General features: G+C 35.3%; 1 pseudogene; it reads left to right on the top strand.

The window, feature by feature from the left end:
* The first annotated feature begins 23,614 nt into the window (after positions 1-23,614).
* LOC106822697 (annexin A11 pseudogene) lies at positions 23,615-54,438 on the top strand (annotated as a pseudogene).
* The last annotated feature ends 17,651 nt before the right edge of the window (positions 54,439-72,089 follow it).

The raw sequence follows: 72,089 nt of genomic DNA, 5'->3' as shown, positions 1-72,089 counted from the left end.
GAGGTAAATACTATGAAAGTAGCCAATATGACTATATAGAGAAAAAATATGTAGTTTACATATTCTAAATGAGGACCTTTAATGTATATCTCACGAGGGGCTGGCCCAGTGGCATAGCAGTTAAGTTTGCATGTTCCACTTCGGTGGCCCGGGGTTCGTCAGTTCAGACCCTGGGTGCAGACCTATGTACCATTTGTCAAACCATGTTGTGGCAGGTGTCAGACTTAAAAAGTAGAGGAAGCTGGGCACAGATATTAGCTCAGGGCCAGTCTTCCTCTGCAAAAAAGAGGAGGATTGGTGGCAGATGTTAGCTCATGGCTAATCTTCCTTAAAAAAATATATATATATGTGTATATATATATATATATATATATATATATATATATATCTCACGAAGTCCTTCCTCTTTGAGAAATTTTCTAATAGCATTAGAACCTCAGAGGTCTCTTGTTGCACCAACACTCTCTCCACCTTGATGTTAAACCTAGGGCAAAGTCTTGATTTAGTTTCCAGTGCTCCTTATTTAAAAATGCATTTGTTGTGACATTTCTCCTATTCTCTAATAAATAAACATTCTCTAGTTGGGACATAATAAATCATGTCTCCAACCCAGGTAAGAATTAATGCAACAGATTATAGTGTACAAATATTGAGGAAGCAGAAACTAAAAGGGATTTTTAGCACAACTGGAAGCTATCTTGTAGAATGTGTCTAATTTTGTTGGATCAAAATGACCTTGGAAGAGTTTAAATACTATCAATGCCTAGAGCAGGGGATTCATAGGTGGAGCTGAAACTAGAGCATGAATTTGAGAGGAAGAAAACCAAAGAAAGAGGGAGGGGAAAGTGGTGGTTTTTTTCTCAGCAACCGTTAGCAGGATCAAGCAACGTGGTGAGACAGGGTCTACAGTTAGTGATAGATTTGGTACACGGTACTCATTCTCGACAAAAGACCTGAGAACTCAGCTTCTTATAAGACAAAATAGAATACTAACCTGGAGAAAGGCATATTTTAACCATATAGGACTGGCCCAGACGTGGTAGTCTATGGGAGTTTTTTGCTAGCTCACTCATGCCTCTGAATCCTTCACTGACTTCTGGAAGCCTAGGTTTCTTCCTGTTATACTCTGCAGTGATGTTGATTAAATGCCCAAAGACAAGCTATGATTTTATCAAGATTGTCATGCACTTAGACGCTTACATTGCAACATAACGTGAGTGCGAGTGATATGCTGAGTTTTTATACATGTGTGTTGTCCTACATTAATATAATTTAGTTTTCTCAATGTATCGCTTATTTACAGATAAGGGTCAGGTTTTAAATATGCGTTATAATGCACTAGGAAAACTAAATCCATATTACGTCCTAATAAATGGACTAATTCTCATTGGAAGAAGGATTCCTACAATGATACCATGCTGTGTCCTTGTAAGTAAGACGTTATAATATTGCCAAAAGACATGGCATATTAAATTAATATATTTAATCAATGTAGATAATTCAAGTAAGAATAACTTTTCTCAGTGGAATTTTTAAAAATACACTACAAACTTTACCCACTAGGCTTTTACACTTAACCACTTGCTGAACCAGTCAATAAGCCCCGTTCCCTCTGTAAATCATATTGATTGATGCCTCCAGTACAACAAATGCCTATAGCAGGTCAGCTCCCCTCTGGATGGCCATTAACTTCTACTTCCACCACTTGCATGTTACACTTCTGAAGAATGGAATATCTTTTTCTCAAAGCTCGTTATGCTACTTGCACTTAAAACTGTACCAATGTCACTTAAATGTTATGAAAGTTAAAATACATTTGAAATAGAAGTGACTTATTATTTTGGTACAAACTATTTTGTAAGGCAATAAAAATAATGTAAGGGAAAAATACATGTGGGCCAGATAACTATGAAAGATTGGAGATGTAAAAAGAGAATAGGTTTTTACATAGATTGTTTTGCAAGGGTTTTCAAATTCTCTTTGCAGAGTGCAAAAACTCAGAAATGATGAATGGTATATAATGGGTATGTTTTATGCAATAACGATAATACCACGTATTCGGACAATCTATATTTATAAAATGTCTTCCTCATAAAAAAAGTTTGTTCTGTTGTGTAATAAATTATGTAATACATATCTATAGATGTATGCCTGTGCACACACATGCTCACACGTACTCTGTGTGTGCATAGAAATTTACATATAATTTTCAGTATTTATTTTTGAACTTATTGCAAGAAACTAAACAAACAAATAAGAGTTTTACTCTAATTGATCCAAATACTTGATTCTATTTCACTGAGTCTTTGTACACATAAAAAGAGAAGGAAAAAACCCTATCTTTACCTACCAATTTCATTTTTAGGATGGCAAGTTTGCAGTTGTCAAGCTGATACCTCAGGTAAAAGATTTACTGGTGGTTTTTAAAGATTGAGAATTGAAATGTGTCCTCTGTTTTATATCTCTTATCACTAATATTATACTGAAAAGTGAAACACAAAATTGTAGCTTAAAGAACAATAGTTCTTTATTCACTATGCCATGAAATATCGTACATTTTGAGGTAGTTTCTTTTTTTCTTCACTAGACATGGATACTCTATCACAATAAACATAAAAGCACTTAGAAAGAAGAATTCAGAATTTCTTGAGAATTCAGGGAAGACTGTGTTCTAACATCAGCCAGTTTTTAACAGAATAGTTTCCCTTTATTCACCCTTAATATAAATCGCCCCTGTGTTATACACAACTCTTTACTTTAATGATGTCAGAGCAAAAAATTGCACCAGACAACGTTAAACAGGCAAGGAAGAGTTAATTTGAGGTGAGAGAGGCCAGAACTGTCTGAACTCAACTCCACTCAGATAAAGAGCAGGAGGATTTTAAGAGCTGAACTGAGAGGGACATCATGGACAATCTGTGGTTACTGATGGGTTTTATGCAAAGGAAAAGTAAACTTTCTCATGTCTTTAACATAGGAGTGAGGTGCCCACCAAAGTTAGGCTCCTGCATTCCCCCAAACACTGGAAAATAGGGTTGCTATCTTCTTTGACACCGGATGACTCTCGAATCCTTGAGAAAGATATCCTTGAGTTGTAAAACTGGCAAAAGGGTATTAAACAGATTTGCATACATCTCAAAGGGGCAGAGAAAGAATTTACAACAGCAAGTGCTTAAAAATAAAATGCTCTAAGAAAAGGGAGTTCAGAGCTAGAGTCAGGAAGCAGCCTGTCTAAAGTTTAGACAAGCTGAGTGGAACAGTAAGACCACCTTGGTCACTGAAGACATACTTTCTCTTCATTGGGCATTACGGTATCCACCAGCCACACGTGGCTACTGAGCACTTGCGATGTGCCTATTATGACTGAGTTATTGAATACTTAATTGTATTTCAGTTTAGTTACGGTAAATTTAAATTTAATTAGCCACATGTGGCTAGTGACTACAGTACTGGGCAGCACCAATATAAATTAATGCATAATAAATCATGAATATCTTGAATAAAAATAAAATCTCAGTAAAAATTAAAAACAATTGACCATATATGAAGCATCTGCATTTCTGTTTAGGATTTTTTTTTTTTTGCTTGAGGAAGATTAGCCCTGAGCTAATATCTATGCCAGTCTTCCTCTATTTTGTATGTGAGTTGTCACCACAGCATGACTGATGAGTGGTGTAGGTCCATGCCTAGGATGTGAATCCACAAACCCTGACCACCAGAGTACAGCATATCGCACTTAACCACAATGCCATGGGACCGGCCCCTAGGGTATTTTAGGTACTCCTTTTGGTTACTGTTTTCTATTATTTTTGGTGGTTGTTATTATGTTCTTTCATTTATGATGAATCATCAAAAAAGTCACCAAGTAAACACTCACTGACTTACTCATTTTCAAACATATGAGCTCAATTATTATTTATTTGCCAAATATAGGAAAGGTATCACAGCATAATGGACTTTTTTGAGGGAGAAAAGTAAACTTCCAAATTTTGCATTTCTGCTTTGGTTACAATTTTGTTACATATTCAGTGCTTGAGATACACAACATTGTATTTCAAAACCAGAATCTCTCTTAACCTTTCTCTCAAATTGCCATCTGTTGTTTATCTCACCTTTTTTTCCTAATGACTGAAGTAGTTAAACGCCCAGGTCCACAATTAAATGATTTCCCACTGCTTATTCTGGTTTTGTTGCAGGAGATAGAAATTTTCAGCATAAATTTCTCAACATCCTCATTCCTTCTTTTCTTTCCTTTGTTTTTGAAAGGTGTACATCTTTTTCCCAAGGTCAACTTTTGTCCTCCTATCTCTTTCCCTAGGTGTCTCTCTAGTAGCTAAATTAGTCATCAATTCCTCTTCTCCTTGTAAAGTCAGTCCCTCTTCTACTGATTCCTTCTCCCGACCTGAGGCTAAAACCAAATTAAAATTTTTCCCAACCAGGAATTAAAGAACCCAGGAGCAGCCACAATGACAACAAACCCCCCCACACACACCCTTGGTGAAGTTATGATCACTTTCTCCAATTCTTAATATGTTGCAAGATATGTAAGACTGAAGACAGTCTATGCTCTCGGAATCTTCTTTTAACAATCTAGAAAAACAAACAAGTAAACAAAAACTAAGCCAATCTTACAGATATAGATGTAAAAATTATTTTAAAAAGAGAAGGAAGGTGAAAGAAAGAAAGAAACTATGAATCCAACATAATGTCAAAAGCTTAATACACTATACCCAAGTAGAATTTATAGCAAAAATGAGTGTTTCATCACTTGGTTATATGTTAATATAACACATATTTTCATTAACTCGAGGAAAATATGTGAGAGGTTGGATAGAGCTCCAACTTAAAAGACAGTACAATTTAGGGAAGAAAAGCTCAAAGTAGAGAGTCAGCTAATCCAGGGTTAAGACCTGTCTTTGCCACATCCTTAATGTGTTACCTTGACCAATCCATGCAACTTCTTGGTGCCTATTTCCTTATCTGTAAAATTGAAATAACAATAAAAATTGGAATAATCTGCTTCATAAGGTTGTTTAGAGGATAAAAAATGCTAGTGTATTTAAAGCATTTTACTGAGTGTCCAGCACATGATAAACCCTCCATACATATTAGAAATTATTAATATTTATTATTATATTATATTGTATTGTATTATTTTTTTGCTTTCCACTTCATTATCAGTTTTCTCCAGGGTCCTTCATTACTTTTTCCTGCACTTCCCTTCTGGCCGACCTCATTCATTACCAAAAGATTGCTTTTCAGATTTGACTGACAAATCGTTACAACTCTGATCTCCATAAAGTTCCAGCCTCATCTGCTTCCCAGCTACCTATTATACATCACAACTAGCTAGTCCTTGGAAAGATCACTGCATCAAATCTAACATAACTACCACCACACTCCTTCTCTCCACCTTCACCCTATGTCGGCTTCTTCCCTGGGCATTCTCTATATTGATTAAAGCAACACTGAGTCTCTGTCTCTCAAAAGGCTACTGTTAATATTGTATAAGTGGAATGGAGAAACAATCATCTTGGAAATTTTTGGCACATGGCAAGTGTTCATTCCATGATAATGACTGAAAGAGTAAAATAGGTCACCAATAAGATGTGCAGTTATTCATATGTGTTCTGTATCTGTCACCTTTTCATTTAATTTCCTCTCCCACTATTTGAATTCGACTTTCATCTGTTCTTTTCCAGGCTATAGAATTTGCCTCTGATTTTTCAGCTTCCCAATTAATCTTTCACTGCTTCAACATATCCAGTGAGCTTCATTTAATATAGCTTGTACTTTAAAATCTATTAGTAGGTTTGAGGCCCTTCACAATAATTACTTACCATGCTTCTGTGACTACGGGCCCACTAGGACCAATTCAAAGGATGCCATCTTATCAACAAAGTAATTGAGAGTTGTTTTCCAGGTTCTGTGAGTCCCTCTTTGTCCAATTCAGGCCACCAACCAATCAACTGGGCCTGCATAAGTGCCAGATAAGTGACCCTTTTGATGTCAACACCACCCTCAGATCCTATTAACACCACCATTTTGTGAATATGCATCCAATGAAGAGCCATGAAGCTTGACTATGCTTGCACAGGTCATCAATTACCTCCCTTCTCCTTACCTCCAGTCATCCCTCTCCACACTTTCAAACCCCCTGCTCTTCATTCCATAAATTTTGCCCAAGCCCTGAGTCAGGGAGACAGATCTGAGAGCTTAGGCTTCTTGTATCCTTGCAGATTGATCTAGGAATAAAGCCTTTTCTTTTCGCAAAAGCCAGTGCCGTAATAACTGGCTGTTTATGTACATCAGTCAGAAGAACCCCATCTTTGTGCAGTAACACATTTTCATTCTTGTAACTCTTCACTTTCAAGTACTCATGTTAGTTTCTGGCCACTCCCGTAACTGCTATATTTCCTAACAACCCAGGATTTTTCTCATATTTTTGGGTTTATACACACTGATCTCCCTTGCTTGCATCACTTTCTCCCTTTCCCGTCTGGAAAAATACTGATTTAATCTTCTTTAAGACTCAACTAAACTATCTCCTCTATGAAAATCTGTCTCCTCCCCAAACCTTTGCATTATAATTACTTTCTCCCACTATACTTAGAAACCATAGTTGCGATGTCTTATCAAATCATGTTATAAATATTTTCATGCTTTTATTCTTTTTCCTAGTAGAGTGTGAGCTTTCAACAATTAGGTATTTTTTTATTAATATCTCTACATCACATAATTAATAACTTGCCTCAGTTGACTTTACATACATAACAAATATTTTGAAATATGTGTATCATTCAGGAGAATACCTTACTAAAGTTTGTTACTTAGTTTTGGTAACATGTGGTCTCTGTTAGAAAGTGTCTTTTAAAAATGTACCTTACCTCCAATTGTTAAAATGAGATACAAATTGTAATAACTAAATATCAAGATATCTGTTTAATAATTAAAATTTAATTCAATATATAATGAGCTGTTTTGAATAGATTAATTTGAGATATGAAGTAATTTGTATTGGATTATTTCAACTTTTCAGACACATCTTTTTAAGCATTGAATTTTCACACTTGTTTCAAATCTTTCGAATAGGCCCTAGTATTTTAGAGGACAGCTCGCCATCTGGTGGAAATTTGAAGTCTCAACTAAAAGATCTAAGATGATTTTGTATAGCTTGCTTGTTTATGTTGTTGTTATGGACATGTTAATAAGCCTTCTGGTTGCACAGCAGAAAATATATTAAATTACTGAGTTGAAATCTAATGTAAAATAAAATCAAATAAGTTTTGAAATTAAACAAGTGAGTTTCTGCTTGCCCTAACCATCCATTTATATCACAATTAATTTAACATTGTGAATATTAAGAATGCTGTACAAACTCAACAAATGGAGAAACAATCAACTGGTGACTGTTTGACTTAAATTAAGCATTTTTAACCTGACTTGGAAAACAAGATTTACTTTTGCTGATATCATGCAGTTTAAAAAAAACTCTAAATTTCTATTACTTTTGTTTTAGTAAGGCTCATACACCAACATTTCAAAACTGGTCATACTCATTTCTAAAGAGGTAAATTACTGAGAATAACTCTAGTGGTTGCTAGAGCTTCTTTCTCAGATTCTGGAGTGCTGATCCTATCCTTAGTATAATTTTTGATGTCACCTAGAAAGGCAGTGCATTTTCATCTAATGAGGGTGATGTTCTTGCTAGATACTTTTTATTTCCAAAAAATTAAAATTTAATATCACCATAATGGAATGTTTGCCTAGACATGCTAGGCTTGACAGAGATGATTTATGGTTCTGAAAATATAACTAAATTGCACAGAACCCTTGAGGAACCTAAAAGCAGAATGTGTTAGGAGAATCAGGGCTACATTATGAAGTAGGAAAGCTCAGGAGTAGTTCCGGTTCAGTTATTAATTAACGGTGTGGTCTTAATAATAATAATAACAATGATCATCAGAATAATATAAATATTAATAAGACCTAATGCAAAGCAGTTTTCATATTATGTATTATTAAACTCTCACAGTAATCATATGATCCAGGTTCACTGGGTTGTATGAATGACAAAATAAGTTCAGAGATACAAAATAACTTTCCCAAGTTTAAGGAGCTGCCACATGCCACATGCCACATGCCACAGCTGGAAAATTCAGCCAGACTACCTGAGGTTCTGTTTGCCCATTGAAAAAATAATAATCTCTAAATTTTTCCCAAGATTTTACTTTCCTATGCACTTGAATCATAGTTACTAGGTTTGTTTTATTGCAGGACCAATTAATGTTTTAAAATTACTTTGTGCATATTTGTTTTGTTAGGATTCTATCATACATAGACAGTGATTTTTTTTTATGGTTAGCACTCCAAAAGCCCCCAGCTTTTTATGCATAATGATAGTAGCCTTCTGCCACTGACCTGAATGTAAGCCTTATCTTAAAATTTGTGGTAAGGCTGTCTTTAATCTTCTTGAAAATTATATCAGTCATGTATCCACATCTACACATAATTTAGTTTTGCCTATTTTCCTTATTTAATCACACTGTCTGTTATTTGATATCTTGTTTGCTTTAGTCAATAATAAGTTTGTGAAAAATAACTGTCATTGTGTAGATATTCAGTTTATTTTCATGGCTTTTGGTAATTCATTGTATTGATTTGAAATAATTTAACTGTTTACCTTAATATTGATGGGTTAGGGTTTTTTTCTAACCTATTTCTTAGACCTGTTAGGAAGCAATGCAGTGGCATTTCTGTGCCATAGTTATGCACATTTTCAATATTGCTCTAAAATTTCAATGTAATTTTCAAAGTGCTTGTACAATTTTACTCTCCCACCCACAAAATAATTTTTTTTAAATTTTTTGACACTCTGGTGGTTGTTTTAATTTGCTTTTTTTCGTGTGAGGAAGATTGGCCCTGACCTAACATCTATTGCCAATCTTCCTCTTTTTGCTTGAGCAAGATTGTTGCTGAGCTAACATCTGTGCCAGTCTTCCTCCATTTTATGTGGGATGCTGCACAGTGTGGCTTGACAAGAGGTGCTGGGTCCTCACCTGGGATCCAAACCTGTGAAGCCCAGGCCGCCGAAGAGGAGCACATGAAGTTGACCACTACACTACTGGGCTGACCCCTAATTTGCTGAGTTTTGATACTACAAGGTTAAACCCTTTTCTATAGGATTATAAGCTATTTGTATATCCACTTTGATGCTCATTTTTCTATTTTGCTATCTATTTTTTATTATCCATTCATAGGGCTTCTAAATGTATTTGGAATAAAACTCCTTTCCAGATAAAGTAGGGTGCTCTGGGAAAATAAAACCTAATAGAGAGGCCAGGCAGCTGAGGGACAATGAAACAGAGGATGGAGATTGGAAAGATGGTAATTCATTGTAAGATGATCACCACGGCAGTGACAAAAATTTGGTATAACGCTCAAAAAAAAATGCTATTTCAAGAAGTAGCCGTAAAGGAATGGGTTGGAAACAGATTGTATTCTATTTCATTTCTGATTACCCCGTGGCGCATTTGTTTCTGAATTAATCTCTTCTTGTAATGCCTTGCTTAATGCAGAATACCTTGCTGGATGCTGAACTTAGTGAAGTATTGAATAAGAGATTAGCAAAGAAACAAACGTGCCACTGGATAATTGGAAATGAAATAGAGTGGGGCAAAAAGGTTTAGAGACTTAAGGGGCTTTTCAACCACAAAAAAATGTTTAAATAATGTTAAGAAATACTTTCATAACTAGGGATGATTAAACTCTACCTTTCTACAAGGATCAAATCAAGGATATTAACAATCATCTTATTGCTAATACCTTAGAATAAGTTATGGTCAATTAATTCATCCAGTTGGGAAAAAAGTGATTCAGGGAAGATATTAAAGGTGTACCATGTCCTCCAAAGTCTGGTAGACTCAAGATCTCTGCAAGTTGAGAAGGAAAGAGACATGCGAACAAAAGCAGCAGAGGAAGTAAAACTAAGATATTTGTCTAGAAAAGAACTATGAGTGTTTTTTGGCGTGTAGACCCAAGTAGAATAGAATAAAACGCGTACCATATTTATAAGAAAGGTGAACTACTATTAAAACCAGGAGTCTGAATATAGTTTGTCTATGTATCTCCATATCTATAACAACACTTGAGCCTAAGGGTCTACCAGTAGGAAGTAGATGACTGAAACTTCTCAGCTCCTACAGAGGCCATACTGTCCACTTCAGATGTGACACAGTCAAAAGTGGAAAAATAAGACCCCATCAGAGTGTAGAAGTAAGGACCAGAGAAAACAGTGGACTTAGGAATCTCTCCCAGAGAGGTCTGGACCTCAAACAAAGAAAATACCCCAAACAGCACCATGGGATAGAGTAACTTTATAAATTCCCATTAGAATTACAGAGTTGCTATGGACCACAAACTCTCTTACTCTCCCATTTTTCCTCTTTCCAAATAGGAGCATTTATTTCCATTTTATTAACCTAACTCCTCCACTTCTTGTTGGTGTATAAGGAGATAATAACTTTCCTTTTTCCATGTATAGGTCTTTGGGTCCAAGCTGTGCTCCCATCACTGGATGAAACATTTAGATCATGTCCCTTGGGAAGGGGGGTGAGTGTATTTTGTTTGGGTTAGGAACAGTGAGCTGAATATCTGGTGAACAAACAGGTCAACTGTGATAAGCCTCGATATTGTTCACCAAATCTTTCCAGTTTTTTTCTTTGCAACAACACAGTACAATCACACATCCTTACTGATTTTTTGAAATTTTCTGCGGCAATGTAACTTCCTTTGGCCAATGGGATATGACCAGGAGTGATGTATGTCACTTAGGGACACAAAGAGCCAGTGTGTAATTTACCACATTCACTTCCCACTGCTATGGGATGCATGTGTCAAGATCAAGCCTCTGTTATCTTGTATCCCTGAGTGACACCATGAGCAGATTCATCTAACGATCTATGTAGGATACACAATGAATGTGAAATGTAAACTTTTTGTTTATTAAGAAAGTAAAATTTTGGAGTTGTGTATTACTTGCTCTGTTGTGATTGTTCCTATAACAATACAGTCATGTGCCACATAACAATGTTTTGGTCAAGAACGGAGCACGTATATAAAGGTGGTCCCATAAGATTATTACCATATACCCCAGGTGTGTAGTAGGCTATACCATCTATGTTTGTGTAAGTACTGTAGGGGAGGAAAACATTTTTCTCTATCCTTATAGGTGCTTCTGGTTGGTCTAATAATTAAATTGACATCAGATAGCTTAACAGGAGAAAAACAAAAGTTTAATAATGTGTATACATGGGAGAAACCCAGGAAAACTGAGTCACTCATCAAAATAGCTGAAGCCCTCACTTTAAATACTACCCTTAGCTAAAGACAAAAGAAGATGTTGGGGGTAATGGTTTGGGACTTTAACAGAGAGGAAGGCAATTCACAGGTAAGTGAAAAGGAGTAAATCTTTGGTAAACAAGTGTTTGGCCACACAGAAACAGAAGAACATAGAGGGGAGCCCAACAAATAGGCTTTTCTAGGTTCTTCCCTGTCTACCACCAAGTTCATGTTATGCTGAAGTGATAGCTCCCTTCCTGAGACAGATATTTTAATCTGAATTCTTTTAGGCCATTAAGGGGGAGGTAACAGGAAAACCTTTCTGAGTCCATGGTTTCTTGAAATAATAAGCCTAAAATAATCCACATGTTAAAGAGACACATTTGGGGATAGCAAATTTTGTTCCCCTTCTGTACACTCTACGACGTTTGCACAATGATGAAATCGCTTAATGACACATTTCTCAGAGTGTATCCGTGTCATTAAGCAAGGCATGACTGTGTGTATTTATCAATTTCTACAACAATCTTGCTACTGTACCTAATCTTCTCCAAATAAAAGTATCTGTAAACACCAGGCCTCCTTTATCCTATTTCCCACTGCTATACATTGCTTCTGTATTTTTAGGTCTCTCTATTTTAAATACACTGTATGTTTTAAATAGTTAAGACTTGTTAAGACTTATCCGTATGTGTACCACTATTAGCATTCTTTATTCATTAACTGCCTCAAAATTTTCATCTGGAATTTCTTTCCTCCTACTTGAAGTACAGGCTTTTTTTGAGTGACAGATTTTGATGTGGATGTGGTAGGTATGGCTTAAATTAGACATTCTTAATTTGAAAAGAAATTATGGCTACACAAATCTATCAAAATACCTTCACACGACTTCTATCGAATATCAAAAATAATGATTTGATTCTGTCATTTAAGAGAAAAGAAAATGTGTCAAAATCTTTTGTCTTGCCTCCAATAAACAAATAATTTGTTGGTTTACTTATTCTTTATAAAATTTGTTTTAGGAAAAGATTGACATTGGAAAGTTTACAGGAAAGATTTGAAAGGATTGAAGAGTAATTTTCACAAGGAATGTAAGACCACTTTGAATTAAGTAGGAAGATATCAAATGCATTCTGAAGGGTAGGCCAATCATGTTAAGAATTTTTAATTTATGAATTAAAGATGGCTGATCTGGATCAAAGATTTAAAGTACTGTTTCTTTTGCCTTATTGTCAGTAAAAATGACCTGGAAGTTTTCCAGGGATAATTAATTACCATGTATTATGAGGAAGTAAATGAAGTTGCAGCTTAATGGTCTTTGTCCTCCAGTAGTCAGCTGTGCTGTGGGTCATCTACCTACTCAACATTAACAACAAGCTTACTGATAGTTACAAATGAACATGTTTATTTCTTGTGTATGTATTTTAAGTGAAAGGAATACAATCCAATGATCTGAGTGAAATCTGTAGCCAGTAGTTAACAGACACACACACGTACGTACAGAGAGTTACACCTGGAATGCAAATGAACTCTAAGGTCCACTTATTTCCCTAAGAATTTATTGTAAGGAAGATTATCCTAGTGGCTGAGGCAAGGTTTAGTGTATTAATGAGTTATTTTTTTATTTGTTCTTACTTTTTCTTCTTATTTTTTCTCTAGAAGTAACATTGTATCTTCATAATTTTTCAAATTTATCTGGTTTGTGTTCTTGGGATAAGCCCTGAGTCTTTTTTTCTAACATTATTTTTAAACTTTCCATTACGTTTTAAAGTCCATCAATTCCAGAGTGGAAATGACTTATTACACTTCCACTTAAAACTTGTAGGCCACGCCCAACTGACAGAGGTCAAGAGGTCTAGCCTTCAATATGAGCCAGAAAGAGGGGAGGACTGGTTGTTGATAAGCAGCCCTCCAGACTCTCACAGTCGTACTAAGCTCTTAATTGGAGATTCTGAGATCAAGAGGGCACAGTCGATGCCCTCAAAACCTGATAAAGGAAACTGAAAAAAAAGAAGAAAAGGATGGTGATTGATTTATTACAGGTATTCTGAAATTACCACGGAGATTGAGAGAGAACTGCTATAAACTTACATAAGAGAGTGTTCAAAGCACTCCCTGATTTAAGGAACATTAAATAACAATAGGTCCTAGATCAAGATTTTCATCCCCGGCCACGGCTGAAGTTGAAGTGAAATGAAGGTATCCATGGACTCTTTAATAAATATGAAGATGAATAAGAATAAAGGAGTTAATGAATTTGAGGTTTATACTGATGAAAATGGGAAATCAATTAAATTCAAAGTAGAAAATAGGCACGGTTTCTCTGAGGAAAAGATTGTTTCAATAGCACTGTGAAGATAAATTAGAGGGGATACAGCAGAAGGAAAAATATTGAAGAGATTGCTAGAATTATTCTGGTAAGAAATGATAACGACCTTAAATAAGCTGATGGTAGAATTAATTGAGAGAGAACTAATAGTCGAGAGCAACTTAGAAGGCAAAATGGACAAGATCAAAGTATTAGGAAGAGAAAAGTATATGATGGTGGGTGTTCATCTTTTTTTATTGTTGTTCTTCTAGTTGCCAGAAATTATTCCCAGGAATAAAGACTTAAGATCACTTTCCCTCATTTTCACCCTTCAGATGCAAACTTCCAGAAACAATTGCCTTCTTATGCTCTTAACTGTCTTTTTGCCCAATTCTCCCATGGCCTTCAATTTGACCTCTACTAGTTTATACCACTCCATAACATGTTTTGATAAACTCATCGAGGCTTAAATTGTTGGACACTTTCTAGCCTAACTCTACTTGAGCACTCATTAACATTCACCCAAGTTGCCACTTCTACCTTCTTCACATGCTCCTTTCCATTTCTTCATCTGTTTTCAGCTTTATTTGTTTTCATACTAATTTACTGGGCTTTAGGATTTCAGTTTGCTATGGGAACATTTCCATTATCAGTATTTTCATAAAACAAATACTGCAAGATTTTTTTCTTTCCTTATTCTACTCTATACCATCTCCCTAGTTAATCCAATCTAGTCTCATTATTTTTCAAGCACTCTATCCATAACTCATTGTACAATTAATTTCCAGTGAAGACTTTCCTTCTGATTCCCAGAATTAGCAAAAAAAATCTATGATGATATTTAAGATATATTTCAATTTGAAATTGAGCAAATTTGTATTCACATTTTATGTTGTTCAAATTCTCTGGTGTTCCTGAGCTCAGTAAATGGTATGACCGTCCACCTAATTTATCATGCCATTAGTTTGGCACCATAACCCTTACATTTCCCTCCAGTGGTGTATCTAATCATTCAACATTCTTGCCTATATGACATGTTAAATATTCCTCGAATCCATCCGCTTCTCTTCATCAATACAGCTACTTCCTTCACCAAGACAACATCAGATCTTACCTGCCCAACTGTACTATCTTCCTAGATAGGCTTTCCATGTTTATTCTACCTCTAAACCAATTGAATTTCTACACAGATCCATAGTGTTCTTCAAAGTTACCCAGATCATGTCGCTTCCAAACTTAAAGCCTTGTAGCAATTTCCTATATTTTTAGAGTCAGGTTCAAGATCATTAACCTGGTCTATAAGGCCCTAACTCACTCATGTCTACTTCAGTTTTTCTGTTCCATTCATAGGATTCTGGAAAAGACTGCTCTCACTCTGGCATATTTTTATTCCCTCAAATGCACTAGCTCTTTTCTTTCTGTTTAGCGGCTTCACGAATGCCCTTCTTTTTGCCAGGGACACTGCACACTAATTCAGAGTCCAGTTCAAATACTACTTTCTCTGTTTCAACCAATATATCCTTAGTACATTTCCACAGCACTGTTTACTTCTGTTTTAGAGAAAATGTCAGAATTGTATTATCTAAATAATTTTATATATTGTCAATCTCCCTGATTAGACTGTAGGGTCATAAAAGTAGGAGTCATTTCTTACTTGTTTATGACACTAATACCTGGTAGAGTACTTTGCAAAAAGTTGACTTAAAACTCATACTTCATTGAGTGAATGAATTTGTGAATAATTAAAATCATGAATGTAAGGCAGATGGTGAGATGTGTTCAACTTTTAAATACTTAGTATTCACTCTAAGAATAGTATTAATAACATTAATGTTAATAATAACATGTAACATTCTTTGTACAGTCCTTAAGAATCAGGCAATCTTCAGATAACTTTACATTTTAAAATAATTGAATATAAGGACAACTTTCTAGCTCAATTCTCTGAATTTCATCACGTTTTCACCATTTTTGCTCAAATTATATCTTCATTTTCCTCTTACCTCTATGAGACATTACTTGTTATTTTTCTCAGTAAATGTCATCCAACACAAGTCCGTAAATATAATGTGTTAAAGCTCCCTTTTCTGTGTCACACAAAAATGTATGATGGATATTTCTTTAGTTAATATCTGGATCCAAGTGGCTTTTATGAAGTCGTAATGCAGTGGATGCTCAATAAACTTTGGACAGGTGGAAATAATGAAAAGATATGCCTTATGAAAATGACTAGAATTCAATCAGTGTGGTTTAACATCCTCAGCAATTTGTATCTTTGAAAGTTTAAATAAGAATATCTAAAAAAACAGCATAACTCTGATTACAAAAACCAAACATATTATTTTAGTTACATGCATTATTCATTTGTGAGTAGTTTAGTTTGATATCAGAGATGAAAGAAGGTTACTGAACAGAAGATGTGGCTCAGATTATTACAGTGAAAAATCTTGATATATAAAACGATGTATGATGTGGGGAAGGCTTCTATTTTGAGGCATATGGGAATGATTTTACCAAACCTGAAAGTGAGAGTAAAGGGACATTTTGAAAAGATTGAAGAAATTACGCATAGTTGGGAAACTGTACATTCTGAGAAGATTCTGTGAAGAACTGAAAGCTGGAATGAAGACTTGGAACCTGCTCTCAGTGCCACATCTCAGGAAATCTCTGACAAATTTAATGATAACAATCCTGATTATGCAGCAAGCCAAAGTTTGGCATGACTAAAGAATGCTTTAATGAAGCTATGCTAGTGTGTCAAGTGTGAAGAAGTTCAATACTCCAGCTGCCTTTTGTATAATAGAATGTACAACATAATTCCAAATGCATTGTTCCCAGACTTAATTACATAATACTACTCAGATCAGAGAAACAGGTAACATTCTTGGAAATATGAGCTAGGTTATGACTCAGTAAATAGTTTAGATGATTATACTCTGTGTTGCATGAATGAAGTCATAAAAATTCAACTCTAAATGTAATTAGGATAAAAATCATTTTGTTAATGTACTCTAGTTGACTGCCTGATGAATTACATTTATTTTAGACCAAAATACATGCTAAGCATAGGAATGTGCTCTAACTGCAGAATGACTTCTTTTTTCTGACTAAAAGAACTCAGACATGAGCAATGAAAAAACTGCACAGTTATTGACATAAAGATGGACAGAATTACAGTACGTAGTCTTATGCTATGTACATTTGGAAGTGTTTTGAAGAATTAGCAAGTTGGTTGTTTTTTATGTTTCATGTTTCCCTAGATGATCTATTTCAGATTAGTGGAAGTCTAACCTTTAAAGATTCTTAAAAATATCCCATATTTGAATGAAAGTAAATTCCAAATGTTTATTTTATACCATATTCATAAGTAAATAATCTTTTCAATATGTGTACTTATCAATGTGGGAAAAGTAAAAACACATATGATTACTTAACTTATATATTTCCAATACGATTTATTTCATTAAATTGTTGTATATCTTGTATAGTGGACAATAAACAAATTTGCATGCACAGGTTGGCTTAAAAATGATCAAATTTAAAATAATAATGATTTTTGTTTTTAACATTCAGGCACCTGATTTAGATACAAACAACACTAACAAAATCTATTTGTGTCATGTAAGGTGGCTATAAAAAAGGTCATGCCATTTAGAGGATGGCCGTCAGTCTCTCCAATGCTCTGGATATTCAAATTGGGAAACTTAAAATTTTCTTGGGTTCAAATGAGATGTGTTTGTTTGCTATTGCTCCATAACAAATTGCCACAAATTTAGTGGCTTAAATAAGTGTTGTAGGTTAGACCTCTTGGCAGGCTCAGGTGGGTTCTCTGTTGGGGTCTCACAAGGCTGGAATCAGGGCTTTGGTCCGGTTAAGCTCTTATCATCATCATGTGCTGGGGAAGAACCAGCTTTCAAGCTCATTAGTTTCTTGCGGTTAAAAGACCAAGGCCCTCATTTGCACTGGTCATCTCTCTCAGCTCCTAGATAATTACTCTGTGGTTAGTGTGCACTATAAAAGAAAAATTTCACCTGATCAGTTAAATATGCATAGAAAATTTTTTTCAAGACAATGGCAGTAGGAGAAAGAGATAGTTCCAAAACAGGAGAGAGAGGAACTAAACTCTTCTTTAACAAAAGGCATAGCGTTTTAAACAGGTTAGTGAGCTAGTGGAAAAGTCCTGGATGACGTTTGGCAGTGTGATTAAGCCATCTGTATTTGCAATTGCTGCTTTTTGAAGTTAGGCTCCTACCCTCCTGCAGAAACTGGGAGGTAGAGGCGCTCTCTTCCTTCCTGATTACAGTTTAAAGGGATGACTCCCAGGTCCTTGGGAAATACATTTCTGGGTGGTGGAAGATTTACGTCTCAAAAGGGGCATAGAAAGAATTTAAAATTACAAGTTTTCTAAAATAAGCATTCTAATAAAAGGGAGGTCAGGGGCCTATAGTTGGGAAGAAATGTGTCTAAAATTTAGTCAGGCTGAGGGAAACACTGTTGCTGCCATCTCGGTCAATGTGGTCCCCTTTATCTTCAAAGTCAACAGTGTTGCCTTGAATCATTCTCATGCTCTTTGACTCCTGCCACCATCTGGAGAATGCTCTCTGCTTATAAAGAGCTCATATGATTAGATCATGTCCACCCAGATGGTCTCTCTTTGCCACATAATGTGCCTTAATCACAGGCACGATATTCATCATATTCACAGGTTTCACCCGCAATCAAAGAGGTTGGGAATTATACAAAGGTGAAGGTCACTGAAAGTCATTCTTAGAATTCCGTCTACTAAATGAGGTGTGCAGTTTCTTCTTACGTTATAATTTCTGGAAACCAAGTTTAATTACTATCCAGGGCTGCAGATTTTGAAGAAGAAAGTGAAAGAAGGGCTCCACTGTACACACTTCAGTTGTTTCTTTATGAGTAGAGAAATACAGGTGCCCAGCGTGTGCACAGCAGTGGTAATTGTAAAGATGTCACAGCTAGTTTCTTTTTTTCCCCCTTTTCATCTACCTATTTTCAGATCCACATGTTCTTCAAAAGAGTAGGTGAAGAATTGTTTATTTTTGCAATCCTGAGTTCTAAATTGTGCTACTCCAAGAGTAACTTCTTCAGCAACTTCTTCAGTAAGTAATGCAACACTTCTTTTTGATACCTGAAATTATCAAAGACCTCACCCCCATCTGCATAAGTTCACAGAGATCCCTTCTCTGGTAGTTTTGATAGTCTATCTCTGATTTAGGAGGCAGTGAATTGAGCAGGATAAGTGTATGTGACTGAGCCTGTCCCTTTTAGAGTATGTGGTATCAAAACAAAAAGAATGCATATTCAGAATACATAATTTATTCAACTTATATATTGATAGGTTTCAGAATTTTCAGTGGTTTGCCAAATGAGTTGCCATTGAAAGCATCATTTGTTTTAAAGTCAAAGTGTCTGATATGCACATGAGCGCATTTCTGAGTAATAGTGTAAGGAACACTTTGATCAGTATTCTTAGTTGTAAGTGAAACATCTGGCAGGGCTGTTACTGCAATGATGCACTTCGGGCAGAAGGCTGCAGTATTAGATCATACTGAATGTCTCCAGAGGTTGCATTTATCTCCACTGAATCAGCAACTAGCTGCACATTGGAGTATTCTTACTTATTTCAAACATCTCATTGTTGATTTTGCTTTTTTTTCCCTTAAATCAGAGATTCTTTTGAGACCAATATGTTCCAACATGAAAAGCAGTGAGAGCAATAGCTTAGGCAGTTCAGAGCAGAGGAGAACAAATAGAAAACGTTTTGTTCAAATTACATATTATCCCTATATCAGGAGTTGGTACGTGCTCGATGGTGCGATTAAACAATATTTCACATGTATCATTGCGAAAAATTAATTTTAGAAAAATTAATTACCTGAAAGGTTAACAGATTTATAAGAAAGGATAATAAACAAGCATTTTATATAGAGGATGTGGCATGTATTAATTAGTATAATCACTTTTGAATCGTACGCATACGTTTTCAAAGAAAAAAGTAGTTTTGAGTAGAAATTTCACAATTTGGTCTTGAAGTTGTCAGAATCATTTTATTAGGTTACACTATAGTTTTTTAAAAGATAAAGAGACTGATAATAATCTCATATTTATACAGCATTTTTCTCAACATTAGAAAAAAATCTTGCCTTTGTTCCCTCAACAAATCTGTGATCTTTACAATTTCAGAGAATCAGTGAATTACTCATTACAGACTTAGAACTTGAGTCTTCTTTCTTTCTTTTTTAATTTAATTAATTAATTAATTTATTTATTTATTTAGAGGAAGATTAGCCCTGAGTTAACATCTGCAGCCAATCCTTCTCTTTTTGCTGAGGAAGACTGGCCCTGAGCTAACATCTGTGCCCATCTTCCTCTACTTTTTTAATATGTGGGACGCCTACCATGGCATGGCCAACAAGCAGTTCATAAGCCCACACTCAAGTTCTGAACTGGCAAACCCCAGGCCACCGAAGTGGAGAGTGGGAACTTAACCCCAGCACCACCAGGTCGGTCCCCTCTTTCTTTTTTTTTCCGTTTTAATATGTTTCTCATTAAAATGTAAGCTGACAAATTTTAGCTAAAGAGATACTCCAGAAAAAAAGGTGTAATATTGATTCAACATATTCTTAGGTTTTACATAACATAAATTTTAGATGATTTCATGTTTTATAAACTTCTCTAGGTAGAAGGTAAACTAATTTAGGTAGAAGGTATGATAATATCTATGTTAAATACTTTATCCCAGAAATCTAGTGTCACATATATTGCTATTTCAGATAGCACTAGAGAGAAGTATGAGCCAGAGGAATTAGGGAGGAAGGAGTAGCTACAAGTGTGTATCAAGTGGAGATGCTTCTAGACTCTTAAAAAATGGTTTAACAATTAGTGTCGTGACCAAAGAAGGGACAGGTTGCACTGACCTCAGGATGCTTCCATTCTTCCACCCCAAGTGTTGCCTCTGGTTCTTGGTCCTGGAGCAATTCTATTCTCACACCCAGGTTCCCATTCTGTTGGGTGGGGTTGGTGATATATACCGTGGTAGTGATTCTTTCTGGATCATGACTTACTGCACTGAGGTTTCCTACTTCACTTGCCTATTCAAGTAAAAACACGGTGGCCAAGCAAAGTTTTAAATTTTCATTTGAAAATTTGACCACAATCTCCCTGTCTTCCCTTTGCGTCGGTCAAGACTCAGTTTCAAGTGACAAAATGTTAAACTCAAACTGGCTTATGGAGAAACACAAACTCATGGGTTCGCAGAAAAAAAGGAAATCAAAGGAAAAGTCAAGCTTTAGTAAGGCTGCTTCCAAATGCTTGAAAACGATCAGCAGGAATCTCTTTTTCTCCAACTGTAATGTCACATTTTGTCCTGAGTTTGCTTCATTTTCAGGCAGTCCTTTTCCAATTGAGGCAAAAGTGTCCATCAGCAGGTTCAGTTTTTGTTCCGTCACTGATAGTAGAATGAGTATTTCTGTTTCTCAATACTTTCATTACAAATTTCAAGACTGTCTAATAGACCAGGTTAGGACATGGACCCATTTTGAATCAATCATTTTTGGAAGAAGGAGGAAAGGCTATGAGTATTTCAATTTGGATTACGCCTATCCAGAACAAAAGGATGCCTGATCTGAAATTTGTGGACATGGAGTGGGCAGAAATAGTTCCCCACAGGGAGCTTGGTGTATTTTTAATAAAATAACGGAAAATAGAAGCTGGCAGGCACATTAGGTGATGATCTCAATACTCCCTTGTTCCAGGGAGCACATCCTGTGTCCAAAAATTGAGGTGGCTCATCACTGCTGAGGATAATTGCTTTGTCTGCTCAGCATAGTTCCCTTTTTCTGTGAACCACACTGTGTGTTTACCGGGTGCAGGAATCACACTTATGGTCATAAAATAAGCCAGTTAAAACCATCCTTGGGAATTGTTTTCAGAATGAGGAGGTAAGCTGTTTGGGTTTCTTGGGTGAGAAACCTGGCATCTATCTGTGAGCATGTCAATGTATATGACATAGAGTTTCTGAAAGCTAACTAATATAGAAAAACAGAGATGAAAATTAGTAAGGAGTTCTAAAGTCATTTGAGACACTTTCTTCCAGTTTCTGCTGAAGCCCTTATTCTATAGAAATTTGATTATACACTCCTTTCTTTTTTTGTTGTCCTAATAAGTCTGTTGTATGCTTCTTAAATTGAAACTAAATGTGTTATAAAAAATGCCATGCTCTCCACAGATGCTGTTAAAAAAAGTTCCACTTCTCACATGGCTGTGGCATCTGAAATAGGGAATTATTTCTCAGAGTCCAATTACTTTTAAAACAGCCTAAAGCAATTGGGAACTTAACTCTTATTAGTTCAAACTATATCTTTCTTATTAAAGCAAAGTTTACTAACATATGAAATTAAAACATTCCTGAAGACAGCAGTTGCTGACAAGCCCACAGATGGTACCCTCACATGTCTGTCTCAGTGATCCACAGTAACTGTGGATAGCCAGTACCAATCTCCATATAAAAAAACGCATTTGGTGTAATTGATGATATTAGCGGTAGGCAATACTGGTAAGACAGAATTAAAGGATATAAATATTATATAGTCAATTCTCTCTTTTAGACTCCCTTAGATGTCTCCAGACCAACTACTTCTACCTTTATACTTTTGCTTTCTGTCCCTTGAAATTTGTCATTGTGTTAGTAATGCTGGAACAAACACCACCAATATCTTGTCAGAGCACACAAAACATTTATTTCTCACAACATAAACTTCAGTGCGAGTTGTTGGAACTATGCATTTCTGCTCACGTAGCCCTCCTTTGACTGATGTCCCCATTCCATTGTTGATGTCCCCATTTTTACCACACTGTTTTCAATTTAGCCATACAATGGGAAGAAATAATAAGGCATCATCTCTTAAAAAATTTAAAAGCCAAACCTGAAAAGGAGAGCATATCCCTTTCTAACATAGTTCAATGGCCAAAATTCAGATGCCTGGCCCCAAACTAACATTTTTAAATTAAGATTTTATTTTAAGAGTAGTTTCAGGCTCTCAGTAAAAGTGACAGAAAGGTGCAGATATTTCTATTAAACCCTCTCTCCAACACATGCACAGCCTTTCTCAGTATCAGCATCTATCAGCAGAGTGGTATGTTTGTTACAATTGATGAACCTGCGCTGACACATCATAATCATCCAAAGTCCATTGTTTACATTAGAGTTTATTCTTCATGTTGTACATTCCACAGATATGGACAAATATATAATGGCATGTATCAATCATTATGGAATCATTCAGAGGATATTCACTGCCCTAAAATTTCTCTGTGTTCTGCCTCTTCATCTCTTTCTCTCTTTCTCCTCCATGTGAAGACACAAGGAGAAAATGCCCATCTGCAAACCAGGAAGAGGGCCCTCACCAAGAACAAATCTGCAAGCACCTTGACCTTGGATTTCCCAGCCTCCAGAACAGTGAAAAACAATTGTTCATTATTTAAGCGCCCATTCTATGCTAACTTTTTATAGCATCCTGAGCTAAGATAGTATGTTTCTATAAGATGAAATTAAAAGGCAAAAGAAACCGAACAGACACTCTGGAAATAAAGAAGAAAGTCCTTCCTGATTCAAAAAATGTGTTACCAAGGATTTGGAACTGCTTTAAAACTTAACGATTTTAATTAAACCACCTGTTAAGGAACAAAGCAAAACAAATAAACAAACAAATGAAACACAAGCCAGACCAAGCAAAGCAAGACAAAGAAAATAGTACAGGAAATGTATTTCAGGAGGCATAAAGCTAATAAGACAAAATGTTAACAATTGATGAATCTTGCTGAAAAGCATAAAAAATATTAATTGCACTATTTTTGAAACTTTTGTGAAGGTTTTTAGTTGGGGAAATTTATTTTAATTAACTAATTCATTAGAAGGAAAGCTGAAGTAGAAATGGACAAAAGACGATGTCAGAGAATGCTGCAATTCGAGATGACATGCTGAAGGCACTGCTCAGTGTTAGTGAGGACCTGTATGCCCTACTAATTTCTGAAGAGATTTGGGCTCATAATAAGCGGGTCACATAAAGGGCAGGAGTGAGAAACATCCGTGTAAACAGGGGCATTACTAGAGATGTACATACAAAAAATAAAAGATGCAATTCAGTCCATATTCTTGTTCCTCCAACCTTAGTCAGAGCACAGATAAAAAGTGCATTTCATTGAAAATACAATGTATTCTCCTTAAATAAAATGAGTTAGAAATTTGGGTGAAAATTAAGGCTTCTTTTGAGGAAGCGGATATATGGGGGAAAATGTTGTAACTTTGGTGTTATGTTTTCAGTCTGGCAACCAGCTTTCTATAAACCTGATTCACACAGAGTTTTCAAGAAGAATTTCTTACTCAGAGAAAGGTCTGGAAGTAAAGACCTAATAAGAAAGCCAACTAAGGGCCCGGCCCGTGGCCAAGTGGTTAAATTTGCATGCTCTGCTTCAGCACCCAGGGGGTCACCAGTTCAGATCCTGGGCACAGACCTACACATGGCTCATCAGGCTATACTGTGGTGGCATCCCACATAGAAGAACTAGAATGACCCACAACTATGCACTGGGGCTTTGGGGAGGAAAAAAAAGAAAGCCAACTGATTCTTGAAACCATAAGGGCCAATCATAACTCATAGGCAACCAAAAGTCCAAGTGCACCAAATGGACAAGTACCATGACATATAGTTGAGCAAATGTCTACAAAATTCTGAGTCATAGAAATAGACCAAAAACGTTATAGACAGTCAGATTCCCTTCTATTGTAAAGTCTATTTAGATGGAAATGTTAAGCATTCAAGAATACAAAAAATGGAGACTGAGGGATCTCTGACTGGGAAAAAGGACTATTAGAAAATAAGACTATCACCAAAACTATGAATTAAAATAAGGAAAAGTTGGAATCAGTGAAACTATTTTTTTATTATTTTGTAATGGTGGATAGATGTTATTCTATATTTGTCAATACCCACAGCAAAGAGTGAACCCAAATGTGAACTTTTGTTAATAATAATAATGTATTAACATTGGCTCATTAATTGTAACAAACGTACCACACTAATGCAAGATGTTAATGTTAAGAGAAACTGGGGCAGAGGGAGCAGGTGAGAGCACACATGAGTGCTCTCTGTATTTCCCACTCAATTTTTTTATAAACCCAAAACTTCTCAAAAAATAATTTCCACTAATTAAAAAAACAAAACAAAACAAACACAATATGAGGTATCAATACATGCTTATTATAATAACTAAAAAAAAGTTGACAATAACAAATGCTGACAAGAATGCGGAAAAACTGACTCTTATTTATTGCTAGGAGAAGTGAAAAATGGCATAGCCACTTTAAAAGAGTTTGACAATTTCTTACAAAGCTTAACAAAGTCCTAGCATAAGATCCAGCAATTGAGAAACCAGGTTTTGCCCAATGAATTGAAAACTATGTACACATAAAAACCTGTACACAAATAGAAGCTTTATTCATAATTACCAAAACTGGAAACAACCAAGACATTCTTCAATAAGGATATGGATAAACACACTATGTTAGAGCCATATATTAGAATATTTTTCAACGATAAAAAATTAATCCATTAAGCCATAAAAAGACATGGGGGAACCTTAAATGCATATTGGCAAGTGAAAGAAGCCATACTGAAAAGGACATACTGTATGATTCCAATTATGCGTCATTCTGGAAAAGGCAAAACTGTAGAGATAATGAAAAGATTAGTGGTTGCCAGGAATTTGGGATTGTGGTAGGAGGTCCTAACAGGTGAGGCACAGGGGTTTTTGTTTCTGATGGTGAAATTATCCCTTATGATGTTATAATGGTGAATAGATGACATTACGCATTTTTCAAATCCCACAGAACTTTACAGCTTTTAAAGTTACAAAATAGAGCTTTACTGTATGTAAATTTTAAAATATATTTATGTGGTCAGGGGACCCCAGGATGGACTGCAGGTTTTGACATGAGCATATAAGTCTATTATAAATATATGAACCAATCACACTGAAGGTGCTGTAGGGAAAAGTTGCTGAACTTTAGAAACAATAAGAGTCTGCAAGAGTAAAAGCAAAAAGGAACTGCACAAAAGAACTGTCCTTTCACTGATAACATTGTTTCACACTAGAGTATGTGATCACAATCGACAGTGCTATACATGTACGCTGGAACTGAACAATTGGGAGAAAAAAAAATTGACAGATTGTGGAAGCCAGGCTTCTCACTTTTGGAGTAGGGATTTCTAGATAAGCAAGAAAGGAAGCTAGAATGATTTACGTGGTAACAGATAAAGATGGAGACAGGAAGAAAGCAAGATTAGTGTAATATAAATATATATGTTTGCCTACAGAAATATTTATTGATCTGTGTGTGTATGTATATGGTATACACATATATTTCTTTACTCTGCCAACTAAACGGGCTTAAAAGAAATGACATTCTAGTAGCAGGGAGCACATTTAGTACCCAGATCTTCCTTTCTAATACCATTTCAGCAAAAGGAGCCAGACCTCTTTGGAAAAATGATTGATGCTTGGACATGAGCAGGAAAGATGAACCTGAGCAACTTGTACTGACAGAAAACAAGAAAGTGCTAAAACACACACAGACACACACACACACACACATGTAAATTTAGGAAGTCATGTTAAGGGATTCTGCTGTAGATTGAATGTTGTGCTCCACAAAGACATGTTCAAGTTGTAACTCTCAGTATCTGTAAATATGACCTCATTTAGAAATAGGTTACTTGCAGATATAATCAAGTTAAGTTGAAGTCATACATGTAGAGTGGGCCCTGATCCAGTGCCTGGCGTCCTTATAATATGAAGGAAAGTTTGACACACAGGTATACACAGAGGGAAGACAGCCATGTGAAAAAAACAGAATTACAGGGGAGAATGAAATATGAGGACAGAGGTGGAAATTGGAGTGATGTATCTACAAACGCAGTAATGCCGAGGCTTGCTGACAACCAGCAGAAGCCAGGAGGGAAGCATGGGAGGGATTTTTCCCTCAGAGTCTCAAGTAGCAACCGACCTGCAGATACTTTGATTTCAGACTTCTAGCTTTCAGGACTGTGAGAGGGTAAATTCCTGCTGCTCTAAGCCACCAAGTGTGTGGTATTGATATGACAGTCCTGGGAAATGAATAAAGGTTTTGGTACCAGGAAGCGAGGTGCTGCTGTAACAAATACCTAGAAATGTCAAAGTGGCTTTGGAATTGGGTAATGTATAGAGACCGGAAGAATTTTGAAGCACTTGATAGAAAAAAACTTAGATTTCCTCTAAGAGACAGTTGGTTATTAATATAGATTTTCAGGGCAATTATGGTGAGTGTACAGATGAAACTGAGGAACATGGTAGAAAAAGCTTCTGTCATCTTATGTGTATAATCATGGACAAAAGATTCGTAGAAATATGAATGTTAAAGGTGCTTCTAGCGAGGTCTCAGGCACAAATGAGGAACATGTTACTGGACACTGGAAGGAAGTAGCCCTTGTTATAAAGTAGTAGAGAAATTGACTGAATGATGTTCTACTGTTGGGTGGAAGGTAAAAATTGTAAGCAATGAACCTGTATATTTAGCTGAAAAGATTTCCAAACTGGTTGTTCCTTGCTGCTTACAGTAAAATGTGAGAGGAAAGAGAGAAAATGAGGAAAATATTGTTAAGCAAAAAGGAAACAACACTTGATGATTATCAAGTCTATCCAGGTAGCAACAAAAGATGAGAAAGCATGCTCTGGAAAGAACATTAAAGATGTGGCTGTAAAACGATTTGCTAAATTTACAAAAGAGATTAAGCATGTGATTTATGGATTGAATCAATATCTCAGCAAAAGCCTGAAATAAAGATGAAGTTATCTGGGAAGGATCTATGGGGAACCCTTTATGTCTAGCGGCTCGGATTCCCATGAATTGTACAGAAGACCAACAAGAGTTATGAGAATTTTATGCCAGCAAGAACACTGCCAGCAGAACTGATAGGGACGGAGATGGGATACAGCAAAGGAAAAATGACTTCAAAGACAAAGCCATGGAAACAGAGGCCAGGGAGAGCAGAACGGTGGGTCCAGAGGCTGAGCAGTCAAACGGGGCCAGCCTGTCCAGAGAGAGTAGGGCCACCAGTCTGGGGGCCCCAAGGGTGGAATATAGGGCCACAGAGAATTATTCTCAGGCCTTAGAATCTATCTAATTTGCCCTACTGAGTTTCAGACTTCTTTGGGACCAAGACCCCTATTAAGCTCCCAATTTCTCCTTTCTGGAATGAGATTGTCTACCCTCTACCTACCCTACCACACCATAAATTTTAAAAAATTTGAGTCATACAACATACGTCATCTCAGTACAATGGAACAAAGTTATAAATCAAAAACAGAAGGAAAATTGAAAAATTCATCAGTACATGAGAATTTAAATGACATTGCTAAATCATGGATCAAAGATGAAATCACAAGAGAAATAATAAATAACTTTTCTATAACTGCAAGTGAAAACAAAACATATCAAATCTTGTGGGATTTTGCTAAAGCTGTCCTCAGAAGAAAATTTAAAAGTGCAATAAGCCTATATAAAGAAAAGAAGAAAGATCTCAAATCAATAACCTAACCTTCCACCTCAAGAAATAAAAAAGAACATTAGAGCAAACTAAACATAAAACAAGCAAGACAAAGAAAATTACAAACACTAGAGATGAAATAAATGAAATATAGAATAGAAAAATAGAGACTATCAACAACCAAAAATTGTTTGCTTTTTAAAAAATCTACAGTATTGTCAAAACTTTAGCTACACTGCCAAGAAAAAAAGAGAGAATGCTCAAATTGCCAAAATTAGGAATGAAAGGGGATATAGAAATAACACGAATATTCCATCAACAGTACATCAACAAATTAGATAATACATAGAACGAACAAATTTCTAGGAACACAGCTAACAAAAGGAAATAGGAGCGCAGAGGAAATAGAAAATCTGAATAAATCTATAAGAAGCAAAAAAAGTTTCAATTAATAATTTAAAAACATTCTAGAAATGAAATGTATAAAGAAAAACCTAGATTATTTCACAAGTGAATTCTACCAAATATTAAAGAAAATCAGTACTAAACTTTCAAAAATCTTCCTAAAATGGAGACATGGAAATACTTCCAAACAAATTTGTTGAGATCGATATTACCTTGGTGGCAAACCAGACAATGATATCACAAATAAACAGCACTATGAATCAATATCCTCTACGAACATAGATGAAAATCTTCATCAAACTCCTAGCAAACTGAAGCCAACAATATAGAAAATGGATTACACACCATGAACTAATGTGGTTTATCCTAAGAATGCAAGGTTGGTTTAACATTTGAAAATTAACCAATAGAATACAGTATTTTAATAGAAAAAAGAAAGCATAATACATGTTCATCTTAATAGATGCAGAACTTTTTTTGACAAAATCTAAAACATTTTCATTAAAAACTCAAAAACAAGCTAGGAACAGAATGAAACTTCTCAAACTAATGAAGGATATCTACCAAAAAAAAAAAAAAACTAAACAAAAATAAAACAAAACTCACAACTAACTTAGCACTTCATGATGAAAGACTGCATTCTTCCCCACTAAGATCAGAAGCAAAGCAAAAATATCTACCTTGACAGTTCCATCCAAAATTTACTGGCATTTCTAGCCAAAGCAATTAGACATTCAAAATAAAGACATCCAGATTAAAAGGAAGAAGTAAAATGATTTCTATGAATTTTCAAATGGCATGTTCTTATACATAGAAAACAAAGAATTTGTTTAAAAACTATTGAAACTAATAAACAAGTTCAGTGAGATTAATATAAAATAATCAAACTTTAATACACTCCCAATTAAAAATTCAAATATGAAATTAAATAAAAGCATTCCATAAAATAGCACCAAAAGAATCAAATACTTAGGAATTCACTTAACAAGTCATGCAAGACTTGTATAGTGAAAAACTTAAAATATTGTGGAAAGAAAGTAAAGAAAAACACGGGAAAACATCACATATTCATGAATCAGAAAACAATATTTAGACAGCAACACTTCTAAAATTGACATACAGATTCAAGACTAATCTTTATCAAAATCCTTATTGCATTTCTTGCAGAAGTTGTTAAAGTGATTCTAAATTTCATAAGGAAATGGAAGGAACTCAGAGTGGTCCAAACAATCTTGAAATAGAAAAACAAAGTTGGAGTACCCTTCCTGATTCCAAGATTTACTACAAAGCTACTGTAATGGAATATGTGGTATTGGCATATGGTAGATACATAGATCAATGAAATAGATTTGAGAGTCCAAAAATACTCTTACATATATGGTCAATTGATTCCAAACAAGAGTGCAACATAATTCAATGAGAAAACAATAGTCTTTTCTACAAATATTACTGGAAAAAACTGGATGTCCAGATGCAAAATAATGAAGTTGGACACTTTCTACAAATCATACACAAAAATTCACTCAAGTGGGTGCCGGCCTGGTGGCGCAGCAGTTAAGTGCACACGTTCTGCTTTGGCGACCCGGGTTTGCCGGTTCGCATCCCAAGTGCGGACATGGAACTGCTTGGCAAGCCATGCTGTGGTAGGTGTCCCACATATACAGTTGAAGAAGATGGGCCTGGATGTTAGCTCAGAGCCAGCTTTCCTCAGCAAAAAGAGGATGATTGGCAGCAGTTAGCTCAGGGCTAATCTTCCTCAAAAAAAAAAATTAACTCAAGTGGATTATAGAAGTAAATATAATTACTATAACTATAACTATAACAGTTAGAAAAAAACATAGGAGTAAATCTTCATTATATCTGGTTAGGCTATATTTTCTTGGATATAACACCAAAAAAGCACAACTTACAAAATTCAAAACAAAGTGGCCTCCATGAAAGTTCAAAACTTTTGTGCTGCACACAATAGCATATCAGAAGAGAAAAGACACCACCCAGAACAGGAGAAATACATATTCAGTGACTTCTGGATTTATATATTCTGGAGTTTTATATTTATCAGAACATATAAATAATTATTAAACTCAATAATAAAAAGACAAGTGACCTCATTTGAAAAATGGGCAAAAGATCTCTACAGATATTTCTCCACTGAAGATATACAAATGGCCAATAAGCACATGCAAACACATTCAACATCACCAGTTATTAAGGAAATGCAAATCAAACTATGAGATATACTTCACATCCCTAGGATGACTATAATTCAAAAGACACAATTCTTTGGCAAGTTTACAAAGAATTTGAATGCTTATACTTTTCTGGTGGGAAAGCAATATGGTGTACTTTGGAAAACTGACATTTCCTGAAAATTTAAGCATAGTATTACCATATGAGCAAGTTTTTCCACTTCTAGTTGTATACCTAAGAGAAATAAAAACAAATATTCACGCAAAAAGTTGTACACAAATGTTCATAGCAGCATTATTCATTTTAGATGAAATATGTATACCAACTAATAAATGGATAAACATAATGTGGTTTATCCATACAATGGAATAATTGTCCAAAAAATATGAATGAAATACTGATACATGCTAAAGACTACATATTGTATGATTCCATTCACATGAAATGTCTAGAACAGGCAAATCTGTAGAAACAGAAAAGGCCTCTGGGTCTGGGTGAGTGTGAGATAAATAGAAATGACTGCTGATGGATATAGAGTTTCTTTTGAGAGTGATGAAAATATTCTAAAATTAAATTGTGTTGAAGGCTGCACAACTCTGTGTATGGGCTGAAAAAAAACGATTAAATTTTATACTTTAAATGGGGATATTTTATGGCATGTAAATTATATCTCACCAAATCTGATAAACAATTTAATTGAATTTGTATTGATTTTTTAAATTAAATTATTCTATCAATTTCCTTATAGTGTGTTCATCCTATCCTTTAGATTTGAGTTGCAGTCATCTTTCTACATGTTTACATATCAATCTCAGTTTGATTTTCATGTTTGTTAAAATCAGATCTGTCATGAAATAATCTACTGGAAAGTATTAGATAAGTTCTAGCAAGAACACTGGAAAACTGTGAAAATTTAGTGATTATGTCACCTATGCTTAGATTGTGTGAATACTGTAATTTAAAAATTCCTGATAAATCTTACTGAAGATCATATAGAGGGAAAACATAGTCAGCAAATATTTCTCTTTTGAGAGAAATATTTTTGCATCTCTGTATCAGACATATACAACTTGATGAAAGATTTTGCTAACCACATTAGGCTGTACTAGTGCATTTTTGTTTCACAATCACTCATTTATGCATCTGTGTTGTCAATACAGTAACCACAAACATCTGCAGTGGGGTAAGGGCGATATCATGAGCTTTGGAGAGAGACAGATCTGGATTGAAACATAACCTTGACACTCACAAGACTGTGCAAGCTATCTAACCAATGAATCCTGGTGCCCTCATTTGCTAAATGGGCTAAAGAGTGCATACACTGAAGTATTATTGTGAGGATGAAATGAAATGGCAATTGCTTAGTAAATATCCCCATGCCAGATCTTTGGCATTTTTATGAACTTTGGACTCTATAAGCCTGGGTATGATTGTGAACGGATGTGTTTATATGAGTATAAAAAGTACCTACATATTTTTTACAGTATTTTCAATTTTATATCTCTTAATTCTTGAGATATCTACTACCTAAAATTTTACTACGTTTGGATTTTATTCTGAAGTCTGTTTAATTCTTGAAGTATAAATATTAGGGACTATATTTACATAGGTGGTCTTGGTTTTGTTACTCCTGCTTTTGACTATGTAGTACAGTAATTTTTCAGTTTACTCAAAGTATGAATGTTGGAGAATTTATCATGACTTTATACTTTATCAAATACCGTGAGTTTATTTTTATCATAGCAATTTAGTTGAGGATAAAATAATTTACGTCTCTCTTAAGGGGTTAACTATTTGATGGCAATGGTGATTTTAAACTGAATAAAGTAAAGTGGTTTATTGACAAAGATTTCTAACATTACATTTGTCATGGTAATTAGTTAAATAGTCTTAGTTGATATCTGAAACTTCAAGAATTTTGTTAATATTCTAAAACTCATCCATAATACACTTTCTCTGGTCAATAGATCCAAGGTTAAGAAACAAGAATTGTCTTCTCAATATGTATGGTCTCAGAACATTTCTATTTTTTCTTCTAATTAATTTACTTTGTTATTCTTAGAGCAGTTTTAGGTTTACAGAATAATTGAACCAAAGTACAGAGTTCTCGTATACTCCTCCCACCAACCACAGTTTCTTCTGTTATTAGCATATTAGCATTCTTTGAGAAGAAACCACAGTTTCTTGCACTATTAGCATAGTACATTTGTTATAATTGATGAATTTTGAAGTTTAAAAAATCCATTATCAATTGTTGATTAAGAATCATTTCACCCTGAATTTTCTAAAATCATATTTATTAGTCCAAAGTAAATCTTTTGAGAAGTGAAGCAAATCTATTTCCCGAGACAGTACCTCACACAGTGTTAAAGCAAACACACACAAAACAGTGACAGTGTATTTACATTCGCCTCAGAGGAACTGGTATTTCTGAATTTTGTGACAAAATCTAACACTTTGAAGGAAATTTGATCTTTCTGACAATTCCACTGAGTTATCATCTGAAATGCAGAAAGAATTGTGTCACTCTCAGGAAGTCAAGACAACTTATTATTAGGAGCTAAGAAAACATGATGTTGTTTTTATCCATGATATTCAACACAATGTGTCTTTGGCTCTAGAACGTTAAAAACATTCCATATTGACACTATTGTTCCATATTAAGTAGTCTAATTTTTTCAGTTGCACCTTTTACTTATTATCTGGATCTTTTCCATGATTGAGAGAAAGAAAAGAGAGACAGGGAGGGAAAGAGAGAGAGAGGGAGTGATGATTCACAATCATTTTAAAAAATGCCAAAGGTGTTACTTTTTGGGCATTTAGCATATACCAAAAATTTAACATTTTGTATATTTCAATTTTCTCCTTATGTTGTAAAATTTTTAAATAAAGGAGTGTTTATTTTTCATACAATTTTGAATAGCGTATCATTTGTCATTTCTAAAACGTAGAGTTTCTAAAACATACACATACTATTTATTAAACGTTGATTACCTTTTTTGTTTTATTAAAGAATGGCCCTGAGCTAACATCTGCTGCCAATCTCCCTGTTTCTTTTCCTTCATCTCCCCAAAACCCCCCAGTACATAGTTGTATATTCTAGCTATAGGTCTTTCTAGTTGTGCTATGTGGGACACCGCCTCAGCATGGCTTGATGAGTGCTGCTAGGTCCATGACCACCATCTGAACCAATGAAACTCTCGGCCACCAAAGTGGAGCACAAAAACTTAGCCACTCGGCCCTGGGGCTGGCCCCTGATTACCTTTTAATTGCATTAAAGTTCCCCAATTTTCTACCGATGTCCTAGAGACTAAGATAAGTTTTTTTTAAAGATTGGCACCTGAGCTAATAACTGTTGCCAATCTTCTTCTTTTTTTTTATGCTTTTTTTCCCCAAATCCCCTCAGTACATAGTTGTATATTTTAGTTGTGGCATGTGGGATGCTACCTCAGCATAGCCTGACAAGCGCTGCCATGTCTGCGCCCAGGATAGAAACCAGGGAAACTCTGGGCTGCCGAAGCACAGCATCCGAACTTAACCACTAGGCCACAGGGCTAGCCCTAAGATAACTTTTAGAAGTGGACATCCTGTGGAAAAGAAGGATTTTAAAGGTAAGTAATGGATAAAGAAGTTGTGGAAGATATATAAATGGGATACTACTCAGCCATAAAAAAGAGAAAATTGTGCAATTTGTGACAACATGGATGGACCTTGAGGTTATCATGCTAAGTGAAATAAGCCAGACAGAGAAAAGCAAATACCATATGATTTCACTCATATGTGGAAGATAAACAAACAAGAAAACACATAGATAAGGAGGACAGATTGGTGGTTACCAGAGGGGAAGGGGGTGGGAGAAGGACAAAAGGGATAAAGGGGAACATATGTATGGTGACACATAAAAACTAAATTATTGGTAGTGAGCATGATGTAGTCTATACAGAAGCTGAAATATAATGATGTACACTTGTAATTTATCTAATGTTATAAACCAATGTGACCTTGGTAGCACAATAAAAATAAAAATAAATATCAGATAAGTAGGGGAGAGAGTAGCACCTACCTAAATGGTAGACAATGTACCAGGGGAATGTAGAACAAGATAAAAGGTTGTGAGGAGCCTAAAGAGGTGACAAAACAAGGCTGCAAAATATGGCTCAAAATAAAAAAGCTGGAATCTGGAATCATACATAGAATACACTGAAATAAGATAATCTGTGTACGGCACCAGAATACAATGAACGTCTAGAAGAGACTGTTGCCTGAAAGAACAGAGGCTTGTTTACGTTAGGCATTGCATTTCCATTGAGTTCCTTGAAGAATTAGATCCCTCTTGGACAAATAATAATGATTATGATTGCACGTCATGGCATTTACTGAAGAAGGAAGTGTAGAATAACACAAAATATTTTGCCCTTCGTCTTAGATGACCTTACACGATTTACCATTTTATTTATTTATTTTTAGTTAGGTTTTATTGAAGTATGATTTTCATGTAATTATATCAATCAGTTTACAATTTGATGCTTTTTTAAATGTTTGGAATCATTTAATTACTATCACATCATGATATATAACGTTTCTGTCACCCAAAATGCTTCCTCTTACCCCTTTGCAATCAATCATCTCCTCCCAATGTCCTCTACGTATGAGCAAACAATAGCTGCTTTCTACAACCCAGTTGAAAAGTGGACAGAAGATCTGATAGACACCCTACCGAAGAAGATATACAGATATCAAATAAATATATGAATATATACTCAATATAATATGTCATTACAGAATTGTAGATTAAAACGAGATACTACCACGCACCTATTAGAATGGTTAAAATCCAAAACCAAGACAACACCAAATGCTGGGGAGGATGTGGTGCAAAAAAGAACACATTCATTGCTAGTGGAAATGAAAAATGGTACAGTCACTTTGACAGACAGTTTGGCAGTTTCTTACAAAGCTAAACATAGTCTTAGCCATATAGTCCAGCAATTGCACTCCTAGATATTTACCAAAAGAAGTTTAAAACTTTGTCTAAACAAAAAGATGCATGTAGATATTTATAGCAACTTTATTCATAATTGCCTAAAGTTGGAAGCAACCAAGATATCCTTCAATAGGCAAATGGATAAACAAACTGTGGATCATCGTACAATGGAATATTATTCATCAATACAGAGAAATGAGCTATTAAGCCACGAAAAGAGATGGAGGAACCTTAAATGAATATTGCTAAGTGAATGAAGGCAGTCTGAAAAGACTACATACTGTGTGATTCCAACTTCGTGACATTCTGGAAAAGGCAAAATAGTCAAAACAGTAAAAGAATCAGCTGTTGCCAGGGATTGGGGGGAGGGAAGGAAAGATGAATAGATTGAATACAGAGGATTTTTAGGGCAGGAAAATTATTCTGTATGGTACTGTGATAGTGCATACATGACATTACACATTTATCAAAACTCATAAAACTGTCTGACTCGAAGAGTTAACCTTAATGTAAACTATAGACTCTAGTTAATAATAATGTATCACTGTTGGCTCATCAATTATAACAAATGTGCTCTGCTAATAGTGCAAGAAACTGTGGTTTCTTCTCAAAGAATGCTAATATTCTAATAATAGAAGAAACTGTGGTTGGTGGGAGGAGTATATGAGAACTCTGTACTTTGGTTCAATTATTCTGTAAACCTAAAACTGCTCTAATTAACAAAGTAAATTAATTAGAAGAAAAAATAGAAATGTTCTGAGACCATACATATTGAGAAGACAATTCTTGTTTCTTAACCTTGGATCTATTGACCAGAGAAAGTGTATTACGGATGAGTTTTAGAATATTAACAAAATTTCTGGATGTGTGTGAAAACTTTATGCCCTTATAATTTAAAATTTGCATGAGATTCTCATTGTAGACTTTGATCATCAAATTTTAAAACTCTTCTCTAAGAAAAAATGTTAATTTTAATGTTAATTCTAATGTTAATTCTGAACTCTATAATTATTTTCTTAAATCTTTATACCTATTTCTTAAGCTACTTTATCCATATGTAAATAAGCCAAAAAGAGAAAGACAAATACTGCCTGATTTCACTTGTATGTGGAAGATAACAAATACACGGATAAAGAGAACAGATTAGTGGTTACCAGAGGGGAAGTGAATTGGGGGGTGGGCAAAAGGGACAAAGGGGCACATATGAATGGTAATGGATAAACATTAGGCTACTGAGGGTGAGCACGATGAAGTGTATTCAGGAATTGATAAACAATTATGTACACCTGAAATTACATGATGTTATACGCCATTATAATTCCAAAAATATTACTTAAAAATTTTTAAAAAACCACTTTATTCACAGATAATTTATTTTTACAAGACTTGACACATAATTCAGTTATAGAAGACTTCTCCAAAACATTAAGTAACAAATATATAAAAAAACTTTTATCCAAATTTAGTCTTGTATTTCCCACTTTTTTTTTTAACACCATTGTCAGCTTACATGGTGGTTTTGATTTCTCCAGTGATTTTTGTTGGTCTTTCTTTCTCAGTTTAGAAACACTAACCTGTCCTAAGTGATTTTTGGTAGGTATATTTTCATCTAAACTTTGGTGTTCATGCTTTGAAGAACCCTGGCAGCAATATCATTTTGACTAAACTATAAATGGTTTTTATGCCAGTTGGATGCGCAAAACTCTTGACTTCACATTTGCTATGACTGTACCGCAATGAAGATAGATCATTCCAACTATTTTGATTAAAAGTTCTGATCAGAGTTGTATAATGGTTTGGCCACAGTAAGTGTGAAACAGGCTAAATGAATTACGGCACATGAACTTAATCAGCTTCATCTTGTTTATATCCAGGCTCCTCTCCAACTCATCAAGGTCATTTTGAATTTCAATCCAGTTTTTAAATGTGCTAATTGTCCTACCAAATTGATGTCATCAGCAAATTTAATAAAGACACTCTGGTTCATCACCCCAATCATTAATTTTAAAAATGTTTAATAGTAGCAGACTAAGTAACAACCCTTGCAAAAATATACTTAGCACTTAAAATTTCAAAAGATGATACTGTATAATCAATTTCCTGACAGCTTGATGCTCTGATGGTTAAATAAATTACATATATATTTAATTTTATTAAAATACCAACTTGTGTTTATTTACTACCTATGTGTAAATGCTCAGGTCAGACATTTCAACCTTAGAGCTTGAAAGTAGGAAATGTGTCTACATTACTCCTTGCTGTTATTTTGAAACAATATCACTTTTGTTTGAAGTGCCTGAAGTCAAATTATACCACCCACCATGCTTCTTCCCTTCTGTCTTGTGTGACCTCACTTTTACGGCTACTCGTACTCATTGAAACGTTTAGCATGTTGTGTTTCACCACGGTACCTGGTTCAATTGCCCCAACATCCCGTTATTCTAACCTTGCAAAAACCTATGATTTTTTTACTGCATCCTTCCCAGACACTCACATGATCATCTCTCAGAACTTGTCATTAGTTATCAATTAAAAAGTATTATGGAAATATACTAATGATTTTAAAAATGAAAAGGGATATATAATTACAGATGTGATAGATATTAAAATGAAATCACAAATACATGTATGACAGTGAATTTGGAAGTGTACAAATATCTAAAAACATAATATTAAAACTGACGGAGGAAGGAATATCTATTATTACATACTTAATTATTGGCATTGAATCAATTGAAAGCTTCCTCCCATGAAAAATAAAGAAAAAAACAAGCAAACAAAAGCTGGTCTGATGATTTTATAGGTATTTTCTTTAAAGTATTTGAGGAAAAGATAATTCAAATCTCATTAAATGTTTTCAGAGAATATAAAATGAAGCCTTGCTTTGAAAATTATTTATGAGGCTTTTATAACATTAATGCCGAAAGTGCCAAAAGTACTGAAGGACTGTAGATAAGGTGAAAAATTACAGGCTAATCTCACTTTTAAATATATTTTCAAAAATCCTAAACAAAATATTATTAAAGACAATCTAAAGATAGATTTTCAAAGAAGTTGTAAAACAATCAAGTTGAGTATACTGTGGGTATAGGTTGGTTCATTATTAGAAAGTATACTAATATCATTTACCACATGATTGATTGAAGGAGAAATCTTATATCATCATCTTGATAAAAAAGTATCTATATAATTCAGTAATTAAAGTTTAGAATTTAAGGGAACACAAGTTTTAGATTTAACCTCATATATTCCTCAGCTCAGAGGTATCATCATTTGAATAACAGGAGATCTGTAATGATTATTCAAGAAAATATCAAACTGCATCAACTGCACAGGCCCTTTGAGTTCTACCTTTGAACGCAAAGTAGAAGAACTCATGATTAGGGTATATTCTGGCAGGCATATTTAACAGCTGTTGACTGTCATGCTAATAATCTCATGTGGATTGGCAGGTGGCTTTTTTCGTGCTTCTAGACTTGTTCTTAATCATATCAATAATAAGCTGAGGAAAATACAAACACAAAGACTTTATCTCTCCTCTACTTCTCTTTTAACTCTCCTCTATCTGATCAAAAGTAAATATTCACAAACGTAAGTTTAAAGAATAGCCTCTAAGTCTAATAAATAGACCAGCTTTCTAAACTGCCCAAATGAGAAGTTCTTAAAAGCAGTAGAATGGGTACCTGCCCTGTAGATCTAAAGTGGATGCTATGATAAATGTTACTTATGACAATGTGCAACATTCCAAAGTAAAATATTAGCAAATATCCATAATCAATGTATTCGACCTTTTTAACAGCTGTATTTTGGTCAAGGTTCCAGCTGAAAACAAATGAAACACTCAAATTGGGTAAGTTGAGGAAAATTTAATGAAGGGATTATTTACAAAGACATGAGTTGGTTGTAGAGATCCCACAAGAGAATACAACACCTTGTCTAATAACTTGGGGATATTAGCAGCTATCAACCACATCTACTATTAAGCCTGAGGAGTAAGAATATGGCACAATTGCCTAGAACAATTGCTTTGAACTCAAGACACAGAGAACTGTGAGGAGGAAACAATCTCTCCTTTGGTAGAGGAATATACATCCAGGTCTCATTGCCACACTGTGACCAAGGTTGCTCTTTGTCATAGTTCATACAGGACAGCCTTATGCAGGGCACAGAACACAGTGAAAAAAAATCCGGAAGAGACTGCAAAAGATATCCACCACTGCTGGAAGACCCCATTTGATAAAATTAAATATATGTACATATAATACAATAATTTTGAAAAATAGGAATTGATGAATGCTTTCTTAATTGTATATGTGCTTGTGAGTGTATGTGTGTACATGAGTATGTGATTGTGAGTATATAAGTATTAACTTTAAACAAATTCTCCTATGAAAATTTTTGTTTGTTTCTATTTTCATTTATTTTTTATTAAATTAGAAAAATTGAAAGTATTCTAGGGGTGAAGACATCTCTGTCACGACTCTCCTTTCTCTGCCACACAGATTAGTATGGATTTAAAATATTTCCCCACATCAATCTGGTGTATTGAACACTGATCCTTTCTAGTCATTGCAAAGAGTATTACTGAAAAAGTTGCTTGAGGCTGGAAAGCAAGAAAATGTAACTGTAGATGATGCACAATGAGAAAGAGAGGTAGTTGTAAGAGCTGATGACAGGGAGGAAATAGTCAAGATTACACATGGCTTTGTAGGAATAATAATAATTTTGGACTTCACTCTAAATATGAGAGAAGACATTGAATATTCTGAACTGAGAGGTGCCCAAATCTGATATATTTAAAAATGATCCCCTGGGTATGTATAGAAATTAGACTCTTGGGGCAGAGCAAAAGCGGAAACAGGAAGATTAGTTAAAGGTGACATCAATATTCTAGGAAAGACATGGTGGTGGCTTTGACCAGAATGGTTTCTGTGGATGTGGTGAACAGTGGTCAGATTTGTTCATGGGGTGGCATGGAGTTGGGAACATCAAAATATTTACCTATGGATATATTGTATTTGATGCTATTAAACATTCATATGAAAACTGAATGTGAAAGTGTTGTAGTTGCGTCTGGGTTTCCTGCCAAAGATTCTGGCTGAAGTTATAAACTTATCAGTCATCAGCAAATAGGTGCTATTGGAAAAGGTCACTGAAAGAATTTTAGTAGAGAATAGAAGGGGAGCTAGGACTGTGCCAAGGGAATCAACAAAATGTAAAAGTTGAGAAAATGAATAATTATTAGTGGACATTTGGTCCTGTTCAAAACATCCATCAGATATTTGGTTCATGCCAAAATGTCCTTGGTATTTGTTCCTGTCTCAAACATCCATCAGACATTTGGTCCACACCAAAATGTCCTTGAAATTTGGTGTTGTCCAAAAAGTCCATGAGCATATTTGATCCATGCCAAATGGTTTTGGAAAGGACCAGATTTCAAGGACTTTTTGCCATGGACTCAATGTCTCCATGGACATTTTGACAGGACCAAATATGACTAGATATCAAGAATCTTTTGGGGTGGATCCAATGTGTGATGGGTGTTTCAGATGGGACCAAATGTTAAGGACCTTTTGGCATGGACCAAATGTCTTATGGACCAAATTTTGTGTGGCTGGTTTGGACAGAATCAAGTGTCCTGAAAGGATTTTAACAGAATCCAGCAAAGAATTCTGAGAAGTATCAACCAGTGAAATGAGCTACAAATCAAAAAAGGAACTAGTGTCCTGAAAATTAAGGGAAAGGCAGCTTTTAAGTAAGGATGAAATAATCAACTATGTCAAGTACTGGCAACAGGTTGAGTAAGACATGGACTTAGAATTGACCCTTGGATTTTTCATTATGAATGCCATGGGTGACTTTGTCAAGAGATGTTTTGAAGGAGAGTAAGGTCATAAGTTGGACTGCAAAATATTTGAGAAGGAGCGAGAGAGAAGAAGTTGAAATGCCATATGCTACTGGTGAAGCAGAGAAAACTGTCAAATAAAACTTTCAGGAGGAAGGATTTAATAAATTAAGCTATAGTTAGAAGCTGGAGAAGTTCCAGTTACAACTGGAACTGTAAGCCATGTTCAAAAGAGCAAAATATGAATATATCATCGAAATTTACAGTTATTCCATGCATTCTTAACAAGCTAATCTATAAATACAGCTTCACTCTACAGAGATCCATTCTTGAAAACTATTAAATGCTACCCTCTTATAGATAGTATATTCATGCTTGTATTTTTTGAATAAGATTAATAGTGTAAACACAATTATTATTCCTGAGGAATCCTTCCATGATTTTCTCTAGAGTTGAGAAAAATCTGCCTTCATTTACACATATTTTTTAGGTACAGGTTTAATTTTTTCTTGACTCCTAGCTTGTCACATATTAATTGATACATAAAATGCATTTAATATTTAACTACGAATGCATTAATTTAATATATTACAATGTTAGAAAAAACATTAGTTGTATGTAATCTGATTATTTAATTGAATTTTAGTTGATTTACGATTAAAGTCTTATTTGAAAGAACTAAGAAAATACCAACAAGATAGATAGACAAGTAGATAGAGCAAGAGTGAGACTTACAGATATTATATCTTAATACATTTAATGGAGCTATTATTTAGTCCTTAACCTTCATGATATTTCACAATTGTCATGGTATAGACAATTATTTTATAACAATGGTCCAATGTGTTTATAACTATCTTTTTCGTAGAAAGACATTGAAATAAATTGACAGTCAAGATCATTTGATGATAATTTGTACCATTACCATACCAACATTTTTCATGTAATAAGCCACAAACAAACTCAAATTTTAAAATTACGTTGAATATGAATTGTATATGCTATTTCTATTTAGACTATGTAGACTATTAGTTTATCAAACTTAATATGTGAGAGTTACAGATTTATTTTTTCAGTAATTTTCAGCTAGAAATACAAAAGGGCATTTCTAGACATATTTTGTCCCACTCTATCTGCTAAAACTGTTTGAGATAGGTGGGGAATTATGCAGGCTAGTTTCTGCGGCATTTCTAAAAGGATGAGTTTTCTCATTATTTTACTAAATGGGTCTTCACCCATCAACCACTCTCTGGCTACTCATATATACATCACTGACTTCTTTTACATTTAATTGTACTCATGGGAATATATTAGCGACTAACTCAAATAAGAAACTTCTGATCCCCAGTAGGTAATGTTTTCCCATTTTATTTGCTCCTTAATCATATTCAGCAGTTAAAATTTAAAAAAAAATTAAAATTATTTGTCTTGTATATTGGAACTAAAGCCTACCATTGTGAAGGAAATCATATTTTTGATTATTTCAATACATACTTTTACATGCATACACAGAAACATACATAAAAACATAAACACCCACAACACAAATAAGTAACGTTTTTCAGATTGAGATGTACGGTTTTATAAATTTTACCTATGTTTATTTTTTCTCTGTGTTTTAGACATATAAATATACGAGTCTAAAACCACGGCTACACAATTCTATTGAGGTGAAACGTAAAAATTATGCTTATCCTTCAAGATTTAAAAATTCATATAAAATGGGCATATAACTTCATGCAGAAAATAAAATATTACATGCAGATGAGGTATTTTGTATATAAAGAAAACTCAAGATCATCTATAGACAAACGTTGGAAATAGGAAATAAGTACATTGGACATTCAAAACTGTTCTGCAATTCCATACTGTAGTGTATTTATAATATTAAAATTAATTTACTCCATATTGTAGTGCCTAACATTAAGCTTTCTGATTGTAATGTAATTGCCTGACATTAAGCTTTTGATTGCAGAGGCATTCATTTCAAAGACATCCATCTCGAATAAATATATTGCCAGCTATATGACACAGCTACCAGCAAAAAACTCGATCAGGAGCCAGGCCTCCCCGATCCATGAAGTTCCCTTTTTAGACAACCTTGGGTGATCTGGATAACTGATCGCTTGAGGAACCCTGCTTTTCCATCCTGCTCCCTAATTCCAGTTCTTATGCTTTAAATTTGCCAGGAAAGAGTGAATCTGTGAAACCCTGGATATCCTACTCTCAACCTCAGGAAAGGCGGAGCTCCATGTCCTTGCTCCCTCCTTCTCTCTCTCTCCCCTTTGACCTCACTGTGTGACCCTCAGGAATGCTGCATGCCCTCCAGAACCTGTGAGTAATAAATCTTATTCTTCAGTTACCTGATGGTTTTGCTGAGGTGCATCCTGCAGTCATAATAACAACCGCAAGGGCTAGTCCAGCCACAACATTGGCCCTGGTGGTGGTAGAGAATGTCTGTCGGGCTCACTACAAGTAAATGCTGCCTGGGTGAGTGCCTTAGGTGTTTCTAGCAGAGAACATCACTGTCAATAGGCTGGAACTGAGCCAGCACACATACATATAAGAAAATAAATTTCAAATGTATCTCTGACATCAAAAGCAGGAAAAAGACATTTTCAAATGCAAAAAATGTATGGAGGCCAAGAAGCAGATGAAAAGATGGTCACCATCACTAATCATTAGGGAAATGCAAATCAAAACCAAATGAGATATGATCTCACACCATTAGGATGGCTACTATAAAAAAACATAATGAATGTTGGTAAGGATGTGAAGAAATTAGAACCCTTGTCCACTGTTGGTGGGAATGTAAAACAGTGCAGCCACTATGCAAAACAGTATGACAGTGCCTCAAAAAATTAAAAGTAGGAGTACTACACAATCCAGCAATGCTACTTCTGGGAATTTATCCAAAAGAATTGAAAGCAGAATCTTAAAGAGATATTTACACTTCCACACTCATAGCAGCACTATTCACAACAACCAAAATGTGAAGGCAACCCAAATGTCTCTCAATGGATAAATGAATAAAAAATGTGGTATATACATATAACAGAATATTATTCAGCCTTAAAAAGGAAGGTCATTCTGACACATGCTACAACATGAATAAATTCTGAGGAAATTATGCTAAGAGAAATAAGACAATCAAAAAAAGACAAACATTGTATAGTTTCACTTATATGAAATACCGAGAGTATTCAAGTTTACAGAGATGGAAAGTAGAATGACGGTTGTCAAGGGCTGAAGGGAAGAAAAATGGGAAGTTGTTTAATGAGTATAACGTTTCAGTAGTGTAAGAAGAAAAAGTTCTAGAGATAGGTTTCAAAGAATGTGAATATTTAACGCTACTGAACTATTCAATTAAAAAGGGTTACGATAGGGGCCGGCTCTGTGGCCAAGTGGTTAAGTTCGTGCACTCCGCTGCAGAGGCCCAGGGTTCGGATCCTGGGTGCGGACATGGCACTGCTCGTCAGGCCACCTTGAGGTGGCTTCCTACATCCCACAACTAGAAGGACCTGAAACTAAGATATACAACTATGTACAGGGGGCGTTGGGGAGATAAAGCAGAAAAAAAAAAAGGGTTAAGATGATCAGTTTTACACTGTGTTTATTTTACCAAAACAGAAAGAAAGAAAGAAAAAAAGAAAAAAGTACAAGGGGAACCTACAGTGGTGAGTAGATATAAAAATATTACTGTCAATTTTAGATTTCAAATTCCCAGACAGAATTTATGTCAGGACACTTGGGGCATATTGAACTGTGCTCGCTATATAAAGAACATAATCTAGAAAAGATGACCCCTTTAGAAAAAATAAACCAAACAGAAAAATAATTAAATTAAATTAAAAATTTTAAAAATACACTATCATTTATAGGCATTCATAAGCACACACTTTCATTGGAGAGACATGGAAAATATGTGCAGAATGTAGGTTCTTTTTTAATAATTTTTATACAGAATTTACTATTTTATACAGAATACACAATGTATAAAATTGTAATATTACACAGAGAACCAAATTTTTTAAATGTTCATATATGATTGTCCTTTGTATGAGAAGGTACTCCATCAAAACATTGACTTTCATAGAGATATTAACTATTAACATACTTTTAATATTTTTAAACATCAAAGCAATAGTAAAACCAACTACATTTCTATTATTTTCTATTGTTACATACCACTGAGATAACCTGTTTAAAATAGAGGAACAAATGGTTGCTAACAAGGGCTTATATCACAGACAGTTTCTTATGTTGAAACAAGAACTGTTTCCATTGCTCCTGATCTGTTTTGATTTAATGAAAGTATATATGCTCTGAGAAAGCTTATATAAGTAAACAAAATATTGAAATCTTTGAAAATTTAAGAACTAATTTGAATGAATCATCATAATGAAGAGTCTTCTATTCTATCTTTTGTTAAGACAGATTATTCACGTTCGAGAGTTGAACGTATGTAGTGTGTGAGTATTTTACATAACACCCTGCGCAAATACATTCCAGGCCTTGGAGATTTAAGAATATTTCTGCAGTATAATGAAACACTTCAAAATGGTAAAAAATCACTAAAGAAAGAAAATAATCATAAAAAAGGGCTTTTTTTCTCACCCAAATATCCCCAAGTAAAGGGATCAGGTCATTAAAATGGAAAAGTTTTAGGTCATATTTTCACAAAATGTGATATATCATTTCATTGTTGTGTCAATAGCAACATCAAATTCAATTGATGCCAATCAAATTTTCCTCTCAATATTTTAAACAATATGCTTCTAATCTGTATAAATAATTACATTTAATTTAATAACTGCCTAGAATACTTCTCTTAGTCATTAAAATTCAAAGGACAAAAAGTCTTTTTTTGCTGTCTCATTAGAATATCTAATGCGTAAAGTTTTTTTTCATTTATACTTTTGGTTTCTATTATCAAACTTCTTTTCTCTTAGTTTCAACTAACTTTACAATATTTTTCCATTCTAGCCAATTAGAAGATTTCTTGGGATAATAGAAGAGGTAGAATTTCCCTCAGGAGTGAAAGGATGTTGAAGAAGGACTGGTCATTCCATTAGGGGACATTGTACGAAATCTACTTTAAAATATCTGAAGTGTTTGAAGTATTATCTGCTAGTTATCACATGTGGTAGCTATGCAAATGCCTTTGAGCAGATGTTGAGAAAGTAGTAAAATTCTAGTCAATATGATTGTTCAGTCTGGTCTTTGTAAATATAATCCAGCACAAATGATGCATGGAGCCCCTAGCTGTGGTCCTTATGTGCTGCAGTCAGATCCAACAGCCCTTGGCACAAGACATCTGGGAGTATATGCCATTGTATTTGATTCATCTTTCTTCTAGATTCTACTGTAAAATTATATTTATTCCAAGAAATTCAGGAGAACAGAGAGAGAGAGATGCACATACACACACACACACACAGAACTGGAATGAGGACTATCTTATACTGTATAGAAATATATACATTCTACATTATATCTTATTATATATAATAAACAACGTATATATTTAGTGTATGGTAATGTACTTTTGTTTGGTGAAATAATTGCACACATCTGTATACTTTAGATAAGACACTAATTCTTCATTTTATATATTTCTTATTTGCATAGTGTTCATAAGTAAAGTAATATACTTATTGCAGAATTCCAAGATATGATCTATATTAGCAAATATTTAGAAAAACTATCAATAAACCTGATTAATTCACAAAATAACCAGAATTTTTGTTCCTATTTTTAGATACCTGAAATCTTTATTTTTTGCTTTTCCTTTACATTTCATAAAGGTTCACCTGTGAATCAGAAATACAGATTAGATGTATCCTTACATAGAGGTATTTTGGTAGATGTTACTGGTATTCGCTAATATTATGTTCCCATTTCAACCTGGGCATATGGATGTCCACACTCCCCAGCACTTTTTCAGTTACAGGACTGTTGTGGACTGAATGTTTGTGTCCCTCTAGAATTCATATGTTGAAATCCTAACTCGCAGTGATATGGTCTTAGGAGGTGGGGCGTTTGGGAAGTGGTTAGGACACAAGGGTTGAGCTCTCACGAATGAGATTAGTGTCCTTATAGGAGAGACCCCAGAGAACAGGCTCACTCCTTCCACCTTGTGGGCAAGCAGCAAAAAAAAATTATCATTGAGACTGGAGAAATGTTTCAGTGTAATGCTGTGACAAAATATTTACTAATTTTGTTGTCTGATAAATTTGCAAGAATTATACATACTTACTGAAACTACAACTTTAGGGATAAATATTGGAAAATAGAAGTTTAGGTGGAAAAAATGTTAGTTACTATTGGCTGCATCTGACAAAATATTACAAGATAAAGATGAGCTCAGGGAAAAAATTAAAGGCGGCCCATCTGCAAGCAGAAATGAAAGGGGATAACAACAGGTTAAACATTCAGAGACTTGCAAGATTAGAATAAATGACCGCTTTTAGTCTCCAAAAGGTCAGAGGTGAGGTTTAAGTGAGCTTTGAATGAAAAATCTTCCAGTCTAATATATGCCTGAATTGCAAGCATTAGTGCAAGGGCTGGTGCCAAGTAAAATTGCTTGATGAACAAAAATACTCATGGCAAGTTTAGGTCAAGGATATTGTATCAGTTTCCTATGGCCCCCGTAATAAAGAGTGGCTTACAACAACAACTTATTCTTGCACAGTTCTAGAGGCCAGAAGTCTGAAATCAACAAGGTGTTGACAAGATTAGTTCCTTCTGGAAGCTGTGAGGGATAATATGCTCCAGGCCTCTCTCCCAGTTTTGGTGTTTGATGACAATCCTTAGCAAGTAAATGCATCTCTCCAACTGGTGTCTCCATTTTTACATGTCGTTATCCTTGTGTGTCTCTGCATTATCTTTGTCTCTTCTTGCAAGGACACTAGTGATGGCGTTTAGGGCCAATCTTAAATCTTAAGATCTCTTCTTTTTTTTTTTTGAGGAAGATTATCGCTTAGCTAACTGCTGCCAATCCTCCTCTTTTTGCTAGGGAAGACTGGCCCTGAGCTAACATCAATGCCCATCTTCCTCTACTTTATACGTGGGACGCCTACCACAGCATGGCTTGCCAAGCGGTGCCATGTCTGCACCCAAGATCCGAACTGGCGAACCCCGGGCCACCGAAGTGGAACATGCACGCTTAACTGCTGTGTCACTGGGCCGGCCCCTTAAGATCTCTTCTTAACTTACATCTTAGTTACCTCTACAATGACTGTATTTCCAAATAAAATGACATCCCAAGGACTAAGAATGGAACATATCTCTTCTGAAGGCAAGATTCAATCCACGACAAGTATAGTCTCTCATTAAAGTCCAATAGGCTGCAAGTAATTGCCAGGAGTTAAGAAAAAGAAATACGGGTTAGAAAGATAAGTGAATTAAACTTGCAAATGAAATCTAATACAGAATTTTGAGTGTGGTGATTGTGCATGGAACTGACTGGAAGCAAACAGGTTAGAACCAAGCTAGGTTTTGTTTGTTCATTTTATATTCTTTTTGAGACAAATGTTGTGGTAAATTGAGCAGAAATATTTTTTTGCCCATGAATTTTTGTCCCTATCAATTATAAACCATGTCATCTTAGGCAGTTTAGTCTTCTGTAGTTCAGTCTTTGTGTTATTAAAGCAAAAATAATCATAGTACATAAACCCATATGAATTTTATTTTTTGAGGAAGATTAGCCCTGAGCTAACATCTGTTGCCAATCCTTCTCTTTTTGCTGAGGAAGACTGGCCCTGAGCTAACATCCGTGCCCAACTTCCTATCTTCCTTTACTTTATATGTGAAATGCCTACCACAGCATGGCCTGACAAGCAGTACATAGGTCCGCAGCCAGGATCCTAACTGGTGAACCCCTGGCTGCCAAAGTGGAACATGCAAACTTAACCACTGCACTACCAGGCCAGCTCCCCATATGGATTTTGAGAGCACTAAAAGCATTTAAACATGTGGAGGAAGCCCTTAGAATAGTGCCTGACAAACAGTAAGATTTCAGTAAATGTTGGCCACCCATATCATAGTAAATTTAAATTGAATCTGTAAGTATTGTCTACAGCTTTAAAAGTGAAGGTGAGATAGGTTGTGCTGTAACAAACATCCCAGACACATCAGAGGCTTATCATACTGAAGATAACATCTTACAAGAAGTATGTTTTACATTCACTAGCACTGAGGGCCTCATTTATGGTATGCGTTAGGAATATGCCATCCTTGGAAGCTCCACTCTTTTCTCAGTCATCTTAAAATCTTGAATGTTTAAATCTCATGGTTTTCATGGCAAAACGTGTATCAGTTGGTTACTTCTGTGTAACAAACTGCACTGATTATTTGTGGGTTAAAACAACAATTATTTTGCTCAGGATTCTCTGGGTTGGCAATTTAATCTCGAATTAGCTGGATCCATTCCTCTGGTCGTGACTGATCTCAGCTGAGAATCCTCATGCGTCTACAGTCCGTTGCTGGGTTGGCTGGGAGATAACAGGTCTAAGTTGGTCTCCGCTGCAATTCCTCTTCTCTGCTCCATGGCTCTATTAGGCTGACCTGAGCATATTTTCATGGTGACAACAGAGTTCTATTACATTTCTATTAGCCAAAACAGTGTTCAGTGAATAGCGAAGTAGACATTATCTGTTGATAGGAAAAACTGGAAAGCCACATTGCCAGTGCTCTCCAAAGACTAACTAGGAGCAAAAATAAACATTGCTTGAAACAGAAAATAAATGTGAAAAATCCTGATTCCCAACATAGCTAATAAAATTTCTTGATTTCACCTTTAGAATAAGAAATGATAGTTGTTTCCAGTCCTTTATATATGCCTCTAATGTTTATGCTACCTTCTTGCTCTTAAACATTCTGTTTTGTATTACTGCTTTAATAAATTATCACAAAATTAGTGGCTTAAAAATAACACACCTGTTATTTTATAGTTCTGGAATTTAGAACCTTTAAAATCAAGGTATTGACAGGGTTATGTTCTTTCTGGACCTCTAGCGAAGAATCCATTTCCCTGCCTTATCCAGCTTCTAGAGGCTGTCTACATTCCTTGGCTCATGGCCCCACATCACTCTGACCTCTGCTTCTTCCCTTTCTCTAATTCTCACCCCCCTGATTTCCTTGTATAAGGACACTTGGAATTAACTCTGGGCCCACCCTGATAAATCAGGATAGTCTCCCCAAGTATTAGTTTAATCCCATCCTCAATGTCTCTTTCTCCCTTAAAGCAGTATATTCACAAGTTTTAAAGATTAGGAGTGAACATCTTATGGTAGGGAGCAGGGACAATATTCTACTTACTAAAAATACCACATCACAGAATTAGGTCTTTAGATTAATACACTACAGTAGAGATTGCTTTAAATATCTGAGCATATTTTGTCTATGATACTAGGAACTTCTGGTGCCTTTGTGCTCTGCCATTTTTACCTATGTGCAGAAATTGGAAGAATCCTTAAATGGATATTTTTAAAAATGGTAAAGTCCGTCACTTGCCTTTGCCTTAGACTTTCTCAATTATTTTTATGGAAATACCAATTTGAACTTTTTTTCAGCTTTATTGAGATATAATTGACACACAACATTGGGTAAGTTTGAGGTATACAATGTGCTGATTTGATATGTTGCACAGTGATGTCAGCATTAGCTAACCAACATTGGGTCACATAATTACCATTTCATTTTTGTGGTGAAAATATTTAAGATCTACTTTTTTAGTGACTCTCAAGTATATCATACAGTATTATTAACTATTATCACAATGCTGTGCATTAGATTCCCAGGAAAAAATGCCAATTTTAATCATGTTACTCTTCAAAATAAAAATGTATTATACAAAATTTTAAGACATAATTTAAAAATAGATATAACAATATTGAATATATTCTGAAGCATTCCCTTAACTCAATTTTAAAAGAAAATCTCATTAGCAAGAAAAATTAAAATGTGCTGCTTAACTGTGCTGTCCTCAAAAAATGCTAACATCTTTCAGAGAGAACTCTTAGGAACGTATGCTTTAAATTCGCCTTCACTATTCCAATCTTGATTATAGAAAATAAGATTATGTGATCAATAACTTCCAAAGTTAAGAAGAAATGTTTTTTATAACTTTTGATAACTCTTCCTTCATATAAATCCTCCAAGGCATTTAGAAATAAAAGATAAAATTTTAATAAGTCTTTGTCATAAGTATTATGTTTTCTATCACCTGATTATAAAATACTATTGGATTTTTAAGGTTTTCGTTTTTCTGGTTTTGTCAGACTAAGAGTTATCAATATGACACGTGATTAATCTAACAAAACTGAGTTACATTGTCTGTGATGTATTAATAAAAGTTATGCCAAAGCATGAATTGTGGAGGCTAAGGGTTTATTCAAGTAGTGATGAGAAAATAAAAGCTTTTCTTTGTTGTTTTTCTTAATTCTGAACAATGTTTTATATCAGGTAACATCTGAAGCTACAAAAGAAAACAAAATAAGTTGTTGTGCTTTATAAATACAGGGATTTTTTTTATGAATGTTAGTTTCACGTATATTCAGTAAAGATTACTTATAATAATACAGCAAAACATTTCAACCAATGAATGGTTTCATCTTATTCATAGTTACTCTTTTTCTTGAACTGAGACCATTAACTCTACCCTATTGGTATAGGGCCAATTATTTATTAATGTATGTATCAAATATGGCATTAGTCATTGCCCATATTTCCTTCATTATAACTTTTCCTCAAAAATAGACATAAGCGGGGGCTGGCCCCGTGGCCGAGTGGTTAAGTTCGCGCACTCCACTACAGGCAGCCCAGTGTTTCGTTGGTTCGAATCCTGGGCGCGGACATGGCACTGCTCATCAAACCACGCTGAGGCGGCGTCCCACATGCCACAACTAAGAATATACAACTATGTAGCAGGGGGCTTTGGGGAGAAAAGGGAAAGAATAAAATCTTTAAAAAAAATAGACATAAGCAAATCCTAGCGTACATGCTCTATTGAATATAAAATATACTACTAATAAAATGTTTCAGTATTCCACCTATCATTCTGTTGCACATCTTACTTTCCAGAAAAGTCAAATGTAAACTTTGCTAAGAAGTGTGGGTTTTCTGAATCTTCACAGTCTATTCCATGCATCAGTGAAGGAATTAAAGCTGAGTTAGTCACTCAGGGACACACTCTGCTTTTAGTGAGGAAGATCTTTCACCCACTAAACATTTGGAAGCAAAAGATCTGGAAAAATTTAGGTGATGATTTGCAAGTAAATGTTCTGTTCCTCGTGGGGTCAAGGGTGAGCATGTAAAATGACCCCACCCTGACTACTTGACTGTCCCAAGTTCTCAGCTTCACCCCACCACCACCCCTTGCCACAGGTGGCTATCCACTAGCGGCAGTGCTGAGGGAGCTGGTGGCTACCGCAGCCCAACATGCACCCACATCGGGCTGGACAACATGGCCAACTATGAAGGTCAGTTCAACCAGGACTGCCTTTCAGGAATGGGGGCCAACATGTCTGGGAAATTCAGAGCCAATGTACCAATCCTGTACCTTGGGACCCTCTGGTCCCTCCTGGGGGTTTGGGGTGCCCCCTTTTGCCCAGCAACCTGTTCCTCCAGATAGAGTGTACCCACCCCCTGGAGGAAATCCATACCCAAGACCCCCAGTGTCAGGCCATTCATGCTTCCCCCTGGGCAGCAGCTCCTAGGGTTTTCTGTGGGCAGCCTCTTGGTCAGCAGCAGCAGCCGATGCCAAGATACCCAGAATAGCCAGGGTCCAGGACCATCATCCTCACCATGCCCCCAGCCCAGTTTGGAAACTGAGGCACTATCACATGTGCTCTTGGCATTGACTCTATGCAAGATGCCAAGGTCCTGTGTAAGGTTATGAAAGGCTTCAGGAGTGAGGAGCAGGCCATCATCGACTGCCTGGAGAGTCACTCCAACAGCAGTGGCAGCAGATCCTCCTTACCTTCAAGATAGCTTATGGGAAGGATTTTATCAAAGATCTGAAATCTGAACTGTCAGGAAACTTTAGACAATCTTGGCCCCGATGAAGAACCCCGTCCTCTTTGAGGTTGATGAGATAAAAGAGTCCCTCAAGGAGGCGGGCGCGGAGAAAGCCCGCCTGACGGAACTCCTCACCTCCCGCAGCAATGAGCAAGTCTGGGAACTAAGCAGAGCCTACAGAACAGAATTCAAAAGGGCTTTGGAGGTGACCGTTCGAAGGGACATGTCGGAACACATCCACCGGCTCCTCATCTCTCTCTCTCAAGGAAACCAGGATAAAAGCACAAATGTGGACATGTGAGATGTCCAGGAGCTGTGTGCGGCCAGGGAGGACCACCTGGGACCAGATGAGTCCAAGTTCAACCCAGTTCTGTGCTCCTAGAGCAGGGCCCACATAGTTCAGTTTTCAATGAGTCTCAGTGAAGGACAGGCAGAAACACTGAGAAGCGCATCTGCTGGGAGATGTCCCAGGACTTAAGAAGAGGGAATGTTGGCCAAGACAAAATGTCTCAAGAATACTCCAGCCTTCTTTGCTGAAAGGCTCAACATGGCCATGAGGGGAGCAGGAACATAGGACTGGATCCTGATTCACATTCTGGTGTCTCACAAAGAGATTGATGTCCTGGACATCAGATCAGAGCATAAGTGGCTGTATGGCAAGTCGCTGTACCATGGCATCTTGGAAGATACTTTGGGAGATTACTGGAAAATTCTACTGAAGATCTGTGATGGCAATGATTGAGCGGTGACTGAGGACTCACTTCTGTTCACCTGCTGTCAGTGGCAATGGCAGGAAAAGGCCAAAAGAATGTCTGTCTGTTTCTAGCAAATTCACAAAATAGCCCCCGAGGTGTCGCCGCGCAGACCCTCCACAAAGTCTTGTCTCTGTCCTCTCCCCGTCGCCCCCAATCCTTATATTGTGTTCGTGCTGAAGGACCTGGGTCGGTCCTATGTTTGCTCAGGATGCCTTTTCCTCCCCACCTGTCACAGCCTCTTGCTGCTAAAGTAGATGTTTTATATCCTGACGTATGCAATCAGTCCCCTTTGCATGTGGCTGAGAATCCTGCTTTCATTTTAGGCAGTAATTTTATTTGGATGCATTTTTTTTTTTCATTGTCAGATAGATGCACACAAGTCTCTTTGCTGCACACATATTTCAGGGGAGAGAGGTTAGGTGAGGGAGCTCCATGTCCTCTCAGAGCAGTAAAAGGGAAGACCTCTTGGATCTGGTGAGAATGTGTTATGAGCTTTGCTATTGCCAAACTCACTTTTTTTTAGAAAATCTGGGGGAAAAAGGCCAGAAACTTATCCATTCCTTCTTCCATGCAAAACCACAAGAATAAAGCCAGCTCCCTGCCAGGGACAAGGCTTCTTATAATTTGGAATGTGCCTTAAACATGAATGTGATAGCCAAAAGCTGTTTCTAAACTGAAGTCAGCCAGCTCTGGAATGTGCTGGGAAAAAAGTAAAATATATAACAATATATATGAAAATTAAAAATATGTATATACAAATCAATACTCATTTTAATTAAAAGTCACATAAAATAAATGGAATCATATAAAACACCTTAGAATGGTGGTCACCGTGCCCTAGGAAATTAGCAGTGAGGAATAGAGATAAAAAGGAACAAAGAGATAAATGAATGAAACAAGAGAGGTGTTTGGTGAAGCAGTCAAAAAGTACAAATTTCCAGGTATAAAATAAATAATCCATGGGTGTATAATGTATAGCATGGGGACTATAGTTAATAATACTGTATTGTATATTTGAAAGTTGCTTATTAGACTTATTGTAGTGATCATTTCACAATATATACAAATGATGAATCATTATGTCATATACCTGGACTTAGTCTAATGTTACATATCAATTATATTTCAATAAAAAAATTAAAAACAAGAAAAGTATCTTGGGGGCCGGCCTGGTGGCACAGCGGTTAAGTGCACACGTCCCACTTGTGGGCCGCCCGGGATTCGCTGGTTCAGATCCTGGGTGCGGACATGGCACTGCTTGGCATACCACACTGTGGTAGGCGTCTCACATATAAAGTAGAGGAAGATTGGCATGGATGTTAGCTCAGGGCCAGTCTTCCGCAGCAAAAAAGAGGAGGATTGGTGGCAGATGTTAGCTCAGGGCTAATCTTCCTCAAAAAAAAGAAGAAAAGTACCTTGCATAGACCAATGATGATGAATCACAATCTTTCCCCCTGAAGCACCCGGTGGATCTGTTTTAGTCAGTTATTGCTGTGATAATGATGTGTGACAAATAATCCCCCAAATCTATGATTCGCAACAGTAAACATTCATTTGGTTCATGGCTCAGTAGGTGAGATGGAGCAGCTCAATTTAAGGCTGTTGTTCAGGTTCACGTCTGCTTTGGGGTCTTCCCATCCTCCTTTGACCAGCAGTGACCCAAGGTGAGCTCTTCTCATAGCAAGTGGTAGGAAAATAAGAGGTGGGGCCAAACCCAGCAATCATATTTAAAGGCTTTGTTCCCATTGGTCCACAAACATTTGATTCGTCCAATCATATCACATGGCCAAACCCAATGTCAATCTGTCAAGGATGCAGATTTTACATCCTCTGCAAGAGGCAGAGCTATGTTACAGGGTATAGATATACATCCCTATTTCCTGAGGAGCGAGAAATTGAGAAGATTTAATCTGTCTCAGACGCATATATCCTAAGACCACAAATGGAAAACACACACTTCTATACAAAGTTTTTTAAAAAAAGAAGAAAAAATACTACAGAAAGTTTGTCAAGAATAAATAAGCCATGCTGTACTTCAAAATCAGGCTACTTCTATCTGAAGCCCTTTTCTAGTGTCCTTCTTATTCCTGTGGGTAAAGGCAATTGAAATACTTTTTCCTTTGATCTTTGTCCTCTAAGTGAGCACTATAGTTTCTCTCTCTTTAAATTATTTTTCCAAGTTGCACATAACACCAGGAAGTAGGGCTTCCTACTTTATGGACCACTTTTCTATGTTATGATCTGAGACGTTTGACCATTTGGTGACTTCATATGCCATTTAAAAGGAACAAGAACAAAATCTATAAAAAAGGGCCAAAGTTACACATAATGTGTTAATTACTTAGAGTGTTTATTTTTACAAATATGTGTATATGCCACATGTAGTGATGATGTTTAATTAACTTAAAACAACATATTTGACATTTTTCACATTATACATTTATTTGAGGGATCACCAGACACTTGATATCTAACCAGTGATGTTGTAATCTATCAGGCATTGGAGAATGCACTCAAAAATTTCAGACTTGACCTAAGTTTATGTAAAATATTTACTTCTAGCCTCTCCAGGGTTCTTCCTTCTACCTTCTTATGCATTCACAGAAATACTACTTTCCTAATTTCGCCATGCTTTACATTGTTTCCCTCAAAAATGCTTCCAGTTTTTGTCATTAGAATTATGACCTTTGTTTTCCCTCTAACGCCTTTAAGTGATATATATGTATTTTTTGAGTTCATATGCTCTGCATGATATTGTTCAAATCCTTGAGAACTGTGTGTCACACTACACAAACACTCGCACACACTCACACATTGATGGATATTTAAAAACAATAAAATATATAATTGTGTAGGCATAGCTGGATCTCTGCTTGTCTATCTCCTTTCTGCAGCCCCAACCATGTTTGATAATGTTCCAGCTGCAATTCATGTAATTCCATCAGCGTAAACCTTAGGAAATTTTTTTAATATTATATAGGAAAGGAATAAATAACCAAAACAATCAGAAGCAATATAAAAACACATAAAATAATAGCATATATATAATGAATCCATATTTGGAAATTTTTAGTAAATACTTTTGATGGTTAATTTTATATGTTGACAGGGAGATTAACATTTAAATTGGTGAGCTTTGAGTAAAGAAGCTTATCCTTCATAAAGTGGGTGAACCTTATCCAACCAGCTGAAGGCCTGAATACAACAAAGGGAGTGGCTTTCCCAGTCAAGAGGACTTCTCCAGCAGACTGCCTTTGGACTTCAACGGCACCATCTCTGTTTTAGATCTCTGACTCCTTACCTTCCAGCTATAACTGCACTGTTGGGTTTCCTGGGTCTCCAAGCCACTGGTGTTTGGACTACAGCTGCACTATCAGCTCTCCTGAGTCTAGAACAGTCTGGGCCATATTGCAAATTTGGTCTTGACTGCCTCCATAATTACATGAGCCAATTCCTTACAATAAATCTCTTTTTCTATATATACATATCCTAATTACTCTGGAGGTCCTAAGTAGTACATTATATTCCAGTTTCATTGCAAATATCTTAACAGTTGTATAGAGTAACTATACCTCAATTGCATCTCCAATGTATCTCTATGCAATTACACATACCTACCCTAGAACTTCAGATATATTTCAAGGTAATTATAAAAGTCAAAATTCCTTTAAAACATTTCTCCAGTGAAAATACCTACCATCCAGTTTAAAATACAAATTATAAGTTACATATATTATTACATATATTATATATATATAAATTTATATTATTTTATTATAATATTATATTTTTTAAATTGTAATATAACATATATATATAATTTACCAAATTTTTTAAGAGAATACCTCCTAATTTTTTTGAAATTAACCTAATTTAGTGTGGAAATTTGACTCTTACTATTATATAGGCTTTGGATTTTCTTAAGCAATTTGATGTAACTGGAAACATTAGATTGCTTAGAATGATAAAAATTCCCAAACTACTCAACTCATTGAGTCCTCAACAAAGTGGTAGCTTTACCACTTTTCACACATTTCCTTTAGTGCAGATAAATCATTACTATCCTCAAGACAAATTCTCAGGTTTTAAACTAAATAGCCATAGATCCTCTAACAACCATAGTTTACAATGGGTTACATCGTCCACATCTTATACTGTGGTTTGCACTCAATAGGAAAAATAGCAGACCAGTTTTTACTGCTACCTTTCTCATACTAAGTGATAGAAATTAGATCACAATCAATATTTCCTCCACTTTAAAATAGAGTTGAGGAGTTGAGTTCAAGTGACTTTCAGATAAAAGAAAGTCATTCCATACTAAGTGGGACAATTTTTTTTTTACATTTTTAAGGTACGTCTCTAGATTATTCATTGCTATACTGTTAACAACTTTATATAGGAAACGATGATGAAAACTAAAACAAACATTTATCCAATGTAATAGGTCATATGTGGAAAGTTAAATAATCACCTGTCCTTAGGAAATCAAGTTATCCCGTTTGAGCCTCTCATTGAAATGATTTGTTCCACTTCATCATGCAGTGTGTGGAAATACAACTGGTCGTCAGAAACTGCTGCTGAACACACGAATCAGTGAATTATATTAGCTAATAATGGATGATGACATATTATATGAGAATAACTTCTGTGACGTTTGTGTACTTTAAAATGGAAGTATGTGCACACATGAATAGATTGCGCTTCCATCGACCAGTCCTTGAAGATGTGACCATGGGGGCTGACGATCAATGAAGTTAAGGTGCGATGGAGAGAGAGAATTTTGTTTCTTTTGACTTTTGCTACTGCTCTAATTTCATGGCTCTTTACTGTTTCTCATTTATAAACCAAAAAAAATAACTTGCTCCCATTTGTAATAACTACCTAAGTGATTAGACATTGATGATGAGTTAGGTAGAAATTTTTATAAATATATTTCTCACTTTATGTATATAATTTATTAGTAAGGACAATTAAAGCAGACTTGTTATCACCCTCTTGTTAGCACTGAAGTTTTCATTGTTATTGACATTTTTATTTAAAAGTTTGGGTAAAAATATAAGAAAATGAACAAGTAAAAATGTTAAGAAATGATGACTATCTGCAAAATTGAATTCTATATAATCTGTGAGTGTTCTTCAGATATTTTACACCTAACTTCTTTATAATATGAAGTGTGAATGTCTTATTTAATATTTAAAATATCAATAATAGACCACTTCAAAAAAAGTGTATGTCTCACTCAGTGATGCCAAAATTCTAATTGAGTTTTTGAATATCATCTACACTTGGAGTCTTAAGAATGAGAATCTATGATTTTTTGTCATTTATTTTTAAATTTATTAAGTACATACTATAAATTAATAATTATACATATAAATTTTATTCAGTATAACCTCTGTCTTTCAGATGTTATTATTCAGGGGAAGAATACAATATTTAAATAGTGTATAACAATAATTTTGAAGTTTTAAAATTCTTCTGCCTTGTGTTCCCAAGGTAAGGGAAGTAAAGGAAAAACAAACAAGAAATTCAGAAAAATGGTGAATCCTAAAACTAAAAAGAAGCTATTGACATAAAATTTTGTTTATTTAAAAAGCATAGTGTTTTTATCATGCAAAACGCATTATGTGACTTGCTGTGGGTGTAGAAATGCACTCAGTTTTGCAGGGTAGAGAGATGGTGAAAGAGACGGTGCCACACTTGCAGTTTGGTGGAGCAAGTATTCCAAGGGCACTACCTTCCAGATGCACGGGACACATTAGAAGAGGGCCACGCCAAGTTTTCAAGAGTAACAGAAGATTTCCTGATTAGAATGGCATGAAAATCTTCATCTGCTGGTTAATCAGGTACAAGAAATAAAAGACATTGGAAGGTAAATAGAATTTTCAGAGCCTGAAATTAGTTTAATGTAGTTGAATTATGTGAGTAGAGATACTAGATGTTAGGAATAACAAAACATGAAGCAGGAAGGAAAAATAGTAAGAGAGCATAAGTATCTTGTAAGCTATATCAGTTCACTATGTTATGATGTAAATACTAGAAAGGTCACTTTTCTTCTGCAAAAAAGTAAGTGACTTTTAACAAATATATTCACTGGCCCTGTTCAGGAGCCCAAGATAATGCAAATCGAGAAGGATTGAGGGTTAACTTCCAAAGTGATAATAAAGAATATTACTTCATCCAGGGCCTTGGCCTAGTGGCATAGTGGTTATGTTCATGTGTTCTGCTTCACTGGCCCAGAGTTCGTGAGTTCAGATCCCAGGCACAGATCTACACATCACTCATCAAACCATGCTGTGGTGGCATCCCAGATACAAAATAGAAGAAGATTGGCAACAAATGTTAGCTCAGGGCCAATTTTCTTCACCACAGAAAAAAGAATATTGCATCGTTCATTATTCTCTCTTTCTTTTTTTTTGGTGAGGAAGATTGGCCCTGAGCTAAAATCTGTTACCAATCTTCCTCTTTTTGCTTGAGGAATATTGTCACTAAGCTAACGTCTGTGCCGACCTTCCTCCGTTTTGCCACCACAGTGAGGCTTGATGAGTGTTATGTAAGTCAGCACGTAGGATCCAAACCTGAGAACCCCTGATCACTGAAGCAGAGCATGTGAACTTAACCACTACACCACCAGTCTGGCCCCCATAATATTATTCTTAAAATGTGGTCCATGAAACTCATGAATCCATAATCACCTGGGTTCTTAAACAAAAATGCAGATTTTGGGGATCCAGCCCAGTGGCCCCCCCAAAAAAAGTGAGAGATGCTAACTTACATGGGAGTTTCAGTTTACTACAAACTAATAAAACATATTCATGCACTAAATAAGATATTTTATACTTTGAGTACCAACAAATATATCATTGCTAAATAATTTATATAATTTAATATTTTGAAATATTCAAATACATTTGAATTCTGATTGCTTTGCCGACAAAGTGGTCTTTGTAGTTAGAGTGGTTTGTCTTTGTATTACTCTTCCTTTCCTTCTTCTGTAGAGAGGAATAGAGTACTTGCTCTTAGAAGATTCCTGTGAGAATTAAAGTACAAAGGTTGGCTGAGTTCCTGGCAAATCATGAATGCGCAATCAGTTTTATAGTGCATATTATCTAGTACATGAAAGACATACACACACATTAGTTATGATGGTGAGAAAACGGACTCTCTCAGATCATTACAGTTCACCTTAGTTTTAAAAATTTGTTGACAAGCAGAAAATAACACGTACTGTTAATGGCCACAAGGATTTTAAATGCTAATTAGCAAGGAAAATAATAAATAGATCAAGTTACACATATATCTATTTGGAACAAATTAGGTAACCTACAGTTAACCTATGTTTATCTAAGCTAGGTAATATGTATTGATATTCTGCAGCTATGTATGCACATCTGCACATATATACACAACTTATAGAATTATTGGTTATAATGTAGATATTATAGTATCATTGCATATCAATAGTGACACAGGACCCAGATTTTATATTTATTTTCTTTGTGGTAAAGATTTATCTATACTTATTCATTATTTATAATAATTATTTGGTGTTATCCAAATTTAATAAAATGTATTCATTCAATGAAAATATTTTATTATGTAAATTACATAGATGATTCCGAGATAGTAAATACACAAGCCTCGGTTTTTGAAAATCATAATTCTAACCAAACATATTTCTTATAATATCTCAAGATCATTTGTTGGAATTATATGTATATATAAAATTTATGAATATACATATTTATTTATCATATTATTTATATATCTATTCCAAGGCAGTCCACAGTGATTGACACTTATTTCAATTGAAGGACTGCTTATTTATACAAACAATGTCTCTCTATAAAACAACATTGACTTATTTTAAATAAACTGTGTGAACAACAGTAGCTTAAAGACAGAAATAAAAGTTAGAATTAGACAAAATATTTTAAAAATGCAATGATTTTGGCAATTTGAAAGCAGTCCCAACAATACTAATTTACGAAGTAATATTTGTTAAGCTGGGTTCCAAGAGTATATTTAATATCAAATAGGTTAGTCAGGGATAAATTGTAGTACTTCAATTTCATTTACAGGAGCTAGGAAAATGAGTATGGAAATTGGTTTCCAAAAGTGCTGAAATCAAAGGCTTATGAAAGATTGACTAGCTCTGTATTTCTTACATATTAATTTAGTGATGCATCTGGAGTATGTGATATAATAGAAAAGACCATTACCATTAGCTCAACTAATATTAGAATGTAATCCATGTGTATTAACTTCCTGCCACACCACTCATCTTTGCTTCTTTCCAAACTTCTACCACCATGTCAATCTTTCAAGAAGGAAATGGAGAAAAATGACATTCACCACTACAGTCTTGATTGGAAATCAGAGAATAAGTGCCTGCATGATAATAACAGCCAGCATTAGAAGATAATTGGCAGGTCCCCAGAATATTGTTGTACAGTTTGAGCTTCATTAAAAAAAAACTCTATTAAGATACTCATCAAATATATACATTTATTCCTTTAAAGTTTCCTTTCAGGTGACTCATTGCCTAAATCCTGACTTTAGTGTTTACCATGCTTTATCCAAAAGTTTATTCAAACAGCCTCATTTTGTTTTAAATAGGCAGTGATTTTTTATTAAAATGGTTAGGCATTGTCTTAATTTGTTCGGGCTGCTATAACAAAATAGCACAGGCTGGGTGGCTTATAAACAGCAGAAATTTATTTGTCACAGTTCTAGAGACGGGAAGTTTGAAGCCAGGGTACAACATGGTCAACAAGGGACTTTTTCTGGGTCACAGACTTCATATTGTCTCCTCATATGGCAGAAGGGGCTAAGGAGTTCTGTGGGATCTCTTTTATAAGAGCAGGAATCTCATTCATGAGGGCTCCACCCTCACGACCTAAGCTCCTCCCAAAGGCCTTACCTTAATGCAATCACGTTGGGCATTGGGATTTCAACATACGAATTTTTGGATGGATCTGCTATTCAATCAAAGCAGGCTATTTTTGTTTGTTTTTATTCTGATATATGAATAAGGAACTTGAATTCTATCTACCTATCTATCTATCTATCTATCTATCTATCTACCTGCCTATCTATCTATCTATCTACCTGCCTATCTATCTATCCATCTACCTACCTACCTACCTACCTATCATCTATCCATCTATCATAACAGAACTGAGAACCGGATAGAAAAATAAGACAAAATTTTGAAACACTGTAAAGCAATATAAAAAATAAGTTGAATTTATATGTCTTCTTGACTAATCTCTCCTGCTCTTCATCTACTCTTTACTTTTCAGTTTTTAATTTCTTGAGATGTCTTCCGTGAATCTCCGCCTTTTTCTTTTTGAATTTTTACCTAGTCTCTTGTGCATATACTGCATAGCAACAACCCCCATGCCATATATATAATTGATGGAGATTTGTGAGGATAAGAGAAATGTTGCTGTGAACGTTTAAGCTTTTTCAGAGACTATGTGAATGAAAGTAATAGTATTATTAGTAGAAATAGTCTTTGGGTTTTGTCAGATTATAAGTGGCAGTGCCTTTTTTGGGGGTGAAAATAGTACATTTAAATAAATGAATCTAACTTGTGTTTTAATTATTAAAAATCTAGGTTAAACAAGGAAAAGAGAAAACGATATTTTTCGCTAACTTTTAATATATAATAAAAGAAACATGATAATGTCTTTTGGTGCATTCAATTACACTATGTGTGTTTTTTCCTTTTTTTAAGAGATTGTATTATCATTACAATTACCAGTCAGAGATCTGAGGTTATATTTTCCCAAAAGAATCATCATTTATTCTGTCAATCAAAATTACTTGGCTTAGCATTCTGTAAACCAGCGAGCTATTAATTTGGTATTATTTTACAAAAATATAGCTACTGATAGCTTTTTCCATACTAATACTTTTAGTACCTTTAGGACTTTCATTTTAGAAAAGATCAGGATGATATAGAATATTTACATTTAAAACAATATTAATTGTGAGAACAAAACAAAGATATTGAGAGACAAATTATTTTTCAGTAAAAATCATTGTCACGATTCCTTTGAAATTTACTAGATGGAAAACTCTTAAAGATCATATATTCAAGACAATTTGTTTTGGTGCAAAGCTCACAAGTTAAAGAACAATTGCACTTATTAAGATAACTGGATTTCTTTGTTATGAAAATAAGACGTTTTATGAAGTTTTACCATTTCAATGCCTCAAAGGAAATTTCTGAAGTTGGAAAAAATCAGTCATTCTGAGTAGCGTATTTCTAATTAAAATACTTTAACTACCTATCTACTATAGAACTGATTTCAGTTTATTTTTTATGTTGCATTTATAATAGGCTTTTCCACTGATGAGTTCTGAGAGGAATCTCGAATAGTATTTGTCAAAGAAAACAAAGAAAACTACGGAAAGCAGATCTAAAAAGGGAAAATAGAAAACATTTTCAGAATGGTATTATGCAAATTTATCACATAAAAAGAGTTTTCATTTTTATTAAGGTCTATTAGTCATATGCCCTGAAATGCAGCAGAAACAGCCCATGAAAAAAGTGATTTTTTTTCTGTTTAGCTCATTCTCTCCTAACACTGTAACTCCCTAACTTTACCAATGATAGACAGACATAGATATATAGAGACAGAGGTAGGGATAGAGATGGAGATAGAGATGGAGATGAAGATGGGATGGAAATAGACATAGATATATTAAAACCACACAGAAATTGTGCAGGCCCACTTTGAGAGGTAATCAAACTGATCCACTCTGCCTTGCCCGGACTGCCATACCACAGATCGGGTGGCTTAAACAACAGACATTTATTTTCTCAGAATTTTGCAGGCTGGAAGTCCAAGATGAAGGTGTCAGCAGGGCCCTTTTCTTCTGAGGGATGTGAGGGAAGGCTCTGTTCCAGGCCTCTCTCCTGAGCTTGCAGATAGCAGTCTGCTCCCTGTGGCTTCCCTTGGTACCTAAGTCTGGATGTCTTCAAGTAAGGACACCAGGTGTATTAGATTGGGGCCACCCTAATAACCTCATATTAATTAATTACCTCTGTAAAGACCCTATTTCTAAATATGATCACATCCTGAGGTACTTAGGGTTAGGATTTCAACATATGAATTTTAGGGGGAACACAATTCTGTCCACAACATCTCTTAATATTTAGCAGTATTATTTAAAAATAATTAAAACTTAGAGTATTTTTAATACCTATAAAATCTTGACTTTTTAAATGAAACATGGAGATTTTAACTTTCTATACTGCTCCTCATCTTCCTTTCTTGCCTCATATTTTATAATGTAATATAAATTTTATATATTCGATGTTTTCTATATGTATTTAATAATGTAATTATATCTATGCCAAAGGTTTTATTTTCTGTTTGGATAATATCTTTCTTGCTCTTTCTGAGATTTGTCTTTCCCAGAATTTCATTTTGACTAGTTGTTGTAGCTCACAGAATAAGTATATACCTTTTTATTCCTTCTGTTAAGATAAAATCCACTTAATTCTTGAGGATGATGTCCTCTGAGTTGCCCAGATTTCCATTAGAATTTGAACAAAATTGCTTCTTTGACATAAGGCACAAGAAATATCCTAGCATTCCTTCCAGTTGCATTTTTTAAATAACTCCACCGTTTCTGGAATCCTTCTTCCTTTGTTTTGGATTTTTTTTAAGCCAGGCACCATACTTAAGTAATTCTTTGGTAGGATCGTCCATTTTATAAATTTGCTTAATTAGCCTTACACTTGATTATTTTTTCTGGGTACAGAATTCCGGTTTTAAAATACTTCCCCACTAAGCCTTTGTAATTTAAAATCTAGCATCAACAAAGAAAAACTATGGCACCAATGTGAATCTCATCCATTTGCAAACACCTGATTTTTTTTGTTTCCCCCTCCACTTAAATTTATTATAATATTCTAATATTAGGGGTCTGGAAATATTTCTATTATCTGTTTGATTATCATTTCTCTTTTATTTTCTCTTTTTAGAATACATATTATAGGAATTGTGTAACTAATGTTCTGTATCTTCATGTGCGTTAATTTTTCTTTTTTATGTTCCGTATCTTCTCGTTTATTTCTACCTTTGGCAAGGGCCTGACTTCATGGACTTTGATGTGTAGCCTTTCCACACATTTGTTTTAGTTTAGCTATCACTTTCAGTTTTTATGTTCAAGACTCCATTGTTCTTCTCTGATTGTTCCTACTTCCTAACACTATTTCCCTTTTTGAAAAAATTTTTCTGTGTGTGAGGAAGATTGTCGCTGAGCTAACATCTGTACCAATCTTCCCGTATTTTGTATGTGGGACGCCACCACAGAGTGTCTTGATGAGTGATGCTAGGTCTGCACCCAGGATCTGAACCTGGAAACCCCAGGCTGCCAAAGCTGAGCAGGTGAACTTAACTGCTACACCACCTGGCCGGCCCCACTGTTTCCCTTTTTTTAATGGTACAATATCTTTTCAGATTTCTATTATTATCTGGCTTGTTGTAATAATTATTATCCTTATGATTTACATCATCACTATCATCTCAATCACTTTTTAAACTTTTTTGTTTCCTGATTTTTTGCTGTTTCATCTAGAGTCTATTGATCAGTTTGTCCATCACAGTCTTTCTCTTTTGTTGTTTGGATTCATTATATGTTTGGCACTCCTTGCTGTCCACTCTTATGTATGAATTACTTGTTAAGTTGACCCATCGAAGACACTGGCATATAGTTTCCCTGCTGTCCTGTTGTTCTCCTTGTTGATTAAGAGCATTGAGTTGTGACCTGACTACACGAACTGTTGCTTTTCAGACGTGGAGTCTGAGAGCTCCCTCTGTCCATCAGCTATCTTTCCATTTAAGCAAAAACCAGTCTGGGGGCACCAGCACACACACCATGAATTCTTACACTGCTTGACAGTGACTTACTTGGAGCAGATCTCTAGTTTTTAACCACTGCTTGCTGCTTCCTTTCTGATTGCTCCCCATCCAATGTCTTAATTTTCTATAGCTACTTGGTATAAAGACCAGGAGATTTATGGGTCTCTCCTGAGAGGGAAAACTACATCATTGTCTTGTCAGCGCCATGGACTATAACTTGTTTCTTCTAGTTTATCTGTAAATAATCCATTCATGTAAAGTCATCCATAAATTCTTCACAGGCTCTGGTTTACTTCCATACTGCCATTCTCATTATGACTTTATTGTAATCTTGACTACTTTAGTGTCATTTTGATGTGATTCTATGGGAAGGAGGAGAGATAATAACAGCAAAACACACACATACACGTGTCCCATATACGGCAGACATATTTATACACGGACACACAAACACACACATACACACACACATATATGTATGTATACATATAAATATGAAGGAGAGATAACAGTAGTGTTTTACTCAGGGTTTTCTAGAGAAACAGAACCATTAGGATAGATGAATAGATATATTGATGATTGATTGATAGATAGATAAATAATAAAGATAGATTCAGAGGTTCATTATAAGGAATTGGCTTACACAGTTATAAAGGTGGACAAGCCCCAAGATCTGCAATCTGCAAGCTGGAGACCCGGGAGAGCTGGTGTGTAGTTCTCATCAGAATCTGAAGGCCTGAGAACCAGGAGTTTGATGGTGTGAGTTCCCGTCATCTGGATCTGAGAAGAGCCAGTATTTCTGCTTGAGTCTAAAGGCCAGAAAAGACTGATGTACCAGCTCACAGCAGTCAGACAGGGAGGGCTCCCTCTCGCTCACGCTTTTGTGCTATTTAGGCCTTCAGTTGATTAAATGAGGCCCACCCACACTAGGGAGGGCAATCTGCTTCATACAGTCCACCCACTCAAATGCTAATCTCATCCAAAAACACCTTCCTGGACGCATCCTGAATAATATTTGGCCAAATGTCTGGTCATCAAGTGGCTCAGTCGAGTTGACACATAAAATAAAATTAACCATTATAAGTAACAAACACATGTATAGTTTATAATATATCTACTGATATTGTTCTATATTTCATATTATATTATATACTCAGCGGAATTCTTGTTATTCACAGTAATTTTGTTCTAGAATGACAATGCCAAAAAATAGCCTAGTAAATACTGGGTCATTGCTCCTACGGAAAATACAAGGTTAACTTTCTGTGGCCTCTGGTCAGAACATTTTAATCAAACATTCAATGCATAACCTTGTTTTATATGTGTTTCTCTTTAAAGACATCTCATCGAATACATTTTGTTGATTCATAAACATTGAACTCATGGCCAACAGCACTATAACATGTGACTTATCAAAACTAGTCTAACAAACAGAGAGTATATTTATTTTCTCTGTGAGGTACATCACATCCATCTTGTGCTTGGGAATGCTAGACAGTACTTTAGCACTACACTTGGGGTCATCTTAAACAGCTAAATCACCAACAAAAAGCAAAAGGATGCAAAGAAATGTGGCACTAAATAGATGGCAGAGGATACTTATTTACAGCATAAGACCTCATATGAGAAGGCAGAACATCACCTTGTTGGATCTCAGATAAAAATATGCATATCAGGAGACTCAAATTTTTTACCACTCTGTACATATCCACCAATGACCGTGGCTACAGTGCGAGCATTGACTTGGGGTTTACAAATACATTGTAGCAAGTAGACATGTTCTCAAATAGAAAATTCACCAACAATGAGGCTAGGCTAAAAATCACCATCTGCGAGGTGCTGTTATAAGCATGTGTATCCTTTAACTTATAAGATCTCTGGGATGGAAACTGGATACTTAGGCTCCCAAGTCTCGCCACTTATCTACTCTGTCTCTCAAGATCAAAAAGAAAATTATTTCTTTACTTTTTTTTTTTTGGAGGAAGATTAGCCCTGAACTAACATCTGCTGCCAATCCTCCTCTTTTTGCTGAGGAAGACTTACCCTGAGCTAACATCCATGCCCATCTTCCCCTACTTTATATGTGGGATGCCTGCCACAGCGTGGCTTAACAAGCGATGCATAGATCCACACCCGGGATCTGAACCAGTGAACCTCAGGCTGCCAAAGCGGAACATGCAAACTTAACTGCTGTGCCACTGTGCTGGTCCCTGATTTCTTTACTTTTAACAAAATGTTTGAGTCCAAATATTTTATCCAGATCTCTAGATTAGAATATATTGCCATAACTTAAATACCACACAAATGCAAGGATTGGATTTTGTTAATAATTTGTTAATAAATATGAAATGTGTTTGAAAATAAGAACCTTGGAAACATAATTTAATATTTTGTAATCTGCTCTTGCAAACTATCTTATTATCATTTCACAATTTATAGAAATTAAACAGAACACTTAAATTAGTTGAAAAAATGAACAGCAAATATGTGGTTAGATAGAATATTTGCGAATTTCATTGCAAATATATTAATAGTTAAACACGCCTTGAATGTGTTTGTTGAATTTTCTGCTTTTCTACAAGCTGAGATCTAACATGAGTTGTTTCCTTGTATGCTCTTCATTAGGTAATCTGGATGGCACAGCTAAGGAAGCAAACAGCTTATGTTTCCAGACAGCATCCGCTCTGGCTCAGAGCAGGTGCTTTCATTGCATTTATGCTTCTCCTACGGGCGAGTTCTTCCAGCTCCTGAGGAGGTGGTAATATGCATCACTTTCATCAATACCAGCTTCAATCCAAGGAATGTCACTCTTAAAATAGCAGCGAGTATAAACCATCTGCATTTAAGCACTTGACATTTTGAGAAAATACGACAGCTATACCAAAAACTCCAACTGTTTGACTTCAATTCGTTTGATCTTCTTTATTTTCTTTCCATTTTTATGGGGCAAAGGTTCAAAAAAAGCACAGTTACTGTTTAATGAAAACAGCAGGCAATGCATTTCGCAAACAGAGAACCGCTCTCTTATTCCCATTTGAGAGACCTGAATTTTAAAATCTCAATTTCTCCTTGGAAATCATCCTACTTTTTATTCAAATTACAAACATTCAGGTTACCAACTGTTTGAAGAATTGAAAGAGATTTTCAATTTGAAATCGACATGAGAATCCTTTTTGTTCCAACTGGGAAAAGAAATTCAGCTTAGTATTTATGAATTCTATATGTAATATAATACCTTTCCAAACAGGAAAAAATGTATTTTATAATGTTATTTTCACTATTCCTTCCTTCTTCCCTTCCTTCCTTTCTTCCTTCCTTCCTTTCTTCTTTCATTCTCTCCTGCCTCCATCTCTCTCTCTCTCTCACTAGATCCCTTTCTCTTTTTCTCCCCTCTCCTACTCCCTTTTATTTCCAACAATATTCTGTCATTTCTATGGGTCATAAGTAGTTGATTCTATCATCCACTCTCTACATATTCACTTACTGTATATGTGCCTTGAGGTCCTAATATACACCTGTCCTTATTCTGTGTATTGTGGACAATGCCTGAAGTGTTTGTCCTTATATAGCTTACATTCAAGTAAGAGAAAAGTATATTAAATTAAATCAAGAATTTGAATGGTTTTATTTAAACTAAATAAAATATTGACCTAAATAATTTATATTTTTGTTTACAAACCACTTGAAAATATATATTTTCCTCATCGTCACTACCTATTTCTTATTGTGAATGAGAAATGAATATTACTAATTGTAAATATAACATAAAGCTAAATCTATTTAAAGGCCTTTGTTCAATTATCCCCACCATAATGAAATTTTCTAAGGGATTTAAGCAGTTGATCTGAATTCAGCAAGAATAAAGTGTGGAAACCAATTTAGAAATTCGAAAAGCACTGGTGTTCTGACCAAACACCAGATCAACGGGGCTAGAAGCTGAGACAATATTCACACTAAGTGGTACCCTAACGATTACGGTAGTAATCTGATGGATACTTGCTGAATTTCAACTCTACAAGAATACACAAGTAAAAGGGCAACTGATCTTAATGTTAAACAAAAGTGGTACTCAAGCTAAGATTCATTATATTACAAAAGAAGGATTTTCTTTAATGAAAGTAAAATCAGTAATGATTATTTACCAATCACATATCTTTATTGAATGAAATAGCATTGAAATAAATGAAAACTAATCTCTTAAAAATAATTCAGGAGGGGCTGGCCCAGTGGCGTAGCCATTTAAGTTTACATTCTCCGCTTTGGTGGCCTGAGGTTCACCAGTTCGGATCCCGGGCATGGACATACGCACCACTTGTCAAACCATACTGTGGCAGGTGCCCCACATATAAAATAGAGGAAGATGAGCACAGATGGCAGCTCAGGGCTAACCTTCCTCCAAAAAAGAAAAAAATAACCAAAGTAAAAATTATTGGGTAAACTGGGACAAAGTAAAATTGAGAAGAATGTAGGAGAAATTGAAGCATAGATGTCCCTCAATAATTTGTAAATGTAGCAGCAAAAATAAATTAAATAATATAATAAATAAAGGTGAATTGATCTTACATAAGAAAATACCAAAAATAAAGATTCAAGTTGTACATTTACAGAACATTTATGCTGCTCACATTTTATACTACAAGGAAAGTCCCTTTACTTTACCAAAGAACCTGTTTCTCTAGTAAAATTAATGTAAAATGCAAATTAAGCATTAACAAAAATCTCTCTTTTGTTCCAAAATCATAAAACGATTTTAA

Source organism: Equus asinus, chromosome 10 (genome assembly GCF_041296235.1).
Source record: "Equus asinus isolate D_3611 breed Donkey chromosome 10, EquAss-T2T_v2, whole genome shotgun sequence".
Lineage (NCBI taxonomy): Eukaryota > Metazoa > Chordata > Mammalia > Perissodactyla > Equidae > Equus > Equus asinus.
Note: the sequence above shows the minus strand (reverse complement) of the source record. Positions and strands in the feature narration are given on the sequence as shown.